Raw genomic sequence first — 64,047 nt, 5'->3', positions numbered from 1 at the left:
AATTCAGTAAGTGACACCTCACCCTGGCTGCATCCCATACACTTCCAGGGGACAGAGCGCTGGTCAGCATAGCCATCCTGTGCCTGTGAGGCCATGTGAGTTTGAGTTGACTCGCGTGCACGTATGAGCATGTGCGTACACATGTGCCGGTGTACATGCACACGTGTGTCAACTTTCTCTGCTCCATCTCCATGGCGACCTATGTACAAAGAGGAAGCGGCCTCCGAAACGTCCCATGCTGATAGGTGGAGAGAGGAGACAGGTGATTGGTGGAGCTGGAGGCTGTCATATCAGCAGGTTGATCGCTATGAGACGGTCGCACGCACACACACACACACACACACTGACACACACACACAGACACACACACACACACAAAAGAAAACAGAGGTTTGCACACAGGCGTAGCTGTGGCATCAACCCACACGCTAATATACTGCAGAGGGTCAAACAAAAGGCACTTCCGCTGTGCAGAGACACTCCCGCCAACAGGCACACAAACACACACACACACACACACACACACACGTACTCAAACACACTCTCTTGTCGTTTTGCCGTGAGATGGGGTATGCAAGGTGTGCTGACCCTGCCAATGAGGACAGGAGGAACATCACGGAGCTACAAGGCCGTTGCTATGACAACTAGCCCCGCTCACACAGGTAGGAAACACAATAGGCCTGTGCTGTTATATTTTCACTTCTCACTCTCTCTCGCTCTCTCTATCGGCCCCCCCCACCACACACACACACAATTTCACACATTCACACACACACACACACACACACACACACACACACACACACACATATATGTATGTATATGTATATATATATATATGTATATATATATATATATATATATATATATATATATATATATATATACATACACACCTACAACTTACCAATATGTATGAATGCACAAAGACAGATAGACACACACACGCACACACACAGCGGAACACATGATCAGTCTTTATTCTTTGCTGTTATAACATAAAGCTATACATAAGTCTGAACTGCATGAATGCAACAAATTCACCCTCCTCCCATAAAGTGGAAGAGGGGGGGTAAGACTGAGAATGTGAATTAGATAGACAGAGAGACAGGCAGGCAGCCAGGCAGGCAGGCAGGCAGGCAGGCAGGCAGGCAGACAGGCAGACAGACAGATAGACAGACAGACCACATCCATCTGCATACTGAAGGCACCTGCATGAGGACAGCCAGTGCACGTCGCTAAGGGCCCCTAAATAACCAGAGCTGTCACAGCCCAGACATTGACATTGACTTCTCTTTCTCTCTCTCTCTCTCTCTCTCTCTCTCTCTCTCTCTCTCTCTCTCTCTCTCTCTCTCTCTCTCTGTCTCCCTCTCTCTCTCTCCCTCTCTCGTTTTCTCTCGTTCTTTGTCTTCTTCTGCCACCCCCCACCCCACTCTCTCCCTACTTCCCCGTGCCTCCTCGTCTCCCACAGACAGGAGGTGATAATCACCACCATGAGCACAGCGCGGCTCTGGCTGTGGGCGTCACTCCAGCAGAAGCTTGTTGCCAATGCGGGATGAGCTGCACTCCCTGACGGCTCAGGTGGAGCTGGTGAGCGGGGAGATGGTGCTCGGACCCCAGGCTGATCATAGCAAACATCTGGCAGAGTACTGCACATACATGTCAGTTATTATTATTTATCTATAATGTCTTAGGACAGCATTGCACCTATATGTAATGTATCCACTGATCCGGGTACAGTCATGTCCAACCTCTCCCTCGCTCCTGTCATCTGACCCCTGATTAGTAAACTCCCGACAAACTCAAGATAAAAAACAAAAAAAAAACAAAAAAAACATAAACAAGACAGTATGTGAGTCCGCACGCTCCGCAACTTGACCAGTGTCTCGTTATCAACATTTGAGTCGACTTACCATTCACACTAAACGACGCCAGATGAATCAGTGCGTGTGGTGCCGGTTGATGGAAAAATGGAAATTCCTTCAAACCCCGAAACACAGCCAGCGGTGCGCACATCTGGCTGCGGCGGAGTGCACGGCGCGCGGCTTGCGCGGCGCATAGGTTTGGATCGAGCGCAGATACACACAGACACACACACACACGCACACACACTCACGCACACACACACACACACACACACACACACACACACACACACACTCACCGGGCTGCGGTGGGGGGCTGCCGGGGGCTGCCGTCGGTGTCCCGCTCCTCATCCCGTGTCAAGGAGCCGCTGCGTGCACGGGCACGCGCACTGAAAAGGATCCCCGGTCCGTGCGCGTCCGCTGACGCCGCCGTGCGCGTCACTGGAGAAGGGAAAAAAAAAAAAAAAAAAAAAAAAAAAAAAAACCTCTTCTGCCCCCCTCTCACGTCAACATCTGCACGCCCGGAGATGCGCTGCTTTGTGGGGCTTCCGCTGTCCCCTCTCCTCCAGCGTGCGCGTGTTTTTGGGGATGGCGTGGGGTGACACGCAAGGGGGCAGCCCACGGTGCGGGAGGAGCGGGGAGGAAAGGGGAGAGACGCAGCGGAGAAAAAGCCCGTGTCTGTGCGATCCCAGCCCCGCTGTCTTGTGCGCCCAGCGCTGCCTTTTCTCTCAGACGTGCCTGGCTGTCAGAGCCATCCGGGCACCCGTAGCTTGCCTCGGCCTTGCGGGGTAGAATTGTGGGAAATGTCGTTTTATCTCTATCTCTCTCTCTCTCTCTCTCTCTCTCTCTCTCTCTCCATATATATATATAAATAAAAACAGCTGGGGAGAATCCCAGAGGGATGGAGGGATGGGATGAAGAGGGAGAATGGGTTTGACAGAGAGGGGGATGTTATGAGAGAGAGGGTGAGAGAGAGAGAGAGAGTAGCAGGGATAATATGGTGCAGATGAGATGGAGAGGCAAAAATAAATTGTGGACAATTCATGTCGATATTGGCAGCTCGTGTCTGCATGTTGTGGCTGAACATCATTTGCTTGAGTGAAATTCTTATTCTTATGGGATACAAATATATTTAACGGGTAGTTTGGATTATTTTGCCTGTTTCCATCCAAATTTAAAGAGCTTAGTGATTCACCTCTTCATTTTTTTATATTTATTGGATTTGACTGGCAGAGGAAAGAAAAGTCCAAATGAAAGCATCTGTTGTTTCTGTGATTCACGGCTGAATACACCTGAAAATATTTTTCTTGAAACCAAAAATGCTAATAGTCAAATAAAGAGGTTTTTTTTAACAGGGTAAAATAAATCAAAATAAAGATGGGCATTCACTGGCCATGTCTGTACGACTGTTTATAATTATGGATAAAGGGGTTCATTTGTGTCAGTCTATTAAAAATAACCAAGCTGTAGTACAGAGTTTTGAATGTTTATTACACAAGGAGTAAAATAACTAAAATAACACTGATCTGTGTTACAATCATATGGCAGAGAACAGTCAGGTTCAAACACAGAATAAAAATAATTTTTTCTTCCCAAGTTCACACATAGTGACCTAAAATCACCTTAAAATAGTATACATGTTAGGAAAGTGATATAGCATTATTCTGGATGCACAGATATAGTTGAGTTAAATTAAAAACAGTAGAAAGAGAAAGATTATACAACATTGTCATTGAAATTGTCAGATAAACCGCATAACTTTGCATTTAAGCCTCCAGATTTTGGTAACAGAGTATGAAGGCACTAAAATTAAATCAAAAAACATCTCTTAAATTGACAGACTAGAAATCCAGGTTGAAACCAACAGTATTAAAGTCATCTCGACAACCAAAAGACATTAAAAACATTCTGTTTTTTCAAATTTAAATTAAATGGAAAAGCCAGGTTCATCTCCTTCTGAAATTAAATGTAATGAAGAAAAAAAAAAACATGTATTTTTACGAGCCGATGCCTAAACACCCCCACTTCTGCTTCTTTTAGTTCCTAGTTGTCATGGTTACAGAGTGAAGCAATATGGCACCAGTCGTCATTTCCATTTCCTTGTGCTGGCCGAGCCAGGAGACATAAGACCACATAATTTGAGTAATTTGCCCCTGGATTGTTCCCTGTAAACAGGACCGAGATGAGGAAACTATCTGAGGTTATGCATCCGTAGATACCACAACACGTCTGTCAACCAATATGTGTGTGTGTGTGTGTGTGTGTGTGTGTGTGTGTTTGCATGTATCTCTCTGTCTGTCTGCTCATGTCCCCTGGTCTCTCACAGGTTTTCTCCGGGCTGGTACTGGGGCTCCGTGGCAGTAAAGTAGTCCTCCAGGAAGGACTGCAGGTACTCAAAGGTGTGCCTCTCGTCGGCCTCGCGCCGCCAGCACTGCAGCATGAGCTCGTGGAGCGAGCCGGGGCAGCCCTGGGCGCACGGCATCCGGTAGCCCCGCTCCACCTGCTCCAGCACCTCCCGGTTGTTCATGCCTGGTGGGGGAAGAGAGAGCGGAGGAATGGGGGTAACAGGGGTATTGGTGTAGAAAAATAGGGTTTTAGGGGAGGAGAAAGAGTGTGGTAATAGAGTGTGATGAGGACGAAGAGTTGCCTTAATAAAGGGTTGAAAAACAAAACAACAACAACAGGTTGACCAAAATTGGCAAATATGTAGTCTCTTCAAAAAAGCAAAACAACATTGACATATTTCTGAAATATCAGGAATATGTCTTTACCCTGATCTTGTACTTGTATATGACGATCTATCACCATACCAGCACCAGCACCGGCAACAACTTTCTTTAGTTTCATAAATAATTATAATAAATATCATAAAAAAACATATATTTGATAAAAAATAAAATAAAAATAATAATACATAGAATATGATATCATTCATATATAAATAAATAATAAGCCTGCTGACAGCACAGGTAAAATAAATAATATAAAATAAAATAAAATAAATAAAAACCTGGAAATTAAGGTTGCCCTTCACCAAGCAATGACAATAAACACAGGTTGTGCACCTAATGAAACATATTATACAGTCCATCAGGCATCATGTTTTGTACTACTAGCACCTTTTGGTTGCGAGTCGCCAGTACATTCCCACAGTCTGTCTCGTCTGTGTCAGACGGACGAGAAAAGGCATGGATTAGTGAGTGGAGGACGGTTCCTCGTACCTGGGTATGGCACACGTCCCTTGGTGATGAGCTCGGTGAGTAAGATGCCGAAACTCCAGACGTCAGACTTGATGGTGAAGCGCCCGTACAGCGCCGCCTCTGGAGCAGTCCACTTGATGGGGAACTTAGCCCCTGAAATCACAGCAGAAACACACAGTCAGTGTGACCGGAGTAGACACGCAAATACACACATAAACACTCAATGTCAGGACTTCCGACCTTGTCTGGCGGTGTACTCGTTGTCCTCAATGAGCCTGGCCAGGCCGAAGTCAGCGATCTTGCACACTAGATTTTCCCCAACCAGGATGTTGGCCGCGCGTAGATCACGGTGAATGTAGTTCATCCTTTCGATGTAGGCCATTCCTGCAGCGATCTACACAACAGGTTACAGAAAGACAGAACAGATAAAAAAAGAGTGTTACAGCCGTGTCGATCTCTAAGGTATTTCCAGGTTCAAGCAAGTGTGCGTGTTTATGTGGAAGTTTAGTTTACCTGTGCAGCCATGTCCACCAACTGAGGCAACTTGAGGCTCTGTCCCTCCCCATCTTTTAGAAAGTCCAGCAAGCTCCCTATATGAAAAACATGAAAAAATAAACCTAGACCTATCTATACCTGTATACTGTATATACTGTATATAGTGTGACTGCGGTACATTTTTGGAGAGCATTTTTTGTGTCACACAGCTGACAGTCTGCTTGGCTCCACACCTTGGCTCATGAACTCGGTGATGATGTAGATGGGCTCCTCCGACACCACGGCGTAGAGCTGCACCAGCTTGTCGTGGCGGAGCCTCTTCATGATCTGAGCCTCCTCCAGGAATGCCTCGGGGGACATGGTGCCTGGCTTCAGAGTCTTCACCGCCACCTTGGTGGTGCCGTTCCACATGCCTGGAATACAGACAGCAGGGTGTGAGTGCACGGAGAAAGGGATGCTCACACACACACACACACACACACACACACACACACACACACATACAGACATTGACAGAGATACACACACCAAACACACATACGTACAAACATGTAAACACAGCTTCATGCGTGAACTTCACACCTCACATGCTTACAGAGGCATGCTCACACCTACATGGCAAACATACACACACACACACACACTCTCACTCTCACACACACACACACACACACACACACACACACACACACACACACACACACACACAACTGTCGAAAGAAACAAATGATCTTTCAACGTGGGGCAAGATCTTTGACAACCACACACACACACACACAAAGACACAATGACACATGCACATTATTCTTATGGGGATGAGCATGTGTGATGTGGGAGGTAAGGAGGTGTAGGAAGGAGTGACAGGGAGGGTTACAGGTCTTACATCAGCGCCAACAGCACCTGAGCCACACACACACACACACACACACACACACACACACACACACACACACACACACACACACACACACACACACACACACACACACACACACACACACACAGACACAGCTTATCAGTCACCAGGGAATAATACAACGCACAGAAACACAAAAACAGAAGACACGGATTCAGTTGATTCAGAATGTGCGATAACGGTCAATTATTGCTGGCTACTCGCTTTTGCTGACCACTCATCTCAGATGATAAAAACTTTGTAGGCAGAATTGACCAGGATCATAGAACATTCTAAGCCACAGCCAAAGATATTTAGTGTCCCGAAAACTTGGACATGGCAGACATCAGAGAACAGACTTTGACAGAGCACGACACTGGGAAAACAAGGCTTCTTCCAGGACAGCAGGGGGCGACAGACACCAGCGGCGTCGGGGGGCTCACCCATCCACACATCCCCGAAGCAGCCCTGCCCCAGCTTGGTGTTAAGGAGCAACGCGTTCCGGGGCACCTCCCAGGCATCGCGGCCCAGGCCCATGGTGAGCGGGGTGCTGTTGGGACAGGGCGTGGTCAGGTAGTAACACAGCCCGTCGTGACTGCCTGTTGGCGAGCGTCGGAAACCAAGGAGGAGGGAGAAGGGAGAAGTGTGAAAGGAAAGAGAAAGGGTGGAGGGATGGGTGAAGTGTGCAGAGGGGAGAGAGGTGAAGGATGGGAGGGGGATGGAGTAATGTAGGGAGAAGGAAAAATGGAGGGGGAAGGCGGGTAATGAGATGAGACATGGAGACATGTGCATGCAACCACAGGGGAGGAGGAGGAGGAGGAGGAGGGGTCTGATGCACACCTGTATGTAGGAATTATCCCCGATACTAATGACTTCTATGCCGCCATCCTGACCCTGGCTTTATTGGTCCACACAGGTGTGCATTGCCTGTCCTCTTAACCCCCAGCCCACTCCCCGCACCACCTTGGTCCTACCCATCCAGACTTCTCCAAACTGCCCATTGCCCAGTTTCTTAATCAACTGCAGGGATTCACGGGGAATCTCCCACACATCCTTGGTCTTCACTGATAAATCAGCCAGCTTAGGCATGCCGCGCCTACAGCTGCCAATCAAACGGCAGCACAGGCCTGCTGCTCTCTCTGAGAGCCAGAGAGCAAGAGAGAGAGAGAGAGAGAGAGAGAGAGAGAGGCAGACAGGCATAGGAGGGTGAAGCATAGGAGGAACAGTACAAACAAACACAGACGGAGTCAGAGAAAAGGCTTATGCTCAAAAGCAAGGCAACATGTAATCATTTCATGTGAATTTAAATGTGAGCGTCTGAAGCAAAACCTTAAATACAATGGCATTCTGATTTATTAGCAAACACACAGCGGCCCTAAGGCATTGAAATAACATCAATCAAGGCTAAAAACAAGCAAAAATATGTTTTTAGTGGCTTCTAGATATTTTCACACAGATTGCATGGCAGCCATATCAGCAGAGAGGACACACATTGGATTGCAGAGTACTGCAGAGTGCTTCCATTACCAGCAGTGGCCACCAGAGGACAGACAGACACCGAGCAGAGGAAACAAAAGGGTGGGAACCTGCAACCTGACAGGCCAGCTGTGGGCTGAGCTTCAAAGAAATCAAGAGGTCTACCATTGACTCAAATAGTCATGAAGAAGGCTAAGGAGGCTTTGATTTGAGATGCACCCGGGTGTGTTCTAAAACCTAGAAGGCGTCCTGGAGAGGAGGAAGATGGTGAACTTAAAGGAAATCCGGGGAGGCAGGAGCTATAGAATGATCCTCACAAAGTACAATACAAACACAACAACGCTAATTTCAATAACTCCGTCAGGTACAGAAATTAGGGTACAATGTGTGTGTTAAGGGTCACGGGAAATTTTGATGGAAATTACTTTCCATACTACCTTTCCCTTTCTATTTTTAGAGATTAATATACATTTTACTATAGCAAGGGTCATTACGAAACAGGGGTCATTTTTAAGTTATCCTATTATACAAACATGTGTGTGTGTGTGTGTGTGTGTGTGTACCTGTGTAGTGCGCCACCAGCTCGTGCACGGTGTCAAACTGTGATCGCGTGGTGATGTAATAGCCACCATTGTCCAACTTGCGGATCTTATAGTGCTTGACGTGGTCTCCCTTGACTTCGTCCAAATCACGGATCGACAGAGAGTAGGCACCTGCGGGTGGAGAAAAACAAGAAAAAAAAGAGGGGGAAAAGGAAATGGAGAAGGGGAGACGAGACGGAGAGAAAGAGACAAAGGAATGCAGAACTTAAGTTCCTAAGCAACTTTATAAAACTTTGTAAATATGAACTACTCATAATGTTTTCACAATGCGAAATATGTGATACACAAATATTTAAACCTTCAAGACTGGGGAGGGGGCGAAAGAGAGAGAGAGACAAAGAGAGAGAGAGAGAGAGAATCTGTCATCACACCAGGGGTTTGTTAGGTAATGCTTCCTCATGTCGTGGAATCTCAATGGCTTGGTTCTTGACATTGCACTTATGTGTGTGTGTGTGTGTGCGTGTGTGTGTGTGCGTGCGTGCGTGCGTGTGAGCGTGCGTGCCAGCTCACCCTTTGTGGTCTCGCTCTCTCGTATTAGGAAAGTTCCTCGCTGGTTACCTTGGCCCATCAACTGCCTCTCTGCATCTTTCCGCCCCATCTTCCCAAAATACCACCTGTCGCCACGGCAATGACAACGACAACACACATTACCACAGCAACAACACCCATTCATCTCAGCTCACCAAAGTATGGACATTTATAATTCTTATGTTGAAAAAAAGCAGGTGCACTACCTCTGTGATGGCCAACACACATGCTAAACAACCTCTCGTGTGTGTGTGTGTGCGTGTGTGCATGTGTGTTTATTTTACTATACTTGTGGGGACTGGTCTCCAAACTGACAATTTCTTTGGTTTAGTGCACCAGGAACATGGGTCCTCACTAATCAGGTGTATTTACTCACTTACATACCAGTACAGTGTGTACTCACTCCTCAGCCTGTATGGAGTCTACAGGGGCTACGTAGTTGGAGGGGATGAATCCTGAGTTCCCTGTATCCAGTGACCGAGCCTCCCACCAGTCCCCCTCTCTGGAACAGCACGCACACGCACACACACACACACACACACACACACACACACACACATACATACATACATACATACATACATACATACATACATACATACATACATACATACATACACACACACACACACACACACACACACACACACACACACACACACACACACACACACACACACACACACACACAGCATAAATTAATCTCCATGAACACAAATGACATTTGCCAACATGATTGCTGGTAAAATTACTGCTCATTACGTCATCACATGTGTGTACTCACGTGTTGTTAATGATATGGAATTTCTCTCCTTTCTCAAACGTGAGGTCATCTTCAGTGCGAGCATCGTAATCATACAGTGCAATGAAGAGAGTGACTCCCCCGCCTGCACACACGCACACACACACACACACACACACACACACACACACACACAATTAGTGAATTTAAAAAGATGGCAAAGAAAAACCCCATTGATTCTATTCACCAGTAATACAGGTACCTGAGGACCATGACCTGAGATAGATGATTCACAGATTTTTTTTTTAATTAATTGAATTGAATTAATTCTTTTTAGGCATTTCCACACCACAGCTCAGTGAACAGGAATAAAAGATACGTACAGAAAAGTTTGGAGAAGGCAACATTATTCTTGAAAGAACAAGTAACCCTGAGTGCATATTACCTGCAAACAATGATGATGAATGTGAAGATTTTGTTAAAAGACAATGCTTCAGTCAATATTAAGGTAAGAATGGCATACAAAATAAGATCAAATGTACAAGGTCTCCATCTATAACAGACACGCACGCACGCACGCACGCACGCACACGCACACACACACACACACACACACACACACACACACACACACACACAGAACCTGACTCCTACCTGTGATGCCGCCGGGTCGTGGCTGTGTGCTGGCACTGGGGAAGACGGTGGGGGAGAAGAGCTTGTTGTAGTCCGGGATGGTCTGTGTGGGGTCGGGACAGTAGCGGGCCGGGGACACGCCCCCATCTGCGTTGCTAGGAGATGCATCCGCAGCCTCCCCTTCTGCCGCTGCTGCTGCTGCTTTCGAGGCCTTCTTCTGCTTGCAACAGGCACACCCCATATTAACCAGCACGAAGATGGTCTCTACGGCAGACAGGAGAAATGGCCTTCGATTACAACCCTCACATTTACTTGCATGATTTCCATGCAGCGGTATCATTTACCTCCCAGTTTACCTTCCAATGCACCGATACTGAGAACTGGCCATTCCAAATTTATGTAATGATTTCATTTGTTCTTGATAAGGCAACTTCCAATGCTACTAGCAACTAAAAACAAAATATTTCGCCACAAAAGAACACCACATGCACAATTTAGACACACACACACACACACACACACACACTGACACTGAGAATGGGAATGGGGAAGTGAGGGGAAGTTAGTGATAAAATGAAGAGAAACTAAAACTTTCAAACTTTAAACTGATCCCTCTTTCATCGCCTTCACTAGAGGTTCACTAGGTGAACTGCACTCACCTGATGACTTCCTCTGTCAGATCATCTGTCCATCACCATCGCCCACTGGGAGGAGAGGAAGAGAGGCTGGAGAGAACGGTTGGTAGTGGCAAGGAAAAAATAAGGAAAAAGATCAAAGTGCAGAACATGGGAGAAAAGCAGGAGAAAGAAAAACCCTTAAAACACTTGACATGTGAAAGGAGAAAGACAAAACTGAGAGAAAGCGAGAAGAACAGAGGGACAGCGTAAAGTTGAGACAGATAGAGAGAGAGCGAGAGATAGAGACTGTGAGGTAAGCCACTTCCCCTTCTACTTCACAGTTAGAGAGAAGACTCAGTCAGTAGTGTAATCTACTATGAATTAGATGGCTTTAGAACATGAAACCATGGACTTTGTGACAATTTATATGCGTGGATATATAGTATGTGGATTCTTTAACAAACTATTTGGAAGCATACGCCTCAAATCATCCAATGCCTTGTGATCAGGGTGGCATTCGCAGAATTGAGAAAAATACAGAACTGTGAAGAGTGAAGAGAATAGAGAAGAGAATAGAGAACGATGGATAACACTATAGAGAACAGGATAGAGGACAGCATAGAGAACAGTAGAGAACATAGAGAACAGTGGAGGGCAGTATAGAGAAGAGTAGAGAGAGTAGTATAGTGAACAGTAGAGATCAGCATAGAGAACAATATATAAAACAGCATAGAGAACAGTATTGAGAACAGTGGAGAACAGGAGAAAACAGCATAGAGAACAGTATAGAGAACTGTAGATAACAGTATAGAGAACAGTATCGAGAACAGTAGAGAACTATAGAGAACAGTATAGAGAACTGTAGAGAGAATAGTATAGAGAACAGTAGAGAAGTGTATAGAGAACAGTAGAGACAATGGTATAGAGAACAGTAGAGAACAGTAGAGAGAACAGTGTAGAAAATAGTATAGCGAACGGTAGAGAGAACAGAATTGAGAATAGTACAGAGAACAGTATAGAGAGCAGTAGAGAACAGTATTGAGAACAGCATAGAGAACGGTTGAGAACAGCATAGAGAACAGTAGAGGACAAAATGTCACAAGACTGAAATCAGAATCTAGTTTCATCAGGACGGGAGCGCAAGGGATTCTGGGAAGGAAAAACATGGAGAGCTGCTGGTCTGTTCCTTCAACACCTCCAATTGCCAGAAATCCTCCAAAGCCCAAGCAACAATGGCTATTATGAGCAACATCCAAAACAGCCTGCCGCTTGTCGCTAATTCAGGGCAAAATATAAAAAAAAAAAGTCACATGTACACACATACACACACACACTCTATCTGGTCCGCCATCAGGAGAGCCACAGGAAGTTAGCCCTGTTAGAGCTTCCTGTCCGCCCTTCTGATGGCTCCCCCTTTTCCTGGAAACTCATACACACAACGCAGCTGCACACACACCTCTCTCCGTGGTGTTTTTCTCTCCTTTGTGATGGCCTCTACTCTCACAGGCTCTCTCGCTCTCTCTCTCTCTCTCTTACGAATGCAGAGGTTTCAGGGAGGCCCTCTATCGCACCTTTCATCCTTACTCTTCTGTTTATCCTTTCCCAGCCCTTTCTGAGACACCCGCAAGACCACGTACGAGCAGTGGCACAACAACAATTATAAAAGGACACACACACACAAGGGCTACTTTGCATGGCAGCCCATGCGATCATTGTTCCCGTCAGTCTCTCTCTCTCTCTCTCCCTCCCTCCCTCCCTCCCCTCTCTCTCTCTCTCTCTCGCTCTCTCCTGAAACAGTCAAATAAAGGCTTTAACGGTTCAAGCATATCATCAGAGACACCTACACACACACGCACATGCAACACACACTTAAAAGCCGAAACCATCAACCATCAACACAACCGTGACACTCAACTCTCTGTGAAGAGAACTTCCTGATGTACGTGCTCCTTGGGGAGTGGGGTGTGTCTGTGCATGTGTCTCGATTTCAACAAATAAATGAATCACCCTTTAATCAATGTCCTTCAGCCTCAAATGCCATGTGTTGGCTCCTAAAGAGGCCATGTCCCCATACGTTAACTAACCTATTCCATTCTGTTTCCATTCCGTATTAAATATGTGTTCACATGATTTTTGAGGGTACAAAAGTACAAGTGTGCATCTGTTTGGTAGTTCCTCTTATATGAGAGGCTAGATGCAGGACTAAATGTAACAACGGTCCAGTCAAGTTCCTCTTCTCAGGGCCAACCTGTGAACCTCTCTCTCTGTCTCTCTCTCTCTCAGCCCCTTGTGTGAGTTCATAAACACACAGCTATGGTACGTAGGTACGGCATATGTTAACTACGCATGGCCTTATAGATTACTATATTATAATAAATATCATATTTATTATACAAACAGGACACCTGTCTTTCCCCCCCAAAATAGCAATTGTTCAGTTACAAAACACAGAGGGGACATTTTTGAAAACCACCAAAGTTCTTATTTCTCAACTTGAGGTTGTTCTTGTAAAAGGGTTTTTATCTGTTGACTTGCACGGGCAGGTTCCCTAATCACAGAACCAAAAGAAAACCGACGTCACAGCGACATTAATTACACATTAAACAGGACTTGGTCAAACAAAATACCTTTCAACATGATTGTACAGATATGAATAGATATTATTATTATTTTTATTAATATTATTATTATTATAACCGCTCTATTGGACCATGAAGCAGCCAAGGAAGGACAAGCTCGACTTTCTGAACAAAACAGGCTTCGGGCCCTTATCATTTGGATTCTCTTAACCTAACGGCCTGTTAATCATCAATCCTCGTCTTCTGTTAGTAATTTTATTGATTAATAAGTAGGATATTACTGAGATTGTCCTGTAGCCATCATGGCATAAAGAGACGGACAACGAGGCCCATACTTCATTCAGAACCAAATATATAACCTTCTGTGTACCCACATCATACACAAGGTGAAGCTGGTCGTGGTATTTCAGCTCAGTGATAATCAATTCAAATCATTTGACAGCCAAGAACCTTTACAGGGCTTCCAATATCAGACATAGCCTCATGCTGGCAATACTCGTAAAAAGGAGGAATCCTTCTCAGTCCGATTATTATTCTGCTCTGTCCTTTCTCACTCCCTGCAGCAACCACATCCTCTTTTTGTTCGGTAAAAGAAAAACATCTATCACTGGTTACACTTGTTTCGCTGCACATACATTGCCAGATTTCGCCACGTTTAAGGCATTGTTCGAAATCTGGTATTAAAGCATTTTATGTTTCCAATAAAGTGCGACAAACTATTTGTTCCGATTGGTGCGTTTCTGCATTTAGAGGAATTGCGATTTCAAGTCCAGAAAAGTGCTTGATTTCTCATTTCTTTAAATCATTTAAGTTCAGTACTGCTGCAATTCACACCCATGACTGGGCTGAATCTATCTAGCCCATCCAAAGATTTGTTTACAGGAGCAATGACATCACAGCAGAGTTGAAAATAGGGAGAAACATGAGAAATGATGGACTGTACCTTTAAGGCTACTTCAAAGCTGCTCCTCGGGAAAAGTGTCACTTGGCCTGTTGTCAAGCTTGAAGAAGTGTCAGTCCCAGAAAGTCTGATCCACAAAACAAAACAAAAAATAAACTTTCCCCTCGTTCTACCTCTCTCACATAAAAAAAAAAAATCACAATACCAGCACAATATCATTACACTCACAAACATCCAAATCTGAGTGACACACCCTTTCCTGCCCAGTGGAGCACAGATAAGCTGCTCCCAGCAGGGAGTTAACACTGGAAGCGCAAGCACACACACACACACACACACACACACACACACACACACACACACACACACACACACACACACACACACACACACACACACACACACACACACACACACACACACACACACACACACACACACTCCAGTTTTTCTTTTCATTGGTCACCTCTCTCTTTCTTACCTCTACTTGTTGCTCTACAATTTCTCCATCTCTCCCCCAGCCAGCAGGAAGCGCCACAGGATGCAGAGCCTGAGTGGGGCAGGAGTGATAGAACAATGGGAAGAGAGCTGTCACTGAGACCTTGGGGAGGGAGAGAGAGAGAGCGAGAGAGAGAGAGAGAGAGAGAGAGAGAGTGAGAGAGAGAGAGCAATACCAAGGTGTCTCAGCCAGCGGGACGTCCTGTTTCCACATGACGTCACTACATCCTTCTCCAGATACAGTGGAATGGAGAAACAGAAAGGGATGGATGTATGGGCGTGTATAATCAAGTTTTTTTTCACTGACTTACACAGCTCATCAGGGTGGCAGAGAGAGAGAGAGGGAGACACACACACACACACACACACACACACACACACACACCAAAAAATACACTTTTGTAAAGCTGAGTTTCTGAAAGGTCCATACTTTATGCACTACCTTATGAGCCTGTTTAATGAGACTTACAAGAGGGAAACTACATTCAAAGTGCCATATCTTGATTTACATGATATCCATTCATTCATCTGTCCATCCATCCATCCATCCATCCATTCATCCAGTCCGTTTATGAGGGTTTAAGGTGGTTAAGAGTGAATCGGGCTGCTTTTCCATGCACTCTGCAGCGTGTGGGCATGGGAAGCAGAGCCCGCCACCCCCGACATCAACCACACCCCCTTCCTTCCTTTCTTGGTAGCCCCGGAGCTGAAGCCAGGAAGTGACCTCGTAAAGAGAAAGGAAGTGATGATGAAGCCCGGCACTGGACAAGCTAATCGTAACTCTGTCTTTCAGAATTCCAACCCCAGATACAACCCCAGGCATCATGTATTCGATTTCTATATACGTACATATGCCTTATTAGAGATATATGTATTCAGTTTCAATGCCAGCCTTCACACCACAAAGTCAGATTTCACAGGCAATACACGCTTCACCACCGGCTGCTGAGGTTAGAAGCTGCACGGAAAATCAACCCTCACAAAAAAGCCCCTATCACTCTACCAGACATTGACACTTTTGTGATTTTGACACAAAGTTGCAAAGTACTCAACAGTAGACATACTATAAACGTAATTTGACTATTCCCTTCAAACTGGTAACATTGAGTGTTGTGGGGCTGCTTCTCGTAAATGAACTGTGGCCAATGTGTCTGTGTCTATATATATTTACTGTTTACACTGTATACACAATACAGTATGTAAGTAGCCACTTAGACCCGTCATGTCCATACAAAATCAAAGCCAAAGCCAAGGAAGATCAGAGTAAAAACGTATTATTATTGTTATTGCACCGATCAGCCACAACATTAAACTTTAACCGGTCTGCAACTATGCAGCCCCATACGCAGCAAGCTGAGGTGCGCTGTGTGTTCTGACGTCTTTCTATCCAAGCAGCATTAACCTTTTCAGCAATTTGTGCTACAGTAGCTCTGTGTTCTGTGGGATCCGACCAGACTTCACTCCCCACGTGCATAAATGAGCCCATGGGCAGCCATGACCCTGTCGCCGGTTCACCAGTTGTCCTTCATTGGAGCACTTTTGTTAGGTAGTAACCACTGCATACCGGGAACACCCCACAAGACCTGCTGTTTTGGAGATGCTCTGACCCAGTCGTTTAGCCATCACAATTTGGTCCTTGTCAAAGTCGCTCAGATCCTTAAGCTTGCCCATTTTCCTGCTTCTCACACATCAACTTCAAGAACTGACTGTTTACTTGCTGCCTAATATATCCCACCCCTTGAAAGGTGCCATTGGAATGAGATGATGAATGTTATTCACTTAACCTGTCAATGGTTTTAATGTTGCGGCTGATTGGTGTATATGTAACTTCATTCAAATCTTAGTTCAAATCTGGTAATTCAAAATGCATTCGCATTTACAACTTTTGAAAGCGCAATACAATATGGCCATTTGAATAACGATATATGAGGAGGGAGGTGAGAAATTTAAATGGTAATCCGCCTTTGCATTTTGATTTTCTATTTGGTACAGAAAATGCATAGCGGGTACCTGGAAACAAGTGTTCAAACTGCAATTTCCCAATTTGAGTAAATATTGTTGAATAGTGTGTAATCTAACCACTGGGGGTGCACGAGCCAGTGTATCATCAGTGCCGGTCTCAAGCCCGAATGAATAGAGAGGGTTGCATCAGGAAGGGCATCCGGCATAAAAACCATACCAAATCAAACATGTGGACAACAAATCTGATTTCCATACTGGATCGGTCGAGGCCCGGGTAAACAACGACCACCACTGGTGCCAGTGGAAACTGTGCTACTGTCGGCTGAAGAAGAAGAAGAGGGGGAAGGCGTGTCCAGAGACAGCAGGAGAGAAAGAAGGGTAGGAGAGTAGGAACTTTGAATGTTTGCACTATGAAGGGTAGAGAGAGCTGGCTGACATGATGGAGAGAAGGAAGGTAGATGTACTAGGTGTACAAGAGACCAGGTGGAAGGGGAGTAAGACCAGGAGTATCGGAGCCGGGTACAAACTTTTTTACCTTGGAGTGGATGGCAGGAGAAATGGGGTAGGGATAGTCTTGAAGGAAGAATATGTCAAGAGTGTTTTGGAGGTGACGAGAGTGTCGGACAGAGTGATGAGCATGAAGCTGGAAATTGATGGGGTGATAATGAATGTGGTCAATGCATATGCTCCCCAAGTTGGGTGTGAGATGGAAGAGAAAGAAGAGTTCTTTAGTGAGTTGGATGTAGTGGTGGAGGGCGTCCCCAAGGGAGAGAGAGTGGTCGTTGGAGCAGATCTCAATGGGCATGATGGCGAAGGGACCAGAGACATAGGTGACAAGAAGGTGATGGGTAGGTATGGTGTCAAGGAGAGGAATGTGGAAAGACAGATGGTGGTGGATTTCACCAAAAGGATGGAATTGACTGTTGCGAATAAGTAGTTCAAGAAGAGGGAGGAACACAGGGTGACATACAAGTGGGGGAAGGTGCACACAGGAAGATTACATCATATGCAGGAGGTGCAATCTGAAAGAGATTAGTGACTGCAAAGTGGTGGTGGGGGAGTGTGTTGCTAGGCAGCATCGGATGGTGGTCTGTAGGATGACCCTGGAGGCCAAGAAAAGGAAGAGAGTTAAAGAAGCGCCAAAGATAAAATGGTGGAAGTTGAAAAAGGAGTGTTGCATGCATTTTAGGGAAGAGGTAAGGCAGGCAATAGGTGGGAATGAATAGTTACCAGATGACTGGGAAACAACCGCAGAAGTGGTGAGGGAGACGGCCAAGAAGGTACAGGGTGTATCATGCGGGAAGAGGAAGGAAGACAAGGACTCTTGGTGGTGGAATGGGGTAGTACAGGAGAGCATAGAGCAGAAGAGGTTGGCGAAGTAGAAATGGGATAATCAGAGAGATGAAGAAAGTAGACAGGAGTACAAGCTGATGAGGCGCAAGGCAAAGAGTGAAGTGGCAAAGGCAAAGGAAAAGGCATACGACGAGATGTATGAGAGGTTGGACAGTAAGGAAGGAGAAAAGGACTTGTACTGATTGCCAAGACAAAATGACCAAGCTGGGAAGGATGTACAGCACGTTATGGTCGTGAAGAATAATGATGGGAATGTGCTGAGTATTGAGGAGAGTGTGTTGAGAAGGTGAAAGGAGTACTTTGAGGAGTTGGTGAAAGAAGAAAATGAGAGGGAGAGAAGAGTGGATGATGTGGGGATAGTGGATCAAGAAGTGCAGTAAATTAGCAAGGATGAAGTGAGACGAGCATTAAAGAAGATGAAGAGTGGAAAGGCAGTTGGCCAGATGACATACCTGGGGAGGCGTGGAAATGCCTAGGTGAGGTGGCAGTGGCGTTCCTAACGAGACTGTTTAACACCATCCTGGAAAGGGAGAGGATGCTAGAGGAGTGGGGAAGAAGTATACTGGTACCCATCTTCAAGAATGAGGGAGACGTACAGAGCTGTAGTAACTACAGGGGAATAAAGTTGATCAGCCACAGCATGAAGCTATGGGAAAAGGTAGTGGAGGCTGGGTTAAGAGGAGAGGTGGGGATCAGCGAGCAGCAGTATGGTTTCATGGCAGGAAAGAGAAGTACAGAAGCAATGTTTGCTTTAAGAATGCTAATGGAAAAGTACAGGGAAGGCCAGAGCGAGTTGCACTGCGTCTTTGTGGATTTGGAGAAAGCATATGATAGGGTACCGAGAGAGGAAGTGTGGTATCGCATGTGGAAGTCGGGGGTGGCAGAGAAGTACGTAAGAGTAGTACAGGATATGTATGAGGGCAGTCAGACAGTAGTAAGGTGTGCAGTAGCCGTGACGAAGGCATTCAAAGTGGAGGTGGGATTGCATCAAGGATCAGCTCTGAGCCCTTTCTTGTTTGCACTGGTGATGGACATGTTAACAGATGAAATCAGGCAGGAGTCTCCATGGACTACGATGTTCGCGGATGACATTGTGATCTGTAGCGAGAGTAGGGAGCAGGTTGAGGAGAGCCTGGAGAAGTGGAGCCATGAATGAGAGAGAAGAGGAATGAAAGTCAGCAGGAGTAAGACAGAATACATGTGCCTGAATGGGAGGGAGGGCGGCGAAAAGCTGAGAATGCAAGGAGTGGAGTTGGAGAAGGCGGATGAGTTCAAGTACTTGGGGTCGACCATCCAAAGCAGCGGAGAGTGCGGGAGAGAGGTGAAGAAGAGAGTACAGGCAGGGTGGAGTGGGTGGAGAACAGTGTCCAGAGTGATCTGTGACAGAAGGGTTCCAGCAAGAGTGAAGGGAAAGGTATACAGGACGGTAGTGAGACCAGCCATGTTGTACGGTTTAGAGGCGGTGGCACTGACTAAAAGGCAGGTGGCTGAACTGGAGGTGGCAGAGTTGAGGATGTTGAGATTTTCATTGGGAGTGACAAGGATGGACAGGATTAAGAATGAGTACATTAGAGGGACAGCTCAGGTTGGACAGTTTGCTGGAAAAGTGAGAGAGGCCAGATTGAGATGGTTTGGACACGTGTGTAGGAGAGATGAGAGTGACATTGGGAGAAGGATGCTGAGGATGGAGCTGCCAGGCAAGAGGAAAAGAGGAAGGCCAAAGAGAAGGTTTATGGATGTGGTGAGGGAGGACATGCAGGCGGTTGGTGTAAGGGAGGAAGATGCGCAGAACAGAAGGTATTGGAGGCAGATGATCTGCTGTGGCGCCCCCTTACGGAAGCAGCTCAAAGAAGAAGATAGATTGTTGAATAGTGTTTAACACAAACTGAGGCAAATCTTGAAAGAAAATTACATGTAAGACTTTTTTGAATTTCTGCTTTCAATTTCCGATGTCTCAAAACAAACTCGCTGTTGAAAATAAAAAGTTTGAATATTGTAGTTGAATGTTCATATTGTTCCACATAACAAGAGTAATTGGGAGCTACTGAGAATCACATTTTTATTTATTTGTGGAATTTCATTTTCCAACTTGAATTAACATTTGAATTAAACTCAATCATGCTTCCGTAGAAAACAACCATGACTTCTGTTGTTTTCTTAATTAAAGACAAGAAAGACTGCTGCCTTAATTATAGGAGAAAGCCAAGAAGATAAACATTATGTGACGGCCTACAATGTAAGGACAACATTTCCTCCACATTATTATGTGAACTCCCCTCTCATTGTAGTTCAGATACAGTACTATCCGCAATAGTGATGAAAGTTTTGATGTATTTTTTTTCCCCCCAAATTCGGTTCATGACAAGCCACTCTACTCTGCACTCTACAAAATAAAAAAATAAAAATAAAAAAAAGATTTGTTTGATTTTCCCACTGAACGATGGTGAACAATGAGTCAGAATTAGCTCTGGGTTGTGAATGGGATTCTCACAAAAATAATGATTATAGTGAACAAATATTTATTTTGGTGCTATGCAAAGTGTAAATCAGTTACACTCTCTTCGAATTACGCTCAAATGCCTAGTGGACAATAAACACAAAAGATTATTTTATAACAATTATAAATAATTACCAATAGACAGGAGGGGCTCCCTGTTGTATCTGTGTAAAAGCCCCATGGAGAGTAGGCTATATGCTACTGGACATAGATGATAGTCTGCTACTCAGCTACTGTTTGGTTAACAAGGGAACTACATCATACTGGTGTGATATCCGCTTTGTATTGACTCATTTCCCACAGCAGATTAGAACCAACTGGGTGATGTGTCGCCTGTGCGAGGGTCTCCGTGCGTTGCAACGACATTTCACTGTATATGAACGTATGTATATGTGACAAATAAACCTCTTCGACTCCGACACAAAACAACTTTGTGCTCTATCTGGTGGTCATTTGATGTAACTACACTTTTTTTTTTAATCTCTGCTGGAGTCTAGGTTATCGTCCGTTATCAGATTCTATTCATATTACATTTTTTATTTTATTTTTATTAAATGGTAATTAAAATCCAGTAATATATTTAAGTCGCATCCCGCCATGTCACAGGCGAGTCTCAGGAATGTAAAAGCAAAGTAAAAAGGAAAAATTCACAACCCATTTCGATCTTTTTTTATATAACAAAGTAGCTTTTATTGTTTATAAAAATACAAGGGATTTTTTTTTTTTCTGTTTCATCATCTCATACCTGCAGTGCAGCACAGAGACTTGGCTCCAGAGACGAAAGCGTCTCCTGAAGCACTTTCCACTGATGTGATATCCGCCAAAAACAACAACACTGAGACAAAAAAAACAAAACACTTGAGTCTTTCTGAGCATGCAAACTACATGAAAACCTGTCAGACCCCAATTATAACTTATGCTTGTGTTTGCAATGAGTGCAACTATTCAACATTAGAAACCCGATTGTTAACTAAACCTCGTATGTTCAGTGCAATGTTCAAAAAGTGTAACAAGTCGATTCTTTTTAAATATCCAAAGTCATCACATTCACAAAGCAGCATCAATACACAACATAGATATACATCGACATAGAAGATTTTTAAAGAAAGCCATTCACTGTAGTGTTGCACATATTGTGATAATCCTTATGCTGCTCTGCAAGGAGCTGGCTCAGAAACAGAACGTGTGTGTGTGTGTGTGTGTGTGTTTAGGAGTGAGTGTGTAGGAGTGTCATCTCATGTAGTGTGTGATGGCTCGCAAAGTATAAAGAAGCGCAGCCTGAAGTCGGGCCTCCATGACAATCAAGTTGGCGTGAACCTGCAAAAAACACAAATAAATCCCATCAGACTAATGAAACCAGTGGCATCCCCACATTAGGGGCCGTCAGATGGCGCATGTAGTCCTGGTTTCAATTATCAATCTAACATACATTGACAAACTCAACTTTGGCTTTTCTGCTTATAATACAAGCAGAAATAACATGGTTTCAAAATATCCACCGCGTATGCACGCATACGTTCATCTGATTCAGGGGGTTGGGGGGGGGTGACCAGAAGAGAGGCTGATTGGCCAAGGTGTTAAGGGGGCGGGTTCTAGGTTGTTTCGGTGTGGATGCGGAGACTGTGAGGATGCGGAGAGGCGTTGCGAGTCCAGCCGAGAGGTATGAGCGAGTAAGGAGAGGTCCGACGTAAAAAGGGACACGGCCGCCCCTGCTTGATATGTTCCACCACACACCTGAACCCCGGGGTAGTTGCGAGACCGGCAGGAAATTAAAAATGAAAGCGGGCTTTGGCTGCCCAGAGGAGAACCGTCGGCATCTCCTTCTCTGAGTCCTTCAGTTCTCTGGTAAATTCTACTTGAGTTACGAAATTCAACTTGTACTCTTATCTGTTTGTCTGCCGTCAAAACTGAAATTAGAATTGATGTTGCATCACAAGAAAACCGCTGTGTCCAATGATGCTGCCTAAATCAAAGGTGATATGGTTTTAACTGGCACATGCATTTGTTTTCAAGAGATAAGTGAGAGAAGTAGCGTTGTCTTACGTAAACAGCTGTTTGGTAAAACTGCAGTAAATGTGGATATTTAACAATTTGCCGATTTAAAATTTGTGCAAAAGTAGGAATGACCCAATCAACTTTTTTGGCCCTCAACGGGGGTCAGTTATTTTGTATGAGGCGATACAGAGTCTCTATGTGGGTTTTTATTTTACCTTTTTTTAATGCATACCTTCTACGACCCAAAAGTTAAATATTGAGATACTGAAAAGTTGACATTACAGGGAGTGAATTAGATCACTTTTAAGAAAAACAACACCATTAACAACATTAGTATAATATACGCAAACAATAAATAACATCCAAACTAAAATAGTTAAGTCAGTCACCCACCAGTAGGATGTTTCAGTTTCTATAATAGTGAGATCTCTCGATTTAAAAGAACCTTATCATTTTCAGTAATCGATTATTTTCACTGACGGCCTGAGACAGACACTGGTTTCACCGGTATCTACCGTATGTGTGCAATGTTTTACTAAAACCTGGATCTCAAAGGAAAACAACAGTAAACAGTGATCGAAAGCAGTGGACAAACCATAGCTCCGGATGCTACATAAGCCAATTAAAATCAGCATCTTCTTCCAGAGAGGTGAGCGGGTCATCCAAAACAACAAATTAAATGACTTTTGTTTTGGAATTCTGTTTCAAGGTCGCCTCAAGGTGCTTTGGTACAGTCGTTGCCCAAGTTTAATTAGATGTGTTACACAACAGCCTGTTGCTTTTGCCCTTTGTTTTCCAGTTTGAATTGTTTCCACGTGGCTGACATTTGTGTAGTTTGTCCAATACTTAAAAAAAAAAAAAAAAAAAGGCCAAATGAGAGAAAAAAACCATTTCAAAATGTAATGTGGTGCAATTTAGTAGATACCAGCCAACTTCTAAATGTCAGGGCATAATCCTGTTCAAAAGCTTGTGTTAGTGTTGCATGGTCTGAACAAATAAACAGAGTAGTCTGTGTACAAAAAAACTAGATGTAACACATGCTTATTTGGTCTCACAGGGATAAAATAAACAAACAAACCAAACAAGCAAACAAATAAAATAAATTAAAACGGTTAATACCCAGCTTAAACTACCCATATTAACCGATGTAATTATTTTAAAATTGCAAAAAAATAGTAGGGCTTAAAAACACCTTTCATGAAAGTATAGGCCTTTAAGTTTTAAATTACAGTTCAAACTTTATGTAAATATGAATCATCTTTGCAATGACTACTAAACCAGTTCACCGTTTTGGCACATCCCTACAAGGTAACTGGTTTTGATCTGTTCTCAGACCTGCCAACCTTAGGAAAATATTTTGAGTACCACAACAGTGTAACAGGAAGTCTCTGGGGTGTTTGAGTTACTGCAGCTAAATGACTCCATCAGTTATTCACACCGCAGCCGCCTCGTAACGACGCATATTACATCATATGCAAGATACTACGGTTAAATATATACACACATTCATCTGATTAGGATAAACCCTTCAAAATGCATCATCTTGTAAACTTACCGAACATGTTCACCAACTAGAGAAGCGCCGGTTGCAATTTGCGTGGCCGATTTCGATTCCCTGATTCGATTTTGGGCACTTCTGATTTTCATTCAATTATATGTTCATAATAAAACATTCACTATTTCATATATTTTGCATTGTAAGGACACAACATATAACTAACATGGAAATGTCCAGTTCAAACTTCAAATTAAAATCTAAAATAAAATCTTTATAATAATTAATTTGCGTAGTTTCAGATGGCATTTTGTACCTGCATATTTTGACCAAGAATTACGTGGTTGATACACAAAATGCGTGCAGGTTGGCAGGTCTGGGTTCTTCTGGCCCCGGTGGAAAGGGTTTGGAACCATTCTATAGACATTTCCAGTTGTGTGTGTGTGTGTGTGTGTGTGTGTGTGTGTGTGTGTGTGTGTGTGTGTGTGTGTGTGTGTGTGTGTGTGTGTGTGTGTGTGTGTGTGTGTGTGTGTGTGTGTGTGCGCGCGCGCGTGCGCGTACCTTCTCAGAGTGTCTGAAATCTCTCCAGAAGCCGTGATAGATACGTGCGGTGGTCTGCTCGGGGTGGCAGGCGACGGTTTTGACAAACACCTTCAGCAAGCGCTCCAGCAACACGTTTACGCCGCCGTAGTCGTAATCGTCGTAGCTGTGAAGGCAGAAGCGCAGCGACATCTGTTTCAGACTTGACTGGCAAACCAGGATCCTGAGCACAGCCACGGCATGTGAGCAGAGGCAAATTCACACGTCCGCTCAATCATCCATCTTTCAGCATCTGCAGTTTTGTTTCTTGCACCTGATGTATAATCAGATGAACACGTTCAAGAGCAGGTGTGAGTTGTATATGATGAAGATATAAAAAAATGATAAAAGCAATATCATTTAAATGTCGTTAGCATTAGTGACACATTTGTGGTGTGTAATTATGCTGATTGAGTATCACATGGATATGTTTTTCCATTTACAAATGAGTGACTTATCACGCTTATCAACAAATCACATCTTACCAAAGTGTTGCTGAATAATGTAGAATTAGTATTTAATATTCAATAATGATCCCAATCCCATATGAAGGGATTGATAACCGAGTCACAGGGAAAGGGGGGATTGTCCATTGCAAACACATACCGTATGCCGTAGAGGCAGTGGATGTAGTTCCAAAGGGCTTTCCTCAAAGTGTGGGTGTCTACACCTTCATGCATGGCCATTCTGTGGTACGTCAAGTTACTCACAACCTATTAGGAGGGAATATTAAATCACATTGTCAGTCATAGCTCAACCTAGGTTCCCATAGTTCATCACTGTTCTGCCATTTCAATTAGATGTTTTTTGTTTTTTTTTAATTAATAGACAAGACGATAGATCAGAATAGATAGATGGACCAGGGTTTAGCACCACAGCAATGGTAGATCTAGGTCACATAAGTAGCTAGCTTTCATTTGTTACCCACATATCAGCCTTAACCATCCTGCGATCAGTTAATTACGCTACTGCTATCAAGTGAAAGGTGAGGGGACGTAGAAGCGGCGGACAGAGGGCACGGCACAGGGTTCGGGGTCTGGGGACAGATGCCTTGGCACGGTGGCGCAGTGCATTGCACTGCTGCCTCACAGCAAGAAGGTCCTGGGTTCCCCGGAGGAAGGACAAGCCAGGACGGGTTAAATGCAGAGGAACCATTCCACCGGCCACCATCCAAAGCATGTGTGTGTGTTTGTGCAAGCATGTGTTGTAGTGTGGTGTGTTGTGTGACAAATAAAGACTCTTTCTTTCTTCTTTAGGATCGGTACCTGGAACTTCTCGTCCAGTAGCTGTCCCATGTCTGGCAGAAGTCTGTTGACCAGCGAGTAGCCGTGGTCCTCCCAGGAGTAGTCCTGCGGGAGCAATGCACATCAACACTTCTACCTGATCCACAGCTACGTCATCACCCAAAAAACAGATGGTGTCGCCGTCATGTTTTCCCCAAGTAACACAAGTTCACTGAGGGAAATAATGAAGTTTGTTCCAATTACAATCTGCCAAGTTTAGGGCCAGAAAAAAAACAAAAGCAACCTTAAACTTACACAGGAGCAGTCCTCCATACAAAGTTATATAGCAGACTTTTTCAATAAATTGTGCTTGTTCCTATCAACCCTGCTAACCATTCCAACCCATTTGCAGTAAAGTAAATTCACAACTGAGAAGAATCTGATCCTTCCAGTAGGGTTATTATTACAACTACTACAACTACTACTACTACTACTACTACTACTATCAAAGTGAATTCTAAAATGGACCTACATTTCCTACTTAATGTCAAAATAAAGTAGGCTTATATTTTCATTTGCAGGTCCAAGAAAATGTATGTATGTAATTTATGTTGTATGTATTTACCCTTACATAGTGTCGTTTTAAGAGAGAACAATAAATCGTGATATTTCCTCACATTAAACTTCTTCTCTCTGAGCTGCTCCCATTAGGGGTCCTCACAGCGGATCATCTGCCTCCAATACCTTCTGTTCTGTGCATCTTCCTCCCTTACACCAACCGCCTGCATGTCCTCCCTCACCACATCCATAAACCTTCTCTTTGGCCTTCCTCTTTTCCTCTTGCCTGGCAGCTCCATCCTCAGCATCCTTCTCCCAATGTAACTCTCATCTCTCCTACACACGTGTCCAAACCATCTCAAGCTCGCCTCTCACTTTTTCCACCAAACTGTCATGACACTGTGACATAAAAAAAAATTCAATTCAATAAAAAAAAAAAAATGTTCATATGCCTGCCCAGACGTGGCAGATGGTGTGCAATGGCGTGTTAGCGCCAGAACCAAACGCTGGATCCCTGAAACCCACCTGAGCTCTCATGGTGGGCGGAGCCTGCTCTCCTCGGGGGGCGAAGTCCTCATAGCGGAACTCTGGGTCCTCCACCAGACGCAGAACCAGGTCAGGAGGGGTGCCCCGCACCACCGCTGCACACAAACACACAAGGGAATGAGTCAGTGAGGACAGAAATGTGAGTGAGTGAGCGAGCGATGACGGAGTGACGGGGGAGTGTTTGTACCCGTGGGAATGCTCTCGCTCCGCTCCCGCTCAAAACGAGTGAGCATTTCCTCCTGGGTGCATTCCTCCTCCTGCTGCTGCTGCAGCTCCGCCATCCTCTTCATCAGTACCTCCACCTCCATCCCTCCATCGACCAGCTGGGGGAGAGAAAGAAAGAGAGGACTTATGGACTGGACCCCTATAAGGGTTCTGCGATTATGTCAAATTTTTCCTCCCTCCCGGCTAACAACCAGCCCAGCAACTGGCAACTAGATAGACTCGCATGTTTTGCGAACCATTCTCACTGATCGGGCTCGAATAAATCTAATGCTCCTCGTGGCCTCTGTCTGCATCTCCACTTGGAGATGGAGATTGAAGACTTTCTAGATGTATGGAAAACGGACACTTATGTTTCCACTGTAGGATTGCAATATGCTGCTGTTGCTCCATTGTCGTCGGCGACAATGTGATTTTGTGACAGAAAGTGTTTCTCCATCATTCATGTTCTTCTATTCTTTTTTTGGATTACATGTTGAGCTTATCGCGCCGCCTCACCACCCCAGTGGCATATACTGTATATCATATATATCATTGTGTAAAGACTCTCAGTGCGCCTGATCAGTGTTACTGAACTTGCTTGAATAGCAGTCCATACCGTTTTAATTTCCAGTTTTACACAGACATTTGTGACCTTTGAGTGCTGCTTGTGTTATTGCTATTCAGCATTGCGATTCACGCTATTACAATGGAAGATGACAGCAAATGCGCACAGCAAAGCGCAAACGGTGATGTCACCGCTGATCAAATTAATTTTCCCTCTGAATTGTTCTGTCCAATAGATGAAGGACCGCGTCTTTATTTATTTAATTTTTTTTCCAAATTTTAGTTTGCTTAACACAGGGTCGTGTGAAAAACTAACTAGACCTAATGAAAAATGCACCAAAGCAGAAACTTGCTCTTGAAATCGAACCAAATCTAGCCAACTCCACTGCGTTCCAAATTATTATGCAAATTGGATTTAAGTGTCATAAACATTGAATGTTTTGTTTTTCAATTAAACTCATGGATGGTATTGTGTCTCAGGGCTCTTTGGATCACTGAAATCAATCTCAGACACCTGTGATAATTAGTTTGCCAAGTGAGCCCAATTAAAGGAAAACTGCTTAAGAAGGACGTTCCACATTATTAAGCAGGCCACAGCTTTCAAGCAATATGGGAAAGAAAAAGGATCTCTCTGCTGCTGAAAAGCCTCAAATAGTGCAATGTCTTGGACAAGGTATGAAAACATTAGATATTTCACGAAAACTTGAGCGTGTTCATCGTACTGTGAAGAGATTTGTGGTTGATTCAGAGCGCAGACAGGTTTGTGCATATAAAGGCATAATGAGGAAGGTTTCTGCCAGACAAATTCATGGGATTAAGGGAGCAGCTGCTAAAATGCCATTACAAAGCAGTGAACAGGTATTTGAAGCTGCTGGTGCCTGTGGAGTCCCACAAACCTTAAGGTGTAGGATCCTGCAGAGGCAGTTGTGCATAAACCTACTATTAGGCCACCCCTAACCAACGCTCACAAGCAGAAACAGTTGCAGGGGGCCCAGAAATACATGAAGACTCATTTTCAAACCGTCTTGTTTACTGATGAGTGCCGTGCAACCCTGGATGGTCCAGATGGATGGAGTAGTGGATGGTTGGTGGATGGCCACCGTGTCCCAACAAGGCTGCCACGTCAGCAAGGAGGTGGCAGAGTCATGTTTTGGCCGGAATCATGGGGAAAGAGCTGGTAGGCCCCTTTAGGGTCCCTGAAGGTGTGAAAATGACCTTGGAAAAGTATATAGAGTTTGTGACTGACCACTTTCTTCAATGGTACAAAGAGAAGAACCGTGCCTTCCGTCGCAAAATCATCTTCCTGCATGACAATGCACCATCTCATGCTGCAAAGAATACCTCTGTGTCATTGGCTGCTATGGGCATAAAAGGAGAGAAACTCATGGTGTGGCCCCCATCCTCCCCTGACCTCAACCCTATTGAGAACCTTTGGAGCATCCTCAAGTAAAAGATCTATGAGGGTGGGAGGCAGTTGGCATCAAAACAGCAGCTCTGGGAGGCTATTCTGACATCCTGCAAAGAAATTCAAGCAGAAACTCTCCAAAAACTCACAAGTTCAATGGATTCAAGAATTGTGAAGGTGATATCGAAGAAGGGGTCCTGTGTTAACATGTAACTTGGCCTATTAAGATGTTTTTGATTGAAATAGCTTTTGATTTCAGTCAATGACCTAATGCTGCAAATTCAACAAATGACCATTTTCAGTTCTTTACAACCTATAAAATGTTTTGAAACCCTGTTGTGCATAATAATTTAGAAAAGTGCATTTTGAGTTTTTTATTTTTGAAAAAAATACTGTTATCATTGGGAGGTTTGTTCAATAACATTAGAATTATACCCTCACGGTTGATGACTTGAAAATTATACTGACTGTCATTTGCATCGACTACTTAGGAGAATCAGAGAGAAATATAATTTGCATAATAATTTGGACCAAGGTATAGGTGTGAAAGCGGCCTAAGCGCCCTAAAAATCTGCCCTCTGATTGGTGGACTGTGGTGGGGGGTAATCAAGCTTCTGATTGGCTGAGCGTGAAATTACTCGTAACATCAAAGCCACGTGGTTTGCCAAAAGAGAGATCTCTCCAATAGGATAAATATCCCCATGTGATTTCACCAAGAAGTAAATGACAACAGAGAAGCGACGCATATCACTGTCAGCTGCGACACACAGTTTTAAAGACAGGTTATTAGGTTATTATTTTACAAGTTATAAGATTGTTATAAGTTATAAGATTGATAAGTTAACTTATCAAGGAGACAGACCATTAAAATAGCAAAATAAAAAGGACAAAAATGACAAAAAAAAAAAAAAATCACCCAAAAAATACAACTACTGATTGACGATATATTCGTCCAATCGGCCAAGCCTAAGCCCTATATTCCCAAACCAGCAACTTGAAGGGAACCACTTCTTCCTCTCCTTTTAACTACTGCATTGAAAAATATGTTGAATATGTTAAATTTACATTCCTTGGCATAATCCAGCGTTCCTGTATGTTTTTATTACCCCATGATTTGAATAACAAAACCAGGGGAAATATCACAGGTTTTCAATGGTCGTGATTTTTTTCCCCAAGGGCTTTTCAAGCACTTAAACACAAAAGAGGCTATTTTCAAGGTATTCCAGTACTTCAATTTCTGAGGACGAAATTTAAGCACTTCAAGCACCTCAGGGAGCTGATAAGAACCCTGTCTACAAGACACTTCAAATAAAGAAAGATAACCCTGAGACTCACCTCTTGTCTGCCGTCCTCGTGGGTGGGGCTATGAGGGCTGCAAGGCAGATGAGTAGGCGAGGGCGAGTTGAAGGTGTGGCCCCCCAGGTGGTCGGGCTCTGGGTTCAGGCCGCACCCCCACACAAACGACGACAGCGAGTGGGCATGGGCCATGAGGATCACAGCGTGGATCAGCTCGGCCAAAGACCAGCGAGACTCAGCTCCAGGACACACCAGCTCCTGCAAGGGAGGGTTGGGACAGTCAGGCTGCTGTACTGTTCCTGCATTTGGGCCAGGTCTGGCAAAGAAACACGGCTGGTTTTATTCCAGGAGATCCTGTTGTAGCTTGTGTTTTGCTTTGTGAGCTACATTTGCATGTTCAAATGGTAGGGCTGGACATTTACCAGGAGCTCACAATTTGATACCATTCCAATAAAAAGGATTCGATTCAATCTGATATTGATGAGATAGATTCCATAGCGTTAAATTGAATCACTACTAAATTCAGTATACCATCTCAAGAGCAAATTCTGTCTAATACAGAAATTAAATATTTAAATGAGTTTTTGACTATGGTGGTATTTGAAAATAGTTCTATGATTTCCAAATTTGAAAAATATAATTAAATCGTATAGGAGCATTGATTTTGGAATTTGGAAATTTTAGGGGCATTTCTGAAGCATGAAGCAGAGTGAACTACTGTAGAATATACACCAATCAACCACAACATTAAAACCACCACTAATAACCATTAATATTGTGTGACTCCACAAGACCTCTGAAGGTGTCCTGTGGTATCTGGCACCAAGACGTTAGCAGCAGATCCTTTAACCCTTTGAAGTCCAAGCTGAATTCAGAGAAGTGTTGTGAATTTTGGTGTGGTCTGATATTTATCTCAATATAATCAACTTAACACACTTACTCCAAAGTGTTTGATATATCTATATGAAGGAAAATCACAGCTACATTGATATGCCATCAATAGTATGGTCAGTATCATTATGCAGCTTTAAGATAGATCTAAAATACACAAGATGTAAAGAGTATGTTTTTGTATTTTGTGTTGCCGCCAGAAATGCAGTCATAGCACACACTAGAATATACTGACAAACTGTTGTCAACACAAAAGTTGTTCATCAAGGTCTTGGGTAAATAATGAAGTCAAAAGAGTTGATCAAATCTGACATCTAAATAGGTAAAAACAAGGTTTTATCACAACTGCTCACAACTTTATTTCAGTTGACCCAAGGTGTGAAAAGAGCCATTAACTAATGACCTTAAACTTCCACCTGGTGGGGGCCAACACAGGTGTCGATCTGCAGCAGGCAGGGCCCTCTCTATCAGACTCTCAGACAAAGGAATGAGGCTGTAGGAGAGTGGGAGTGAGGCAATGCAATAAATGTAAAGAATGTTTTTAGTTTTGAAAGATTTATTGAAAAAGTCACACAAACTATACACAAAAACTCAAAAAAATGGTTTAAGGTGATAGGTGGGAAGAGCAACTCTAGAACCAACAATCACGTTCAAGTCAAATCGCGGGGGCGATTATCGACCTCAGAGGGTTAAGCCCTGTAAGTTGCGAGGAGGGGCCCCCATGGATCAGGCTTGTTGTTCCAGCACATACCACAGATGCGCCATCAGATCAGACCCTAACCCCAGCTATCCACATGATGTAGAAGAAACGTGATTCATCAAGACCAGACCACCTTCTTTAATTGCTCCATGGTCCAGTTCTGACGCTCACGTGACCATTGTAGGCACTTTCGGCGGTGGACAGCATGGGCACTCTGACCGGCCTGCGGTTAGCCCCATACTCAGCAAGCTGCGATGCACTGTGTGTTGTGAAACCTTTCTATCATAGCAGCATTAACTTTTTCAGAAATTTGTGCTACAAGCACATTGATCTGACCAGATGGGCTTGCCTTTGCTCCCCAAGGTGCATCAATAAGCCTTGGGCGCCCATGACCCTGTTGCCGGTTCACCGGTTGTCCTTCATTGGAGCACTTTTGGTAGGTAGTAACCACTGCATACTGGGAACACCCCACAAAACCTGCCGTTTTTTAGATGCTCTGACCGAGTCGTCTAGTCATCACAATTTGGCCCTCAAAATCACTCAGATCCTTATGCTTACCCATTTTCCTGCTTCCAAACACATCAACTTCAAGAACTGACTGTTTACTTGCTGCCATATATATCCCACCCCTTTACAGGTGAGATGAGATGATCAATGTTCTTCACTTTGCCTGTCAGTGGTTTTAATGTTGTGGCTGATTGGTGTATATACAGCCACGGGGGGTGTGTGTGTGTGTGTGTGTGTGTGTGTGTGTGTGTGTGTGTGTGTGTGTGTGTGTGTGTGTGTGTGTGTGGTATCGGACCTGAATGTGCTTCTGTGTGATGAGCCAGGGCCTGTGTGCCAGCAGCTTGTTCAGTGTTTGCAGGCTGCGTAGCTTGGCGGGGGCGTGCTCCCGACCCCCCAGCCAGCTCTCCTCCCCTCCGGCCTCTAGGAAGGCCAAACTGTGCTGCTGCACCAGGTACGAGCACTGGTGGCGAGCCGCCGCCTGTCCCAAAAGACACAACACGGGCAGTCAGGATTGAAGCTTGAAAATGCGGAAAAACATCGAACAGGAGAAAACTCTATTCCACTGGTGTTTGCACTGAGCTGCTAAGAAACAAACTCAATTATATTTATCCTAAAATGGTATTGAGTTGTAGCAAATACTTTTAAACTGTCTGCACTCTTTAGTATTTAGTGAACAGGAAGTGGCGGCCGTGTCTTGACAAGGCGCAGAAAGAGTTCAACCTTCATATGATCACACTAGTGCGGAAAAGTGTGATTATAAACACAATAGATGAAAATCCCACTTAGATTCCCATTGATTTTCCAATATGTATTATTTTGTCCTAATTATATCAGGGCTATGAAGCAAATAGGATAAAAGCATGTTTATTCCAGTCAGCCTTATCTTTATAGGCTTTATGGCTTCAGTAGTGATTGCTGAGTATTAAGTAGAATTAATTATGCGCGTGTGTGTGTATGCGCGCGTGTGTGTGTGTGTGCTGGAATTCAATGCTGTTGGAAATCATGAGCACAAGTGAGTGGAAAAATATTGACACTGGAACACTGAGGGCATAAACGAAACAAAATAAAACTCCTCAGCGGGAAAGGGAAAGTGTAGATCTACAAACAACTTTGAAATGCATTACTCTCGCTGTATTTTATTTTTCTAAAACAAGTAATGACTAAGCTCCCTCAAAAGGTTGGCACTTCCTCTAAATTGAGAGTCAAGCCTGAACATGTGTTTTGAATGCCGCGGCTGTATTGGTCTTAGGTTTTAGTGACACGGCGTCTGTTATAGAATGAAATTTGAAGCTGGCCTCAAATTAAACATATGTTTGAAAACAGATTATAATCGTCCTTTAAAAAGGTTTTGATTGGTCTAACGTTGTTGCTCGGTGATAATGGGAGCATGATAAAAGCATCGGGATCTTCTCACCATGATGACGATGTAGTGTCTCCAGAGGCAGGGCAGGGGACCGTCCAAATCCAGCAGATCATGCTGAGTCCGCAGGAAGCAGCTCAGGTAGGCCGGGTGCAGAGCCATCACCATTGTGATGTTGTCCAACCGGCCCAACGAAAAGAAAGCATCGATCAGGACATCCTTGTCAGGCCCTTCCTTCAACATCTAAAGAGAACGGGAAAACAAAAAAACAAAAACAAAAAAATAGATAAAAAGATACGCACGCCTTAATTAATGCACACTGGGTTGTTCCCATGGATCGGGACAATTTACTTGTAAATTGGTTTTAAAATTAAAATTGATCAGTGGAAGAGGATTTGAAAGGAAACAAACAGCCATGTGTAGCAGATAACCCTCCCTAAATTGATAACACCAAAAGATTTTTCTTCCTTTCTACTTTATTTTGTAACAAATCAGACCACAAGTAACTAATAGTTGGCCACTGAGCCAAACATAACAATATTCCTATCTTTACTATAAAAAAAATAAGACATAATTGCAATGTTATTGTATTGTTCTTTATATCTTGGGTTGGAGGGAGAATATCGGCAGCTCACTGACCCCTCAATGATCTACAAGACAAGGGAGCTTTGGTTGTGATATTGCATCAACCAATAAGGTAAGAAAAGGAACAGTTTTACATTTTGCTAGTGCCAAAATAAATTTGTGAGTTTATTATGGACTTTGTGACAGTGCCCTTTGCTTTTTTTTGGACTATTGTGCTGTTCTCCAGTTATTATGCGGGTGAAAAAGATAAAACAAAACCCATTAAATAAGTGTAATCTCATATTGGTGCTTTTCTAACAAATATTTACAAAAAAAAGCATTGCTTTACAAGTAGGATATAAAAAATAAACTTCCTTGCATTTATCTTAAAATGACAACCCACACACACACACACACACCTCTTTAGCAGGGATGTAGGCACTTGAACCTGAAGCCAAAGCCCGAGGCACTTCAACTCCTCGTTCCTGAGCAAGGACAGAAGAAAAGGTTCATGTTGGTGAGCGAAAAATAACCTACTTGTTGTCAGGAGATACATATATTTCGAGAACAAAATGCTCGAACAATAAAGCCGACTGAGAACCTCTAATAACATGCAACTGGAAAGACCCTTTCCATGACCTTACAGCCCAGGAATCGTGCAGAAAACGTCATCTCTGGAAGACTGGCACAAAAATGTCGATTTTCTAATGCTGTCGTCCTTTATCGACACAAATAAATCGGCTGGGCGCAGCATTACAGTTGTGCACTTGTTTCTAGAAGCAACAGGGATCTGTACTGAGACAGGGGTGTGTCTGCTGTGTTTTTCAGGGCTCGCTGAGCACAGGAGGCGGGTCCCGCCAGCTTGTTTGTGCACACCGGCCTTACGTCACCCTCCGCGGCTCAGTGTCTGATGAAATCAGCTGGTAATGCCATGGAGAAACCTCTACTCATGATCAGTTCATGAAAATTTAAATTCCTCCCCGATGAAATTTCAAATTGCCTCTTGTGGAAACGTGTCATTAACGACTTAATTCAACCACGTCAGTAGAAATCCGTTTTTAATGTTGTTGGGGTTTATTCTGGAGCACATTATGTCAGGACAGGACTTGTATATATTTTCTCATTTGTTTTGCTTTTCCTGTTTATTTTCTGATTTCTTTCATTTTACCTCAGTTTTTTTTTGTCGTGCTGATTTTAGATGATGTACTTTGTATGTCATGTTAAAAGAAAAGTCGAAAAATAAATGAAAAAAATAAAGACTTAATTTCTTTCTTCCCACTCGGACCTTACCTTTGCGCTGCGGAGCAGCTTGCCCGCCCTCGCCCGTACCTCGGCCAGCGGGCAGGACTCCGACAGCCGCAGCAGACTGAGGAGGGTCTGTTTACCGAGCCGTACCGAGCCGGGACGGTCCAGACCCAAGCACGTCAGCACGGCCTGGGTCAGGTCTTCCAGAGCGGCGGCTCTCTCCGCCTCGTCCCTGCTGCACAGCTGCGCGAAGGTCTTGGGGTTCGGGTACGGTTCTGACTCGGATAAGTGTCGGGACGCCGAGCGGACCAGCGGCCGGTCAGGCTGAGCCTCACACAACATGACTCGGCCGAATTCACTCGCAACTACGCCGGTCTTAGCAGCTATCGCGATATTTGTCGGGTTAGCCGATATTGCGACCCCACAGCTGCCCGGTACACTGCCTGTCTGAATTAGCTGAGCGAACGAGCCACTGCCGGCGGTGTCGTTTCCGTTAGCTAACCTGATGTGGGTGGCGGGTCGCGGGGAAAAGTGCGGAACCCGTCGACTCGTTCGCTCCACAAACATTTCGCCATATGTGTGTTTTTAGGTATGTTTTAACGTCTAGGTGGCGAACAATAAAATGTATGCACGTAATCACAATGAGCCGGCGACGTTCATAATCTTCGTTTTGTGTGCGGCGGGGGGGGGGGCTGTAGTTTGGGTTTCACATGTCACGGCAGTAAAACCCAGGACTCCGTTGAAGGAAGGAAATGATTCGCTGAGAAACGCTTTCATTGCCCTTGTTTTTGTCTTATTTCATTATTTCAATTGTATTGTTCTACTTCGTAAATGTATTTTGCTTTGCTTGCTTTTATTGACGTGAATCACTTTGAGTTACATGCCGCGTATGAAAGGTGCTCTACAAATAGATGATTATGATTATGATTATTATTGTTATTACTGTTATTCTGCCGAGTTGCGACAGCCGTCTTCCTACAATGGATGACGTCACGCGTGACGAGCGCGGAAGCGGTTTTTGGCCAATGAAATGGTCAAGCTCGAAGCTCGTCGGCGATCCCGTTTGTGGAGAGTTACCTGTGAAAGTGTCTCGAAGGCCAAAAGAATATTCACAAAACTTTACACTCATCCGCCCTTCTGTCCCCTCTCGCCCCCCTCCCATGTTTCTCCATCTCTCTCTCTCTCTCCGCTGTCTGTGAAAAAGAAGTTGTTTCTGAATATGTACTTCCTGATTCACCTTTATTTAGGAAAATAAAAAGCACTCACACACGCACCTTTACAACGTGAGACATGCTATTTTAAAATACCCCTACATCCTTCATTTATTTCGATGTGTTGCAGAATGTTCGATACCTTTTCTCAGGGGTAATAAAGGGGCAATGTCACCTCTAGATGTGAGGGGGAGGAATAGAATAGAGGAAGAGGTGGCAGTGGCAGATTAAAAAAAAAAAACAACTTGGGGTGATGTTTATGTCCCTTTGATATCACACAAACTGTCTGTGACACTTCACACGGACGCCAACAACAAAACAAAAAAAACAAAAAAAAAACCTCGGTGTACTGTTGTACCGTTTCCCTATGAGGGAAGACTTTTATTAACAAACACACAGGCCGGCTATGGAGGATGACCTTCAGGAGCAGACGCGCGTAGAGATGGGTTACCGTGGCAACCGGCATTTTGTCTCCGAGGATGGACAGGGTAAGACTGGGGAGGCCTGGAGGGGTGGAAGAGCTTGGGCTACAAGCAGAGGTCAAGATTCACACAGGGCTCCTAGTTTTGTATTTTACAGGAAGTAAAAAATGTATGTTTTGTGTGTTTGTGTGTGTGTGTATGTGTGTATGTGTGTGTGTGCGCGTGTGTTCAGAGGAAGGGGAATGGGAGTCCTTAGACAATTTTGTTCTCCAACGCAGCGATCCTCTTTGACACACTCTCTAGTAAGACTTGTCAAGGACAACAACGATGAGACAGAAATCAAAACAATGCACAATCCAAATTCCCACTGAACTGAACACACTGCAAAGTCAGCGTCTCTCTCTCTCTCTCTCTCTCTCTCTCTCGCGCTCATCATTTATATCAGTGGTTCTCAACATGGGGTCCGGGGATCCCCAGGGGTCCTTCAAGAGGTTCCAGGGGGTCCCCAGCAAACAAGCTTTAATAATATCACCATTACCAACGTTAAACAACATTCAAAAATATCCCCATTATTATATTAAAAAGTCTGGAGCACCATTAGGGAGCCTACAATCACAGCAGTTTTGAATTTGAGGATCACTGATTCATACCATACAGTGGTTCATTGTCCGTTGTGGTTCAAATATCTTGGAAAGGATGTGCCACAGAAAGTCTTCATTTAGTTCTGTAGAGAACATATTACAGCAATTTAAACTTCACAGCCGTAATTCTATCTCTTAGCCTCCCTCCCCTTTCTTGCTCCTTCCTTCCTTCCATCCCTCCCCCCAAGTTATTTGTGCATATCTCAGACACAAGCTGTTCCACCTCTTGTAAAGGATATGTTTCTTTGTCAGTGCCTGCAGGGCATCCTCTACTTTTTTCTGGAACTTTACAAGGGAGTCACACTCACAAGGATCCTCCTCTGTGGGGAAAAGAAGCACCGGTATCAGATGACATTCGTTGAGATGTAAACAACACGATGTGTGTGTTTGTGTGTGTGTGTGTGTGTGTGCGTGCGTGCGTGCGTGCGTGTGTAGTGTGAGTAGGTAATTAATGCTTGCAGCAATGTGGAACCTTGACAGATGTTGATCTGCAGCTTCTTAGCAATCTGGGTCATGGTCTTGAAGTCGGCGGTGTAGAAGTAGTGCTCTCCGGTGGGCTCAGAGGCAATCTCCTTCAGCTCGTCTTCCACCGCATTGCCAACGCCAACAGCATACATCTTGAAGCCTGCAACACACCCAGACACAGGCATATGCAGAACAAACTCGCATAAACATACAAAAATTAATTTCTGTATCAATTATAAGTCTAAACTCTTTTCCCTGCCTCTCTCCTACCGTTTTCCTTCGCCTTCTTAGCAGCATCTCCAATATAGTCCTGGCTGCGTCCGTCAGTGAAGACGATGCCCACCTTGGCGACGCCGGGACGGGCCCCCTGGGTGGGGGTGAAGCTGTTGTCAGAGAGGTACCTGAGGGCCTGGCCTGTCATGGTTCCCCTCTCCATGTAGGCCATCTTCTTCACAGCGTCCTTCAGGTCCTTCTTGTTGTTAAAGCGACCCAGGGGGAACTCCTGGAAGGTGCAGGGTGACGGGCAAGGAGAGAAATTCAGTGAGTGAAGGAAGGAAGGAGCATTCCATTTTGTGGTTGTTTACATTGATGTAGTTGTAAGACAATACTTTGTGTATAAAGCCCCCCCCCCCCACACACACACACACCTGTTTGACTGCGCTGCTGTACTGCACCAGTCCCACGTGGGCCTTGCTGTCGGAAACATCTAGTTTGTCAATAATTTGGTTGATCCACTTCTTGACCAGCTCAAAGTTCTCTGGTCGCACACTCTTTGACCCATCGATCAGGAACACCACATCGGTGGCAGCGTTGCTGCAGGCTAGTGATGTCAGACATACACGGAATGTAATTCCAACAGTGCTCTTAGACACAGCATACATTCTCCTCACATAACTAAGCATCTTTTTTCTAGTCTTTCTTCACACACACACACTCGCTCACTCACCACTGCAGCTGCGACCATCATCCATCAGGGTAAAGCCATCTTTGCAGGCACACTTGTATGATCCAGGGGTGCTGATGCATATCTGCTCACAGTCATGATCCCCAGTGGCACACAGGTCAGACACTGTAGTATGCATGAAGAATGCACACACACAGTGGCAAATATGTGTGCGCACACACACACACACACACAGGGGTGGGGTTGTTGGAGTTAGGGGGAGAGAATGAAACTATGTCAGTTTGAAAAATCTACTGTACGATTTCTTTTAATGATCCACTGTTGATCAGCTGAAATTAGACATTCGAATGATTTGGCTGATTTACATGTGCAGCTTGAGAGCAATTCCAGTGGATCCTTAAAACACACAGAGTTGGGAAAGATCAGATTAGCCTTGACCAAGAAGACTTAAACGTTTCCCATTGTCAGGTACAGGCACATCCAATAACAGACCAACCCTGTGGACACGCAGGCCCGCCCGCTCTGAGAACATCTACACAAGATGTGCAACAAGATTGGCTGCTGAAAAAGTGAATGTCAGCAGTCAAAGCGCCACAGAGCAGGTCCACCAGAGAGCAGTACTAAATGGAGGATTAATGATTAGCACTAATAGAGTACTAATTACACATGTACATTCTTGTCTCTCACTCTGCAGGGAGTGACTGAAGGACAGGAAGGCAATTCATTCCAAAAGGTTGTCCTCCTTCCAAATCGACATTAAAGACTAACTGGTCGAATGTCAGAGGAGTAAACACCTCATCATTTGTAAGGCAGCAGAGAGGACAGAAGGCGGGGCACAACATTTTAGAATGAAATGCAGTCGACACCTTACTCTCGATACCGAGGAGCGGAAAAAACTCAGTTGGTTGACATGAAGGCGAAGTTAATACCAGGGATGCCAGGTCATTTTTACTTTCTTTCACTCTCTGACCCTCTGATCTACATTGTCATCGGCACATTTTGTGATCCCTAACAACCATTGTCTGGATGTCTATAAAGGTAGAACATTGATAGCAAGAACAATGTCCCCATATCTTTGGTCTATGGCAACTTCATTCCATCTTCTGCTTATTTCCACCTGTTCCTGTTTCTTCTCAACCCCATCTGGCTCCCATCTCTCTCCCATCTTACCACAGAAGGCTTCCTGGAACTTCTTGGTGAGTTTCTCGATGACGCTGTAGCTCTCCACGTAGTCCACATGGTCGTCCAGGGGCTCGCTGGCAATCTGCTTCAGGGTGTTCATGTCCACGCGGCCAACGCCAATGGCGAACATCTCAATGCCGGCATCCCGAGCCCGCTGGGCCACATCCTTCACGTTGTCCTGAGGGCGGCCGTCTGTCACAATAATGGCAACCTAAAAGGAATGACCAGAAAAAAAAATTTGAGACAAAATAGGCTTATGTTGTTATTGTGTTTTCTGTGCTTCTCATGGTATATGTGAGCGTCTGACCTTGCTTATGTCAGGAGATTTGACGCGAGCACCCTCGCTCTCGCTGAAGGCCACGTTGAGGGCAAACTGGATGGCCAGGCCGGTCATGGTCCCGGTGGAGAGGGGTTCTATCTTGGTAACAGCCTTAACCAGGCCGGCCTTTGTGCGGTGGGTCTTCAAGGAAACCTGTAGTTGCAGGATTTAGACAATTGTTAGTTCGAGCGTTCTTGGCTCTAAGCAATTATACGCATTATGAAATTTGCAAGGGCAAGTGTGGGATGAGATCGGGAATCCTGGGTACCTCGTTTTTGACACGGCTGGCATAGTTGACCACTCCCACACGGGTGGCGTTGAGCCCAACGTCCAGGCCCTCAATGACCTTAGCCAGGAAGACCTTGACCTGCTCGAACTCTGAGGGGCGGACACTGCGGCTGCTGTCCACGATGAACACCAGGTCCGTGGGACGGGTCTTGCACAAGCCTGCCGCTAGGGAGGGAGGGAGGGAGGGAGGGAGGGAGGGAGGAAGGGAGGAAGGGAGAGAGGGATGGAGGGAGGGAGGGACGAGAGAAGAGAGCTCAGTGTGTGTTTGTACATTCATTTATTTTTTTCACATTGGTAAAATGCTGACAGTGTGATGGAGAAAAGTAAGTTGGTGAAGCGAGGGGAAAAGGGTGAGGGAGGTTAGTGTGATGGTGGGAGAGGTCGAGAGGGGGGTGAGAGAAGGATGGAGAGAGGCCGAAGAGAAGACAGAAATAAGTGGAGAGTTTGACAAGAAAACTAAGATAAATTTAAAAAAAGAAAACTATTTTGAGTTGATTAATTTTGAACTGATTAAAATCGATAGAATCCATTTCAGCAAGCCTTCCCTGTTCACAGAATTATAGAAAGTGTGTGTGTTTGTGTGTGTATGGTCGCGATGGTGGCATTGGGGACGGTGGTGGTGTATTGGTGTTTGTGTGTGTTTGGAGCTCCATGTGTATGTGGCTTCGTTAAATTATGTGTGGGCTCACCAAAACTTCCAGTGTCTGTGAAACCTCACTGATCTCCCTTGTTGCCCTTCACCTCTCTCCCTCCATTGCGCGCGCACACACACACACACACACACACACACACGCACACGCACACGCACACGCACACACACCTTTTCTACACTCCTTTTTTGAAACTTATCCAATCCCAGCTATGAAGAGGGCCTTGATAACCAGCATCACCACAAGCCACAGGCTCTTTCACTGTAATATTGTGATACATCCTAACAACCTGTTATTGCATTGAATCATTATGGATTAATATCCATGCAGAAAATACACAATGACATTCAGAAAGTAAAGGGATCTTTTGTTTGACGATTAATGGGGAGTTTTATGTAAACTAAACGATCAAAGCCTTCTTACAATTTCCCAGTCAGAGTTTTCAGTCAGAGATGACTCATCGCAACAAAACGAAAACTTGAATTTCTCCATTTCAAACTCCCAAGACATCTCTATTTCTGTCTGCTGGTTCCAGTGCGGAACCCGAAAGCCTGCACACACACACACACACACACACACACACACACACACACAAACAAACATTGAAAGCGGAATTAAACAATTAGTCTAATTGCAATCTCCAATTAACCTTAAATCAACACAATTTTAAAATATCCAGTTCAGTTATCCAGTTAAGTTAGTCTTCAAACTAACCCGCTGGAAAAGTGTTGGAGTGGAGAAATCACTTGTGTGATTCTACACTGAGAGTTGAGACAGGCTTTGCTGTCTTTTCGATACATATTTTACAGTCAGGGTTAAAGAGATGGTTCCTGGTTAGTTTAGTTATTGGTAGTAAGTAGTAGCAAGTTGCACAAAGCCAAAAGGCAATGCCAAGACACTCATTCCATGTGCAGCACGACATGTATGCTCATCTAGGTTTAAGGATTTACAGGTGTTAAAGGTTAAAGGTCATGGATGTTCTCTTTTTCTTACCCATGGCGGCGGCCGTGCGGAGGTCCACGGTGGCGTGCGCTCCCACGAGGCCGAGCAGCAGCAGGAACAACGGTGCGGTAGGCGTCATGGCGACGGAGACAGAGAGACAGCCGGAGGGACGGTGGCGCGGAGGTGGAGGAGGAGGAGAGGATCCGAGCGGACAGTCCTGGAGTCGGGATGCTGGGGAGGAGAGCGAGCGGGACCAGCACAGCGCCAGGCAAGGGGGACGGCCGCAAAGTGAGAACGACTCTCTCAAAACTCCAGGTTATCAATGCAAGTGCTTCACACACAGCCCCCAGAGCCCCCCCCACACTCTATAGCTTCAGTGTGTGTGTGTGTGCGTGTGTGTGTGTGTGCGTGTAGGTATAAGAAGGGGAAATACCTGCTTTGGGAGGACCTAAAACGGTGGGCAGGGAAAGACAAACACACCTTGATATGGGTAGGATGGACAGGTATGTGCGTATGCGTATGTGCGTGCAAAATTACTATGAAGTTCATGTTGTGTGTGTGAGTGCTTCAGCATACAGTATATGTGTGTGTGTGTGTGTTTGTGTGTGTGTGTGTGTGTGTGTGTGTGTGTGTGTGGCTGGCTGGCCGGCTGGCTGGGGGTACAGGAGCGGCTGGGATTCGGTGAAGGGTGCGGGCCAAATGCAGCCGCCAAGGGTTGGATTTGGCCAAAGCTCAAATAAACAGCGACATGAATTCCTCTTTTCTCCCCATGTTCCCTCGTATAGCAAACACACATTTATGGGACGGAAGTAGAGGAGTTTTACCGTACACAGCCTACAGTGTTCCTGTTGCTCTGTGCGTTGGGACGCCCGTGCGGGTGCGGGTGTGTGTGTGTGTGTATGTGTGTGCACTGCAACTCGCTGTTTTTACGTTTTGGTGCTCGCTGTGAAATTCATATCGAGTTTGCACACCACGCTCTACAGCACGATACGATGCAACGTCTCCTCATCCCCCCCGCCTCACACTCACAGGCCTCACCCCTCCTCCTCTGCCGAACAGTATCATCATATTCTTATTCCATCGTTCATTGCGTTGATTAACTAGGTATATAGGAAGTGGAATAAAGATGCCTTGACCTTCCCCCTCTTCCTGTTTGTTTCTCTATTACTCTCCTCTCTGCAGTCAGGTAGGCAGTAGGCCCCACTGGAATAAACACCGTTAGAAAACAGAATTTCATCAATAAACTCACACACACGCCACTCCTCTCCTCTGGAACACACACACACACACACACACACAGACACACACACACACACACACACACAACGCAGAACACTGAAACCCCTCTTTTCCGTCCAATATCCTACTCCACCCGGCCCAACCCTGCATTCCTCCGTGCCTCCCCCCTTCACTTTTTACCCACACACACACACAAACACACCACCTGAACAAGCCGCAATTGAGGGGGCAGTCTGGGAGGGTGGTGGTGAGGATGAGGAGGGTGGGGGTACAGTAACTATCCAGACAGATTTCCTACTGAACTGAACACATTGCAAACTCTCTCTCTCTGGGGGGGAGAGAGAGAGAGAGAGAGAGAGAGAGAGAGAGAGAGAGAGAGATTAGGAGCGGTGTTATTCCTGGTTTAGACAAATCACACACACAAATGTATACATACATCTTCTCTTGCCATTCGGGACAAACACTGACGCATGCAGGTAGATGGATGAGCTGCGGGCATCGGGTTTACCTCAGCATACCATTTGTAAGGCGTGTATCTCCACTAATTACCTCCTCCGTCCTCAGATGCCCAACACCGATGTTGAAAAGGTGGAGAGGTGTACGGCACATGGGTAGATCTCTCTCTAATTGGTCATGGTGCAAACCGCAACGTGCATATCAGATCATATCACATATCCACCATCAGGGGCTTCAGCAAAATAAATCGCTCACACCAAGTGTAAACAACTGAATGGCAAGAGGAAGTTTTTAGAACCGTTTTACACTTCTCTTTCCGCTTTCTCCTGTTTATGCTTCATCTTTCAGTTCCGAATATATCTGTGTTTAATTCCATCAGTTCTATTATCAAGACCCGGCTTGTTTGCCTGTTTACTCAAAAGTGAAATCATTCCCGTCAGTTCTTTTTAGGGTTCCAGCAACCCGACCGCATTAGGCGGTGGATTCTATATTCGAAGCAGGTCCAGTCTAATAAGAGACATGGGGATGTGGAGACAGATGCACCTCGTTCGTGGGCGTCTCAGGCGTTTCTACCCAATGCAATATCAAAACAACACAGCCCCGAGTCCAGCTTTTTACAATCCACAGACATTGTGGAGTGGGCGGGGTTGTTTGTGTTTTCGCCAGAACTTGGCCTTCGCCTCATATTCTGCACCCAATTGAGCCTGGAAGTCTTTGCGTACATCTGAATTGGCAAATTGATTTGTTCTGCAAACAGCATTTCAGAGTCTGCAATTATTTGCTGTTGCTATTTCCCGCTTTCTGCCTTGTCCGTTAATTTCTCACCTCACTCCCTGACCCAACACAGAACTATTTCGAGAATCCTTTTTTAAAAATAAAGCATAAATCATCGCAATTGAAGAGATACAAAGCCAGGGCGGCAGATATAACCATAGTTCCACTGCATGACAACGAACGTTGGTTTTATGCATTAAATGTGAATTTATCAACACGCAAAGCAGCGTTGAAGTATTCAAGCGGTGAAAGGATTTCTTCATGTAACTTTTCTCAATTTGTCTTCACGATGAATGAGTGAAGGCAGGTGTGTGTGTGCGTTTGTTTCTCTGTGTGTGTGTGTGTGTGTGTGCTGCCAGTGGGTTAGGAAGGACTGTGAGGATTTCATGTTTTGACCACATCCATAAATATTGAAACAAGTTCCCTTTTTTCCAAGTCTCAGAATACTGAAAAAATATTGACATGGCAGGATGGGGGGACTGAGGCATCTCATACATGTGATCGCACTCTTACACACACGCACCTATGCATATATGTACAATCACACATGCATGGACAAGTTGCAGACATGCACACACACCCCCCACCCTGAACCCGGGTTGTGAGGAGCCTCTGTTCACATCAGTGGAGCCCTGGAAAAATTAATCGCAGGTCTAAGTCCACACTCTACTCAAGCGCTCTGTCTCCTACTCTGACACACACACACACACACACGCGATGCACAACAGAAACACACACACACTCAGAATGAGGGGGCGGGGAGTAGATGGATGCTTAAAGACACGCAGAGGACGAGACTTCCCCTCTACACCCTTCACGAGAGCATGAGAGTCAGGACTAGACTGAGTGTGAATGGAGTTCTTATACCGTAGGACTTTACAGGCTTCTTCTGGAATGAAGGCGTGCTCGCGTGCGTATTAATTTGTCTGTGTGTGTGTGTGCGCGTGAGAGAGAAAGTTTAAGGCATTTCTGCACAGTAAAAGAAGATGTGTGTATGCCGCGTCCTTCTTGCCAACAGTAACAGCCCAATGGCCAATGTGCAGGAAGAGAAGAGGTTCATTAAAAAACCAAATACTGCAGTTACATAACCAGTTGCTCTGTTCATCCCAGAATCCCTCGCTGCAAGCAAATCACTCCTTCACACACCCCCCTTTCTCATTTCCCTCATCACCAGCTCTCTCCAGCATGAGCGCAGCTCATCCATCATCCTCTCCCACTCCCATAGCAACCCAATCTCAAGTCCTCAGTGCCCAGTCCATCACATGGCTCCACTACTTCTTCTGAGCCTCTCCCATGGATGATCCCATGGACCCAGCCTCCCACTTTCAAGCATCTTCTCTGTTTCTCACATTATATCCATCCATTATATATGCTTTTCACTTCAAGCTAGACATGTCTATGATTCAGGAATGGTAACTAGAGATCAAATAAATTATGCTCTTGTTCTTCCCTCAAGACTGAAACTACAATAAAAGCTCTTCTGGAGCACAAGTTACAGTGATATATATGCTTCCCTTACACACTAAGAATAAACAGAGCAGATCAAAGCGAGGGCATGGACATAGCAGATGGCAACACAGATTAGGGGTTTGGGCTATATCAGTGATTCCCCCCCTACGGGTGCTTCTGTCCTAGACAGCATGCTGCCCTTATTCTATTTCAAAGGATTAGTGTGTGTCAAATAACCATTTAGATGGAGAAATATCCGAGAGACAAAACACACTTCTAAATAGAATATATTGGTCTTCCAACTGAGGGTGAAATAGCGCCCTCCTGTGGCAGATTGTGATGATATCCAAAATAATAAACTCCATACTTGCAGCCTTGGTTTAAACCAAAATCACATTCAATGCAGCTTTAAATTGAAATGCAGAAACAGGTGAACAACAGTATAGTCAGTATTTATTTCAGCCCAGCCTTATGTAGCCCAACTTAGTCTGCTACCATCTAAATTTTTGTTTTAACACTCAAAAAAAAAAATGCAGTCAAAATTTAAATACAAATACTCACACCAAGATACACAGAATGAGAAACACTCATAATATATTTAAACTCACAAACATTGTTTTTGCTAACACACACACACACACTCTCACTCTCAAAAGTGAATAGGGGAGAAGTCGCAGTGGAAATGGCTGTGGATCTCCCCAGGGCTGTCATACTCTAGCTTCACACAGGAGGGCACTGGGGGGCTTTCTGGAGAGGCAGGGCCAATGTGGGAGGGTGGCGGGACTGTGACCTTAGGCGGGGCAGTGTCCACCCTGAGGTGGGAAGGTCTGAGGGTGGACACTGGAGGGAATGCCGTTGGCATACTGGTGGTGGTGGTGTCTGCTTGGGTGTTTGATGAGAGCATGGAGCTAAAGGACCCATGGCTCCCCTGGGGAAAGAATGAAGGGGGTGGTAGGGTGTTGGTGGAGTGGAGCTGCTGATGGTCTCTCAGGGGCCCCATGCTGCCCTGGTATGAAGAGTGGCACTGGGGGTGTTGCACCACAGCTGGCTGGTTCAGTATGTTACCCCACGGGTAGGACTGGTACGCTGCTGTCCCACCTGGATGAAACAGGCCCACACATATTGGAACAGGCTAAAAGTCAAGCCTGTTTTTCAAGTCAATTGCATTCACATAAATAAGAAACTATTGTAATATTACTTATGGAAGAACCCTTTAAATTATATAATTGTTTAATTTAATATATATTAAAATAATTTATTACTCATTGGTTGATATCCCGTACTATCCATATACCATTAGCAGCTGCTTCCTCACTCTTTTCTCCCCCATAGCGAGTTGACACACACCCTGCTGCAGTGCCACATAGCTCCACCACCTCTCACCCACTCGCTGTCCCCACTGTCTCAATCATTTGTGATGGTGTTAGCGCATTAAAGATGGCAAGTGCAGAGCCTCCGCGACCGGGTTTGAAAGAAAAGACCAAGAGTGCTCTTTGGAAATACTTTGCATTTGAGGTAAAACATAAACTTCACTCAGAGAATTTAAGTGGAGGTTTTTTTCTCCTCCAGACAGCACTGTGCCGTTCATGTGTTCCGGTTTTCCTTTGTTTTTGATGTATTTATTTTTGTGTGTTTTTTTACTTGTATGAAATTTTTGTTTTTCCCCCAAACACAACATGATTCTTTTTATTTTCAGTTCAATAAAGGAACGAGCAGCCCCCCCTCCCGCAAGTGCCTGCCTGTGTCCCCCCACTGTCCCGTGTCCTGTCTCCCCGTTGCTATGGGAATTAATTTAGTAAAAACTGGATGTTTTTGTGTAAATACTTAACTTGAAAATAATACATCCAGCACTTCTGTAATGGGGAGACATATTTCCCAACCAGACTTTGATAGGACACCATTTATTATTATTTATTTTTCAGAAGTTTCATATTTTGATTACCTGTGGACATTTATTTAGGTGATACATTTTTTATTTAAAACAAGTTCACTGAAGACAATAACATGAGTGTTAAATAAATGTTAATTTATGTTCAATTTTGTGTCTCATTTGTTATTATTATTAAATTGTTGTATTTTATCAGACACACACACACACACACACACACACACACACACACACACACACACACACACACACACACACACACACACACACACACACACACACACACACACACACACACACACACACACACACACACACACACTTTTTTGCAGCCTATGAAGCAGCAATTAGCCCTTAACTGTGGCCCAAATGCATTGGATTATGCTCTTTAATGAAGGGCAGTTTTTACAGTGTTTGAGATGTATTATACTACCGCACCACCAAAGTGTGAGGCACATCAAACAAGTGTTTAATTCAATTGCAGGTAATTTATTTTTCAAACATTAGGATCTTATATTCTGCAGCTATACACAGTAGGTGCCTGCATATTTTATATACTGTATACTGATATTAATTTATATTATGGGCTATGATATTAGTGGGACTGAACATACCTTGGCAAAAGAAAGTGTGCACACAAACAGTACACAAAATACAATAATTTGTGACAATTTGTCCTTCTCTTAAAAAAAAACATTTTTAAGAGATGGCATGGTTTAAAAAAATAGCTCGAGTTTAAAATAGAGTTTGAAATCGCAAGTTGGTGTCGACTTCTTATCAGTTTCTTTAAAAAATATTATATATTTAAGGGAAGGCAATTTAGTATAAATGGAATGTGCAGATAATTTACTTTAGATCACTTTAAGCAGAAAGGCAACTATTACAACATAATGAATTACATGTTTATGAGTTTGGTAATCAATTTTCAGGATACTTTTCTGTCTTTATTAATAGCTTTAGCATTGCCCTTTTTAGTAATCATATGTTAAAATATTGTTCCATCAGTAATTCTTGCTCTGTAGATGCAAAGGAAATGTCACGGTCTGTATGGGTTCTGCTGATTGGTTGATCCTTTAAATATCGAGAGCGCGCATGTACTATCTCTATCTGATCCAGACTTTACTCAGTCAGACTGGTTTAGCTCTAAGCAGCGTTTAGAGAATCCGCTTTGCCGTGACCGCCATTTGCCACATGGGTTATTGCCGCGGAATCCTAGCGACCTTTAGGGAATACCCCCCGGTAACTCACCATTATGCCCTGCTGGCTGCAGAAGAATCTGTCCAGTGTTTTGGGACTGGAAGTAGGTGTGGCCTCCCGCAGTGTAAGCCAGGACACCATGGGAGCCTCGTCCAGGACCAAATGTCAGGTAAGAGGTAGAGTTGGAGTCTGGGGGATTTGGGGCAAGGTAGGGTGAAGGGGTGAGGTAGGCCAGACGTGGAATAGGGGCCTGACTTTGTGGCTGGCTTGGGGGATAGGAGGTCTGGAGCTGGTAGGAAAGATTGTTGTTCTGCTGGCTGGAGGTCAGGTAGTCCAGCTTCTCCCCGTAGTCAAAAAGAGAGCTGTGTGATATACACACAGGAACATTCGCAAATAGCACAATGGCTCATGACATCACATGCCATGTATTAGCAAATATGATCTGGTATGTTGGTAGCTGTGCTGACCTGGTCTCAGCCTGCAGAGTTTGCGGGTCCTTTCCTGGGTGATCAAGGTGGCCCAGTGAGGAGCTGCCCTCTAAGGCCTCTGTGAAGAGAGGCGGGGTGTGGGCAGGGGGGTTGAGAAGAGGTGGAGTAGGGTTTGGGTTGTAGGTGGCGCTGAACATGGGGAGACTGGCACGACGCAGTGGGGGTGGGCTGTGCATAGGTGGAGGGCTGTATTCTAGTGAGGCCCCATGACATGATGTCTGGTTCTGCACCACATCTCTCATTCCAGGCAGACCTGAGAGAGAGAGAGAGAGAGAGAGAGAGAGAGAGAGAGAGAGAGAGAGACACACACACACACACCTTGGTTATTGGGCATTTCAGTGTCAGATATTGACCATAATATTAACTTAATGTTGATAGATATTCAATTGTTTGTGTTGTTGTATTGTGTATTCTCTTACTTGGGCTGGTGAGGCTGGCCAGCAGAGCACCGTAAGAGGGCAGGGTCTGGGTGGATGAAATGGGCAAAGGTGGTGCTGCAAAGGGATGCAAGGGAGCAATGCTGGCTGTGTGGCAAGGCATAGATCCCGTTCCATTACTGATAAAAAAAAATTATAAATTAAAAAAAAGAAGATATAGCAGCATCAACAGCATCACTCTACAAAGCTATACACATTGCTCAGTTTTGAGATGGAAAAGTTACAGACAGACCGTACATATGAGAACATCCTTTAGATAATTACTGACTTGGGAAGTGGCACCCGAGTCATCAGTGATGGATTGGTGTGCTGGTTGGTGACACTACATCCAGCCCTGCTCTGTTTGTTGCCTCCGGTAGAACGCTCCAGCTTTCTCCCCTTAGCCCTGCGGTTCTGGAACCACACCTGGAACACAAGGGCCATGAGATCACACAGAGAGACAGAGAGAGAGAGAGAGACAGAGAGCGAGTGAGGGAAACAGGTCTGAGGGACCCCGTGAGAGCATGTAGGAGAGGGTAGATTAAGAAGGCTAATTGATTCTGTTTCACAAATATTAGCAGGGATCAAATGGGAGCTATTACATTTCAGAAAGGTCAAGGATGGTAACGGCCTAACCATTATCCTTTGGGGTGTGACACCAACTGATGCTGCGATGACTTTCCTCTTCTCTGCGTCGGGATAGTGGTCCTCCTGGAATAGGTTCTCTAAATGCTCTAACTGATCTATGGAAATACATGCACAATTGTGGTTGCACACATGCACAAAATGAAAATGTAAGTTAACGATCAACATAGTCCAAGCTCAACGTACAATGACAAACGCACATCTACCGTACCAGTCGTATACAGCGTCCGTGTTTTTTTCTTAGGAGCAGGAGGAAGGAGAGCAGGATCGACGGGCTCTTCCCCATCTAAACTTGACAGCAGAGGGATGGTGAGAGCCCTCCCTCTCCCCCGCATGCTGAAGCGGATGGAGCGGCGCATGGCGAACACCTGAGTTATCGCCATCTGTCGGGTCCCAAACCCTTATTAGATGTCTTACATTGCCTCCTTAATATGAGCTGTTGCAGGCCTCTTTCTATGATTCAGATGAGATGTGAAATCAAAGTCCTTTTCCTCACCTCCATTGGTGGCTGCGCTGGTGGGGGTAGAGTGTGAGATGGAAGGGGGCTTTGAAGCCTCTTGGTGCCATGGCGCTGAGGGGGCGCAGGTGTAATCTGGGTTTGGGGCTCATTCGAGTACAGGGGGGGTATGGGAGCCAGGGGACAATACAGCTCTGTGCCAGCATTCAAGCTGGCGGGGTCAGAAGGGTCACAGTTGCTCGCCGTTTGTCCAGCGAGAAGGTCTGGCAGCGCTAAAACCCCCTCAGAGCCCATCTCAGGTACTGCCAGCATCTGGCCCTCACATTCCTTCTCCTCTACCCTCTCAGTGACACGATCATCTTCTGGACCTTTTTTGTCTTTTGCTTGCTCACACCGCTTTTTCCCTCTTCTAGTTCTACTCAGTTTCTGTACATCTTTATCTCCCAAACTGTTTGCATTGTTCGCCCCCAGTTTATTTGAGAGAAGTTCCCTGTCATTCTTCTCATTCTCCGACACTACCTGTACCTCCCCAGGTTCTCCCTCTAACCCACCTGCCGGCTGCTCCTCCCGACCCTTTATCTTTATCAGCAACTTTATTGAAGCTCCACTAAATTTCGGTATCGTCTCCTCCTCCTGTTCGCCAGTTTTGTCGGCACGGTCCCTCTCTCTGATGTCCAACTCCTCGTGTTCTTCACATAAAAGGCTTGGACGGTCTGAAATGCAGAATAGTGGTGAAAGCTCACTCTTAACCCCCCCCCCCCAGATTTGTGTTTTTGATGAGTCACCCAGTGGAAAGATTTGTTCGGTTTTCCTAACGCACGGTGAGCGATCAAACTATGGCTCTTAACATCTTTTGACTGCACCTCAAATTCGGAAAGTGTGTTTGTGTTTAAAGTGTGAATCGCAAAAATCATTTAGATCTGTCAAAATGATGTGCTTTGGTGGAATGTGAATCAGGTGTGTGTGTGTGTAAATCAGACCTGGCAACATGAATTACGCTAAATGCCTCGATCCCCCCCCCCCCCCCACACACACACACACACACACATTCATTTAGTCCCAAGTTATTGTATCCAGTTCGCAGTGGAGATTCTCTCACTCGCTCATCCAATCTTTCGCCGGAGTAACTCCCATATCCGACTCATTTAGAACACGAGTTCACCGTGATGAGTTTCAAGAGGTTTCTCCGTCACATACACATATGCATACTGTCATAGGCAGTGAAATGTCGAATGTGCATAACGCGCAACTTCAGAGAGAAGGGTTATGTATAAATGGCTGGAATGTGTTGTTGTGACTTCTAACTACACGGACAGGAAAACGAAATAATTGGAAAAAATAATTCCACACTAAAAAAAAAAAAAAAAAAAAAAAAAAAAATAAGTAACAAAATATGTATGACTCGTATCTCCGCGGAGGTTTTCTCAAAGTTGTTTTCAAAGTCAAAACGGCGAACACCGCGGGGCCAGGCGGGGTAATTAGCGTCCGCAGGTGCGCCGCTCCTCCCCTGACCTTTAATTAACGTGTCCCGGTCTCCGCACACCGGCTCCGTAACGTTAACGGACGCGCTTTAACGTTCGTGAAAGCGTCCCCGGGGGCTCCGGCACTCTCTCCGCTTCCCACCCCCCTCCCCCGCGGGAACGAAGAGTCTCCAAAGTTTCCGCAACGCGCCGCGCGGCTCCAGTCACTTACGGCCAATAGATTAATTAGTTAATCAAGGAGGGGGAAACCCTGCCACCCCGTCGCCACCTTACCGAGCTCGTCAAGCGCGTCGGGGCCGTCGTCCATAGCGAATCAGAGCGTCAAACCAATAAAGCGGCGACGGTCAATCAATTACGTCGAGCTCGTTACCGGGCGAGCGCGCGTGGGAAGAGACGCGCGCCCTGATTGATCGACGGCGCCGAGGCGGCACGTGTCACGTGGAAGCCGCGACCGGCCTCAGCCAATCAGAGAGACGGTCTGACCGGGCCGCCTTGAATGACCCCTGACCCGCGGTCAATGAAACTAACGGCCAGAGGCCTCAAGGGGGGTTATTATTTAGTTCAAAAAGAACAGGAAAAAAATAAATAAATTCTTATTCTATATACGAATTTAGCCTTTTTTTTGCCGGCACTTTTTAAGAAACAACCATTCCATGTATGCGTGTTCTATGTATGCGCTCTACACACTGTTTTCCTTATTGGCGGCCTAGAGTGGTGATCCCCGACATATTTTGTAGAAAAGAATCCTATATTTTGATTAGTTAGTAGCTGTCATTATGCACCCTTCCATGTATGCGTGTTCTATGTATGCGCTCTATACACTGTTTTCATTATTGGCGGCCTAGAGTGGTGATCCGCGACATATTTTGTAGAAAAGAATCCCATGTTTTGATTAGTTAGTAGCTGTCATCATGCACCCTTCCATGTATGCGTGTTCTATGTATGCGCTCTATACACTGTTTTCATTATTGGTGGCCTAGAGTGGTGATCCGCAACATATTTTGAAGAAAAGAATCCCATGTTTTGATTAGTTAGTAGCTGTCATCATGCACCCTTCCATGTATGCGTGTTCTATGTATGCGCTCTACACACTGTTTTCATTATTGGCGGCCTAGAGTGGTGATCCCCGACATATTTTGTAGAAAAGAATCCTATATTTTGATTAGTTAGTAGCTGTCATCATGCACCCTTCCATGTATGCGTGTTCTATGTATGCGCTCTATACACTGTTTTCATTATTGGCGGCCTAGAGTGGTGATCCGCGAAATATTTTGTAGAAAATAATTCCTATATTTTAATTAGTTAGTAGCTGTCATCATGCACCCTTCCATGTATGCGTGTTCTATGTATGCGCTCTATACACTGTTTTCATTATTGGTGGCCTAGAGTGGTGATCCGCAACATATTTTGTAGAAAAGAATCCCATATTTTGATTAGTTAGTCGCTGTCATTATGCACCCTTCCATGTATGCGTGTTCTATGTATGCGCTCTATACACTGTTTTCATTATTGGTGGCTTAGAGTGGTGATCCGCAACATATTTTGAAGAAAAGAATCCCATATTTTAATTAGTTAGTAGCTGTCATCATGCACCCTTCCATGTATGCGTGTTCTATGTATGCGCTCTACACACTGTTTTCATTATTGGCGGCCTAGAGTGGTGATCCCCGACATATTTTGTAGAAAAGAATCCCATATTTTGATTAGTTAGTAGCTGTCATTATGCACCCTTCCATGTATGCGTGTTCTATGTATGCGCTCTATACACTGTTTTCATTATTGGCGGCCTAGAGTGGTGATCCGCAACATATTTTGTAGAAAATAATTCCTATATTTTAATTAGTTAGTAGCTGTCATCATGCACCCTTCCATGTATGCGTGTTCTATGTATGCGCTCTACACACTGTTTTCATTATTGGTGGCTTAGAGTGGTGATCCGCAACATATTTTGTAGAAAAGAATCCTATATTTTGATTAGTTAGTAGCTGTCATCATGCACCCTTCCATGTATGCGTGTTCTATGTATGCGCTCTATACACTGTTTTCATTATTGGCGGCCTAGAGTGGTGATCCGCAACATATTTTGAAGAAAAGAATCCCATATTTTGATTAGTTAGTAGCTGTCATTATGCACCCTTCCATGTATGCGTGTTCTATGTATGCGCTCTATACACTGTTTTCATTATTGGCGGCCTAGAGTGGTGATCCGCGACATATTTTGTAGAAAATAATTCCTATATTTTGATTAGTTAGTAGCTGTCATCATGCACCCTTCCATGTATGCGTGTTCTATGTATGCGCTCTACACACTTTTTTCATTATTGGTGGCTTAGAGTGGTGATCCGCAACATATTTTGTAGAAAAGAATCCTATATTTTGATTAGTTAGTAGCTGTCATCATGCACCCTTCCATGTATGCGTGTTCTATGTATGCGCTCTATACACTGTTTTCATTATTGGCGGCCTAGAGTGGTGATCCGCGACATATTTTGTAGAAAATAATTCCTATATTTTGATTAGTTAGTAGCTGTCATCATGCACCCTTCCATGTATGCGTGCTCTATGTATGCGCTCTATACATTGTTTTCATTATTGGCGGCCTAGAGTGGTGATCCGCAACATATTTTGTAGAAAATAATTCCTATATTTTAATTAGTTAGTAGCTGTCATCATGCACCCTTCCATGTATGCGTGTTCTATGTATGCGCTCTATACACTGTTTTCATTATTGGTGGCCTAGAGTGGTGATCCGCAACATATTTTGTAGAAAAGAATCCCATATTTTGATTAGTTAGTAGCTGTCATCATGCACCCTTCCATGTATGCGTGTTCCATGTATGCGCTCTATACACTGTTTTCATTATTGGCGGCCTAGAGTGGTGATCCGCAACATATTTTGTAGAAAAGAATCCCATATTTTGATTAGTTAGTAGCTGTCATTATGCACCCTTCCATGTATGCATGTTCTATGTATGCGCTCTATACACTGTTTTCATTATTGGTGGCCTAGAGTGGTGATCCGCGACATATTTTGAAGAAAAGAATCCCATATTTTGATTAGTTAGTAGCTGTCATTATGCACCCTTCCATGTATGCGTGTTCTATGTATGCGCTCTATACACTGTTTTCATTATTGGCGGCCTAGAGTGGTCATCCGCAACATATTTTGTAGAAAAGAATCCCATATTTTGATTAGTTAGTAGCTGTCATTATGCACCCTTCCATGTATGCGTGTTCTATGTATGCGCTCTATACACTGTTTTCATTATTGGTGGCCTAGAGTGGTGATCCGCGACATATTTTGAAGAAAAGAATCCCATATTTTGATTAGTTAGTAGCTGTCATTATGCACCCTTCCATGTATGCGTGTTCTATGTATGCGCTCTATACACTGTTTTCATTATTGGTGGCCTAGAGTGGTGATCCGCGACTTATGTAGAAAATAATTCCTATATTTTGATTAGTTAGTAGCTGTCATCATGCACCCTTCCATGTATGCGTGCTCTATACATTGTTTTCATTATTGGCGGCCTAGAGTGGTGATCCGCAACATATTTTGTAGAAAATAATTCCTATATTTTAATTAGTTAGTAGCTGTCATCATTTACATTTACCAGACGCTTTTATCCAAAGCGACTTACAATTGTTCAAACACCGACGGACGCAGCCATCAGGAGCAATTAGGGGTTAAGTGTCTTGCTCAAGGACACTACAGCATGCTAGCAGGAGGAGCCGGGGATCGAACCAGCAACCTTTAGATCACTAGACCACCAGCTCCACCGCCTGAGCTACCATCCTCATGCACCCTTCCATGTATGCGTGTTCTATGTATGCGCTCTATACACTGTTTTCATTATTGGCGGCCTAGAGTGGTGATCCGCAACATATTTTGTAGAAAAGAATCCCATATTTTGATTAGTTAGTAGCTGTCATTATGCACCCTTCCATGTATGCGTGTTCTATGTATGCGCTCTATACACTGTTTTCATTATTGGTGGCCTAGAGTGGTGATCCGCGACATATTTTGAAGAAAAGAATCCCATATTTTGATTAGTTAGTAGCTGTCATTATGCACCCTTCCATGTATGCGTGTTCTATGTATGCGCTCTATACACTGTTTTCATTATTGGTGGCCTAGAGTGGTGATCCGCGACTTATGTAGAAAATAATTCCTATATTTTGATTAGTTAGTAGCTGTCATCATGCACCCTTCCATGTATGCGTGCTCTATACATTGTTTTCATTATTGGCGGCCTAGAGTGGTGATCCGCAACATATTTTGTAGAAAATAATTCCTATATTTTAATTAGTTAGTAGCTGTCATCATTTACATTTACCAGACGCTTTTATCCAAAGCGACTTACAATTGTTCAAACACCGACGGACGCAGCCATCAGGAGCAATTAGGGGTTAAGTGTCTTGCTCAAGGACACTACAGCATGCTAGCAGGAGGAGCCGGGGATCGAACCAGCAACCTTTAGATCACTAGACCACCAGCTCCACCGCCTGAGCTACCATCCTCATGCACCCTTCCATGTATGCGTGTTCTATGTATGCGCTCTATACACTGTTTTCATTATTGGCGGCCTAGAGTGGTGATCCGCAACATATTTTGTAGAAAAGAATCCCATATTTTGATTAGTTAGTAGCTGTCATTATGCACCCTTCCATGTATGCGTGTTCTATGTATGCGCTCTATACACTGTTTTCATTATTGGTGGCCTAGAGTGGTGATCCGCGACATATTTTGAAGAAAAGAATCCCATATTTTGATTAGTTAGTAGCTGTCATTATGCACCCTTCCATGTATGCGTGTTCTATGTATGCGCTCTATACACTGTTTTCATTATTGGTGGCCTAGAGTGGTGATCCGCGACATATTTTGAAGAAAAGAATCCCATATTTTGATTAGTTAGTAGCTGTCATTATGCACCCTTCCATGTATGAGTGTTCTATGTATGCGCTCTATACACTGTTTTCATTATTGCCGGCTTAGAGTGGTGATCCGCAACATATTTTGTAGAAAAGAATCCCATATTTTAATTAGTGAGTAGCTGTCATCATGCACCTCCTCTTCTATATGCCGCTTCCATTGTGGGTGGCGCTGTCCGCCTCTTGCGGGAAGAACCTAAAGATAACTAGTTGTGGTCATCAAACTGTCAATATAGATGAACATTCACCAAAAACAACAGCGGCCTCAGATGAAAGAATATTCCCCCCATCCACCTTAAGTGACCAAGAATCTATTTTTTTCACATATATTACTTTTTTTTTTCGAGGTAAACAAAACCACCATCTGAGGGTAAACCCAGTAATTCCATCTGAAAAGATACAGTTTTGAATGGAGTTCTGGGACTTGTAGTGTAACCCACCGAACACGAACAAGTTTATGGATGCCACGTTAAAGATTTCATGGCCGACTTATTTTGTATCTGCTTTTTAGTAACCCACTAAAGGGAAAAATTAATTTGTTTAAAAAAATGAATATGTTCTTTAACATGCTCATTTTCCCTGAAGTGGGATCCTAAAAACAGCTCGAAAAACAAGTAGGCCATTGCTGGCCTTACCATTGGCCAAGGGAACCGTATTTTAAGACAGCCAGGGCCCATAGTGCAGGAATGAGTGCATTGTAAGTATGCAATACATTGTCTTTGCACTGTGGTAAAGGGAGGGATACACAACATTGACTTATTATGATGTGATCCTTTGGACACATTTTGCCCACAGGAGTATTCCAGGGTTGTGTAAAACAGGCCCTTGAAATTCAATAAATGAATATGTAAGAGATGATTTCTCTGTCTTTAATTTGACTTATTTCCCAATGATCTGTATGGATATAAATTCCAAATGACATTTGGGCTCTAATAGTGATGTTTACGGTTTCACCACCAGGAGGTGCCGCACGCAGACTCCATTCAATTAAATGTAATTTTAGCTCCGATGCACAGTAGGTACAGATCTGAATGTTTACCGAAATGTATTACCCATCCTAAACAGAAGAGGGCACACGGGCAGAAAATAGCCCCCCAGCCTCTCTGTGTGGCATATTTCTTGTTTTTTATTATTATATTATTGTATTTATTTATTATTATTTTCATGTGTGTGGCATATTTCCTTTTTATTATTATTTTTTAATTTTAATTTAATTTTATTTATTTCATATTATTATTATATCTTTTTTTTATGTATGTGGCATATTTCCACATCAGCAGCTCCCCGCTAACCAAGGCCAGGGACAGCTTGCTCTCTTCCGTGTCTATCTGCAGAATCGCCAAAAAGTCTGCACTGTGTGTGTTCCCGCTTGTAATCACTTTCACACAGGGAAGAATGCAAATGAACATTGTATATGTTAACCTGAAGATCACAAATCCTTTCCTTGCTGAGAAGAAGCCCCATGGGCCAATTATCTCATCATAATGTGAATACATTTTAATCTGACAATTTAGAAATATGTCCCTTGATCACCCCCCCCCCCCTTCTTCAAACACACACACACACACACACACACACACACACACACACACGCACACACGCACACACAGACACCCTACCCCGAGGGTCTACTGAATCCAGCAAGTGTAAATGGCCTGTTAGCTGTCAGTAAGCTGGGATCATACATGCAGCTCTGGTAGATATGGCACAGGAGCGACTATAGCTTGACATTTAATGTCAGGGAGCCAAAAATGGAATGTAGGCCAAGCTCATACTAGTGTGCGAGGGTTTGTCTCTGCGTGTGAGATCTTTTGAACGGCTGTTACTAATGTATATGTTCCCCGCTTTGAGTATCAAGCATTCTATGTCCAGGACTTGGCCGTACAGTGTTCAAATCCAAGCACAAGAGGGGATTTTAGGTTTCCAAACAAGACTGAAACAGCAGAAAATGTTGAGATATCCTGGATTCAGTTCAACAAATGGTGGATGAAATATTTGTACAACTTTTGTGAGGTATTCCTACGTTCACCATGTGACCGCCTAAGAACATTTGCATGAGTCATGAATAGAAACAAGAGCTTTATGTTTATGTTAACAGGGCCAAAGGAATTTGCCCAAGGAAAGACGTGCCTTTGACGGTGGAACAGTCCCACAAGAATAACCCTGACAACTTGGACAACACACATACACAAAAAGAAAAAGGAAGGAGTCGGATTTACCCATAAGGGTTTTTTTTTATTTGGAACAGAGTGGCAGATTAGTGACAGGGTGGTGGCTCGGAGGATCGTCCTCCTCTAGCTCACTCAGCCAATGACAAAAAACTCAGCTTTAAAAAAATGCAAATGTATAAAAACAGGATGGGGAACAGCAAACACAGAGTAGTGTGGCCTCCATGGGGCTTCACACATACACATACGCTCTCACACACACACGCACACACACACACACACACACACACACACGCACATGCACACAAACACACACACACACACACACACACACACACACACACACACACACAAACTAACACACCTCTTATTTGGCTATGCAAATTTAGATGTGTACAAACACGCGCATATACTTCGACAGTTACTTTTAGAAAAGACAGTACATGTCAAGATCATTCCTGTCTGTGGAAACTCGTGTGGTGTCGGCCAGACTGCCCGTTAGAGCGATAGACAAAAAAACTGAGAGTGAAAGACACAGTCATTGCAAGCAAGAATATTCACTGTAGAGCGGGGGGGCGCACCGCACCGCAGTGAATTTACAGAACACACACACACACACACACACACACACACACACACACACACACACACACACACACACAAACACAAACGGACTTACGAAGACAGGCAGTGTACACAAGAGTCGGGTGTGATCTAGGTGGAGGCATCCTTTAAGGAAGACACCAGGTGAAGCACAGGTGGAGGGGTCTCAATGAGGTGTGGCCACACACACACACACACACACACACACACACATATATGCACATAAACGTACATATACACTTCGACATTATCATATTTACACACATTCCCATACAAGCAAGGTGACAGGCGAAGTACACGTATACGTGTGAGTGGTAAAATGTGTGATTACCTGTCTATGGAAGAGTGGGCAAACTGCTAAAGCAGGTAAACACACATTCCCACGGTACATTCCACCTTGACACACGCGCGCGCGCGCACGCACGCGCGCGCACACACACACACGCACGCACGCACGCACACACACACACACACACACACACACACACACACACACACACACACACACACACACACACACACACACACGCGCGCACGCACACACGCACACATACGCACACATGAACACAGGCATCTAAACACACCCAGACTAGTATATTTTGACTCCCATGCATTTTGATCTACAGTACTGAGTATAATAGAAGCTACTAGTCCAGTCGCACTGGTGTGGTTATTGTTACAATCTCTTAGATAGAAGCACAGCCCCTCTTGCCCCCCCAACCCCGCCCCCCCGAAAAATCCCCCAGAGTGGGAGGCGAGAGGGACTTCCAGTGGGCGGTTGCCTCCACAAAACACTGATCCCCGCTGAGGACCATGATCAAGGCCGAACCGTGGACCGGGGTGTTTTTATATGTTTTTTAATTTTTTTTTAAGACAACCACTTGCTGTTTTGGTAAAAGGCCAGCACATTCCCGAATTTCCCTCCTCCCGTTCCCAAACAAGCCAATGGTGGAGGAAAAGGAAGGTGAGGCATGCGAGGGGGGTTTGGGGTTTGGGTGAATTATGACATGATACATCGTTGTGCTTTTTCACAAATCGACCAAACTCAAGCCAACCAGCGACTGATCCATAACTAATCAATGACGTATTGAAAAACCAACTGATCACACAGATCACAAGTAATGACGAAGATAATGATGATGATGATGTGCATTGGAGGATAGGAGTTACAGCATATTTAGACGTTGTTGTGTATTTAAATGCACAGAGGTTTGTGTGCACGCGTGTGTGTGTCAGATGTGCGTGAGCTTCTGTGTGTGTGTGTGTGTGTGTGTAGGTGTAGGTGTGTGTGTGTGTGTGCGTATGTGTGTGTGTGTGTGTGTGTGTGAGTGTGTGTGTGTGTGTGTGCGTGCGTGTGGGGTTGACGAGAGCACAGCTCATCTTGGTCAAGATGGATGTGATGGATAAAAAACTCTTGGATGATCATGCAGATGGTTAGTGCGATGACAGAAAGGATATGCTCATATTTACAAATAAACTTCTTTTTTTAACTGCTAAATACACTTCTTTCCTGTTGAAGTATCGCCACCATTATTATTATTATTATTATCATCAATAATATTATTGTTTATTATTATCACCAGCCAGCCCAGAAACACTGATATATTATTGATTATTATTACTATCCAGAACTACTCTTTTACACTTTCAGAGGAGCAGACAGGTTGTCGGCTGTGGAGCAACCGGACCGACGTTGCCATGGTGATTCCGTGACACTATTCGGACACGGTGAGGGTCGAGCTGCGTTTTCTGTTTGGCCAAGCAGAGAGAGAGGGATCACAACCACCGGCATGAACAGATGTGTGTGTGTGTGTGTGTGTGTGTGTGTGTGTGTGTGTGTGTGTGTGTGTCTGTGTGTGTGTGTCTGTGTATTGATGGATCAGTGTATGCATAGGTTGTGTGCAGATATGTGTGTGTGTGTGTGTGTGTGTGTGTGTGTGTGTGTGTGTGTGTGTGTGTGTGTGTGTGTGTGTGTGTGTGAGAGAGCGCGCACCAGAAGAATGAAAAGCACACTAAAGACCTTTCCTCTCACCTATGACCCCGATCTCTGTCTGGCCAATCAGACATTGTGTGTGTGTGTGTGTGTGTGTGTGTGTGTGTGTGTGTGTGTGTGTGTGTTTGTTTGGGGTGAGGGGCAGAGTCGCTGTTACGTCTCACTGCGTGGTTCTCCCTCACTCACTCCATCCATCCCTCCTCAGCCCTCACCCCCTTTTCTCTCCTCCCTTAGCCGTCCTTGCTAAATCGCTCCCACGAGGAACTTGTTGTGCTGGAACACAGGTTAAGAGCTTGAGTCATTTGTTTTCTCGTTTTGTTTGTTTTTACAAAATAATCATATAGTTTACATCAGAACAAGATAATCCGTAGAATATTAATAATAACAACATTTACTTTTAAAAACTTTTTTTTTTTTTGTGTGTGTGTATGTGTTTTCGTTTTTTTTTTTCCCCAGAACATATTTGGATTTTTTTTTCATCTTTTTTTATTTTTATTTTTTTTATGTTTTTAGTTGAAAACAAAGTTCCGGGTCCGCAGAGAGCGGGAGGCTGCTCTTGAGTGTTTCGGAGAAGAGAGGAACAAAGGACGAGGAAGGAGAAGAGAAAGGCGGTGTAATCATGTCCTCACTTCTATTCTTCTCCTCTCTTCTCTTCTCTTCTCCCCCTCTTTCTCGCTCTCTTCTCTCTCGCTCTCCCCCTCCCTCCCTCCCCGCGCGGTCTCTCCGGTGCAGCCTGGCAGATGTTATGCATAAAACTCCTCCTGCTTGTCCGGCTTCTGGTAGGTGACCGTTGCCTGTTTGGGCTCCTCCAGCGTGTAGCTGCCCTCGTCCTTCTTCTTCATCCGGTACACTAGCAGCATCA

At 44.5% G+C, this 64,047-nt stretch overlaps 4 protein-coding genes across 11 annotated transcripts in view; all 4 read right to left on the bottom strand.

Annotated features, from left to right (window-relative positions):
* Positions 1-3,343: 3,343 nt before the first annotated feature.
* On the bottom strand, positions 3,344-15,080 carry yrk (Yes-related kinase). 6 transcript variants are annotated; one of them, XM_080009218.1, is made up of 14 exons: positions 15,015-15,080; positions 14,576-14,660; positions 11,096-11,140; positions 10,458-10,700; positions 9,846-9,948; positions 9,465-9,563; positions 9,044-9,147; positions 8,495-8,644; positions 7,430-7,594; positions 5,794-5,973; positions 5,579-5,655; positions 5,306-5,459; positions 5,087-5,218; positions 3,344-4,394 (listed from the first exon to the last, which is right to left on the bottom strand). In XM_080009218.1, exons 4-14 carry the CDS (start codon positions 10,675-10,677, stop codon positions 4,186-4,188), a joined length of 1,593 nt encoding a protein of 530 aa, XP_079865344.1. In that variant the 5' UTR covers positions 10,678-10,700; positions 11,096-11,140; positions 14,576-14,660; positions 15,015-15,080; the 3' UTR covers positions 3,344-4,185. The 6 variants fall into 6 exon arrangements, with proteins under 6 accessions (XP_079865344.1, XP_079865343.1, XP_079865346.1 ...); XM_080009217.1 differs by having other exon boundaries at positions 11,096-11,161; positions 15,015-15,076; XM_080009220.1 differs by lacking the exon at positions 15,015-15,080 and adding an exon at positions 14,762-14,799.
* A 6,444-nt stretch (positions 15,081-21,524) lies between these two features.
* Positions 21,525-36,303, bottom strand: sesn2 (sestrin 2). Of its 2 annotated transcripts, none has more exons than XM_080014370.1 (11): positions 36,021-36,303; positions 35,150-35,215; positions 34,221-34,409; positions 33,102-33,284; positions 30,748-30,966; positions 27,427-27,562; positions 27,219-27,334; positions 26,178-26,261; positions 25,519-25,625; positions 24,895-25,039; positions 21,525-22,160 (listed from the first exon to the last, which is right to left on the bottom strand). In XM_080014370.1, exons 3-11 carry the CDS (start codon positions 34,407-34,409, stop codon positions 22,074-22,076), a joined length of 1,266 nt encoding a protein of 421 aa, XP_079870496.1. In that variant the 5' UTR covers positions 35,150-35,215; positions 36,021-36,303; the 3' UTR covers positions 21,525-22,073. The 2 variants fall into 2 exon arrangements, with proteins under 2 accessions (XP_079870496.1, XP_079870495.1); XM_080014369.1 differs by having other exon boundaries at positions 36,060-36,067.
* Positions 36,304-37,533: 1,230 nt separating this feature from the next.
* Positions 37,534-43,274, bottom strand: matn1 (matrilin 1). Of its 2 annotated transcripts, XM_080011640.1 has the most exons (10): positions 43,051-43,274; positions 41,388-41,572; positions 41,108-41,272; positions 40,789-41,011; positions 39,661-39,783; positions 39,362-39,534; positions 38,985-39,216; positions 38,722-38,874; positions 38,491-38,569; positions 37,534-37,912 (listed from the first exon to the last, which is right to left on the bottom strand). In XM_080011640.1, the coding sequence occupies exons 1-10, from the start codon at positions 43,136-43,138 to the stop codon at positions 37,861-37,863; spliced, it is 1,473 nt and encodes a 490-aa protein (XP_079867766.1). In that variant the 5' UTR covers positions 43,139-43,274; the 3' UTR covers positions 37,534-37,860. The 2 variants fall into 2 exon arrangements, with proteins under 2 accessions (XP_079867766.1, XP_079867767.1); XM_080011641.1 differs by lacking the exon at positions 39,661-39,783.
* A 19,813-nt stretch (positions 43,275-63,087) lies between these two features.
* sdc3 (syndecan 3) overlaps positions 63,088-64,047 on the bottom strand; it is a 27,734-nt gene continuing 26,774 nt past the window's right edge. The window contains exon 5 of the mRNA XM_080014458.1: positions 63,088-64,047. This exon is cut by the window's right edge and continues 48 nt beyond it. Coding sequence (XP_079870584.1) covers positions 63,929-64,047 — 119 coding nt within the window. The 3' untranslated portion in view covers positions 63,088-63,928.

Source organism: Zeus faber (genome assembly GCF_960531495.2).
Source record: "Zeus faber genome assembly, chromosome: 1".
In the NCBI taxonomy this organism is placed as follows: Eukaryota; Metazoa; Chordata; class Actinopteri; order Zeiformes; family Zeidae; genus Zeus; species Zeus faber.
Note: the sequence above shows the minus strand (reverse complement) of the source record. Positions and strands in the feature narration are given on the sequence as shown.

Coding starts and splice junctions, on each gene's coding strand:
- matn1 (XM_080011640.1), bottom strand. CDS start 43,138: ATGACGCCTACCGCACCGTTGTTCCTGCTGCTGCTCGGCCTCGTGGGA. Junction 41,573..43,050: donor CCGCACGGCCGCCGCCATGG/GTAAGAAAAAGA, acceptor CTCCCTCCCTAG/CGGCAGGCTTGTGCAAGACC. Junction 41,273..41,387: donor CCAGCCGTGTCAAAAACGAG/GTACCCAGGATT, acceptor CTGCAACTACAG/GTTTCCTTGAAGACCCACCG.
- sesn2 (XM_080014370.1), bottom strand. CDS start 34,409: ATGTTGAAGGAAGGGCCTGACAAGGATGTCCTGATCGATGCTTTCTTT. Junction 27,563..30,747: donor ACGAGGACGGCAGACAAGAG/GTGAGTCTCAGG, acceptor TCTCTCCCCCAG/CTGGTCGATGGAGGGATGGA. Junction 27,335..27,426: donor GAGCGAGAGCATTCCCACGG/GTACAAACACTC, acceptor GTTTGTGTGCAG/CGGTGGTGCGGGGCACCCCT.
- yrk (XM_080009218.1), bottom strand. CDS start 10,677: ATGGGGTGTGCCTGTTGCAAGCAGAAGAAGGCCTCGAAAGCAGCAGCA. Junction 5,974..7,429: donor GTTTGGAGAAGTCTGGATGG/GTAGGACCAAGG, acceptor TCTGTATTCCAG/GCATGTGGAACGGCACCACC. Junction 5,656..5,793: donor CACCGAGTTCATGAGCCAAG/GTGTGGAGCCAA, acceptor TTTTTCATATAG/GGAGCTTGCTGGACTTTCTA.